Source organism: Diadema antillarum, unplaced genomic scaffold (assembly GCF_040938485.1).
Source record: "Diadema antillarum isolate AM-2024a unplaced genomic scaffold, OU_Dant_1.0 seq00002028_RagTag, whole genome shotgun sequence".
In the NCBI taxonomy this organism is placed as follows: domain Eukaryota; kingdom Metazoa; phylum Echinodermata; class Echinoidea; order Diadematoida; family Diadematidae; genus Diadema; species Diadema antillarum.
This window is the reverse complement of record NW_027272682.1, coordinates 134135-206223: the sequence shown is the minus strand read 5'-3', so window position 1 is coordinate 206223 and position 72089 is coordinate 134135. Positions and strand designations below refer to the sequence as shown.

General features: G+C 39.6%; 1 protein-coding gene across 1 annotated transcript; it reads right to left on the bottom strand.

Moving 5' to 3' along the window:
- Window positions 1–37977: 37977 nt before the first annotated feature.
- Window positions 37978–71825, bottom strand: LOC139713667 (cilia- and flagella-associated protein 65-like). The gene is given in 38 exon segments (XM_071625368.1): window positions 37978–38317; window positions 39871–39969; window positions 41576–41760; window positions 42570–42723; window positions 43602–43730; window positions 44038–44345; window positions 46531–46650; window positions 47224–47340; window positions 48524–48643; window positions 48645–48827; window positions 49426–49482; window positions 49484–49540; window positions 50430–50618; window positions 51367–51525; window positions 52373–52457; window positions 53293–53490; window positions 54136–54565; window positions 55456–55621; window positions 56552–56618; window positions 57000–57085; window positions 57781–57951; window positions 58531–58726; window positions 59108–59211; window positions 60738–60875; window positions 61439–61492; window positions 61923–62141; window positions 62910–63068; window positions 63697–63825; window positions 64586–64735; window positions 65351–65466; window positions 66268–66376; window positions 67515–67628; window positions 68348–68493; window positions 69042–69206; window positions 69209–69231; window positions 69882–70012; window positions 70520–70658; window positions 71653–71825. Coding segments are annotated over 38 exon segments (5685 nt in total).
- Between the last annotated feature and the right edge of the window lie 264 nt (window positions 71826–72089).

Below are 72089 nucleotides of genomic sequence, written 5' to 3'. Positions count from 1 at the left end.
AAAAATGCTTTATACCACAGATGGCTTTATAGAGGAGGAAACGGATGCTCCAAAAATTTAACTGTTTGCATTTTCACACTAACCAATACGAGGTTTGTGTGGATATGATTATGATGACCTTATCTATAGCTTTAGTATTTAAAAAAAAAATTGACTGAAATCGGATGAAAAATAAGGAAGTTTTGACATTTTGATGTTTGGCAATTTCTGCAAAACAGTTCATGTACAGTGGATATGAATATGCGAATGACTGAGCTAACTATGTCATACCCTCACAATTTTCCATTGATCGTGTACCCCCCAAAAAAAGACAAAAATTCCATGTTTCTGTCATTGAAGTCTAACATGATGCTATTCCTGGTTGAATAACTTCAGAATAGTGATGTGAGCTTGGGGCATCATTGCGTTTGAATGAAAAACTGGAAATTTCGAAATTTTATGTACAAACTATATGGCAAGTTGTGAGGTGATGACATGCTCACTTTTCCATGTGCATATATAGTCATATTGACCGTTCAAGAACTGTTTCCTAAAAAATTAGCGAGACTTCAAAATGTCATAATTTCCTTATTTTTCAGCCGATTTCGATCAAAACTTTACCGTTGAACTCGTATTTTACTCTTTCTTATCAGACTAACTTATATACTTGGACAGGATTTCCCCTTTAATCGACAAGATGTTTGTACCCATGACGTGGCTCTCAACCAAGGTCCAACAGGGTTAACGCTAAACCGGGAATGCCAAGCAATGTCTGGCCTGTATATCGCAATTTGTATACTCTAAAAACATCCGGGTCAGAACTGACCCAGAAAAGGGTCCGTTTGAGTCACACTCCGTTCCAGGTCAAAAATAACTTGGAATTTGGTCATGAAGACCCGGAATGGGGTCACCTTGACCCAATTCATGACTCTGAATGGGGTCATATCTGACCCGAGTCCTTGTCATTTCTGACCCGGAACGGAGTGTGACCCCAACAGACCCTTTTCCGGGTCAGGTTGTTTTTAGAGTGAAGGTTTGGTAACTTGACGCAGCTTCAAAACAGGGAATATTTAAGGAAGATGAGGATCTTTATCTTTTGATCTTTGACATTCTCAGACCTTACCGATATTCAAACTTTCAAACTTTAAGGTAATGTATCTGTGGTACCTATATGGTACCTATTTCATTGTCATTGCTCAAAGCCGTGGAAAGTTATTGAGAGTATTCCCCACAATACTGCGAGTGTAATATTTTCCGGTGTACTTCATTGACCTTTGACCTTTGACCTTTTCGGACGTCCCCAATGTTCGAACTTGACAGACATCTTCAGGTGATGTACCTGTGGTGTAAGTTTGGTGGTCATCGGTCAAAGCTGTGGAAAGTTATTGAGATTACACAAACTGTTGACGAAGTCAACGCCGCTGTCAACGACAACAGGGGCGACGACGGCTACAACAAAAGTGGATACCTGGCAATGCTGGGTCACCAGTATTGGCACTACCCTCCAGAAAAACAGTGCAAACTCTGAGGACGCTACCTTGGATAAACAATACCGTGTTATCACTACTATCATTGGAAATGTTTTAAACTTGGGTGACAATGCAGCGATGAGATTGAGGTATTACATTGTGGCACTCTCTTACCTCTTCCGTCATTCTATAATTAGACATGGCTTTACTTTCGAGTACCTATATATCATTCCCGAAAACCTCGCCATAGGGAAGACAAACAATCATAGAGCAGCTTGAAGCTATTGTGCTATTTCGGACTTCACATGTACCAATCCCTTGGCGCAAACCTTTGTCCATATCCTCAGTTTTGAAGCTCCAAGCTAGGATGTTGGAAATTAAACTAGTTACCGCCGGTAGCAAAATCAATATAATGTAAGCCCGCATTCCATTTGTCGGGATCTATACATCCACACTTTGACACTTTACCGAATCTCTGGAGATGTTTAAGTGCTAAATTTCCCTGCCTCTACAAAAAACGGAAGAAGGAAAGAACGCATTAGGTACGCACCGTCCGTCGCGTCCCATCTTTCTCCATAGACTCTTACGCAAACAAATTTGAGAGAAAGAAGCGCTAAAAGCTCAAGACGAACAGAGCCCTTTCCCCCAGTGATCTTGCATTAGGGCGGGAAGAGTGACTGGCAACACGGGGACGCAAGAATCAAAGTTGACAGCCGTCCTTTTAAGCAAGCACCGAGACTTTGCAGGCTGCCCACAGTCTCGATGTCTTGTTTTCGGCAATATTGCCGGTCCCCTACGACAGACTGATTCAATATCACCAACCCTTGCACTCGCCCCTCCTCACACAATTTCTTCATCCGCAGAATGAATATCCTCAGCAGTTTTTATCCGTTGTATGGTTGATTTATTATTTGATTAATACACCCTGATGCATGCAATGTGTTTGTGCGTATATATAGACATATACGCATATATCATAATGCATATGCTGTATATTTTGTGTAATGTATGCAGGTGTTTTTTTTTCAAGGCTTGTCTGTTGTACTTACCCGAGCTGAAGAGATAATAAACTAATTGACTTTGTAAGCTTTTTCCTGTTCCTGCCCTTTTCAGATAATCGCATAAAAGATAATGAGAGGGCGAGAGAGAGAGAGAGAGAGAGAGAGAGAGAGAGAGAGAGAAGAAAACACAGTATACGCTTTGGTTGAACATTGTAACAGGCAAAAAAAAGTCGCGATAATCTTGTGGAGTTTTTTCACTTCTGTTATATATTACAAGCAATTAAAGTAGTGCTGATGCATAAATCTAATTTGGACTCTAATTGGAAACCCCCGCCATCCTTAATGGCGGATCGAGATGAAAGATACAACGAAAGTAAAAATCCATCCCATATCATATTAAGAACTGACAGGTTTTGACCCGTTGTACACAGTACGTGGGTGACATAAGAGTTGAAAATCAGAAATGTCATGCGTTCAATTTAGGAATCTATGTGTTCTTGGGATTTTGCATCGGTAATGAGCCCGAAAAAAACATAAAATGCCTAATGCAGAAATCGTAGCGGCTGTTCCATCGCTAATGTCTAACAACATAGATGTCGACCGGCCCCTATAAACATTCCCCGGTATGTACAGTCAATGTCAAGATTAATTCTCAAACCAGGGCCTGAAGACATAATTTTGTCTTGCGACGCCAGCCAAATCGACTTGCAAATTGATTTCCGATCTGATGTCCCGCATTTCACATGTAAGGGCTACAAGCATGATTTGATTTACGATGCAATTAAAATGACTTTTGACCTTAAGGTCGTTACTTAGAGTCACATGCAGTACGAGAAAGAATCATAACGATGGAAAGTTTACGTCAGAATCGATTCGAACTTAGACATTTTAAAATGGACACCACTTACATGATGATGTATCGAGACAATCCTTTTGCATATTAATGCACTCTCCAGTCCCAGGCGTTGAAGTTCTTGTGTTCTACTTGGAATCCGCCACGACTACATTACAGGGAAGTTTTTCTATTTTTTAGTTGATAATGCTGTTTATGAAAGAAGATGTAACTTAACAAGTTTGGGCTTGGGTTTTAGACACAGAAGAGACTTCGGCAACACGTCAAACTTCGAAAATCTTATCTTCATTATTTTTCGTGTCGCTCGTGAGCGACAAATGTTTTATTTTTCATCTCATGTCACCATGATTTTATAATTTTCTGTTCACATCTGCTAGTTTTATTGATCAAAAGTATTTGGTTGTATCCCTCCGGTAACTCTTTATGATATAATCTGTCTAGTTTCTCCCACAAAACTGCTTTCCTTTCTATATCTAGAAAAAAATAATGAAATGACTTCCATAGTTATAAATATCAAGTTATTTTTTAGTAATCATTCAGATGCCATTACATGCCATTCTAAAGCCTGCCCTTCCAAGATACTTTAACATAAAAGCAAGGAGTGCCTTTTGTTTCAAAGATAAATATCGATGTTATCTCAACTCTTTGTAGCATTTCTTTATTACACTTTTTTTCTTGTTCATTGACTCATCTGTGACTGGGAGGATACGTTTCAAAACTTACTTTATCTTTGATGATATATTGTATATTTGTTAACGACGAATTTAAATGAATTTAATTGGACTGGACTGACATAATGAAATTGGATCACAATGAGGTTCGTATTCGATTGAAATAGACTCACCAGAATTGATGCGAATTAACTGAAATTAAGCCGAGTTGCATTCAATTAAATCAGATTGATATTGATCTTTACGGAATTGAGGTGAATGTAACTGAACGGAACGAAACGGAAGGCGTATTATGAATGGCGCCGTCAGATTGGGGCCCAAGTTTGCCTAACTCTGAGTGATGTTGGCACCCGTGCTCAGTGACACCAAATATGGCTCTTCGTCTCCCTTTCCTTGCTTTCTTTTTTTTTCGACTCTGAGCATATTGTATGAGCCTAGAGCTATGTATTCATGGATTCATTTTGCCCCGCGACGTTAGTTCCGCTTAGAGCTATCTTTCTTTTTTTTTTTTGGAAAAAATGTACAACTTTTTTCCTTACTTTCTTTCTTTGCCGTTTAATGCTTTTCATTTTTTTTTGTCTTGTTTTGTTGTTGTTGTTGCTTATGGCGATGAATAGATGCGGCTGCAATTTGTCTCTGTTGTATTTGTTTATGTTGACTTATATTGCACATGATTTAATATCAACAAGTGTAAACTTGTTTTTTGTATTTCGTCGTATGTATTGTATGTGTAATTCAGTTATAGGGATGGTGTAGTTTTGGTTGAGATAGAAATTCAGGTTTTAACATTGTAAGATAATTAGAAACCACTGATATGAAATATGAAAGAGCATTACGATTCTAAGAGGAATTCCAAGTTCATTTGATGAAAATCGGTTTGACATGACTAAGAAATCCAAAAACAAAGTAAAGCACAGTGGTCCTATTATAATAAAATGTGGAAGCCACCTCTAAGTAGGATCTCTTTATCTTTAGGTATCTCAGCCATTTCAAAAACCAAATTTCATGCTAAACTTTGAATTCCTCTAAGAATTGCATGCTATTTCGTATGTCATACATATAAGTGGTTTCTAATTATACTGCAAAACGTTAAAACCTGAATCAACCACCTCAACCACAACTATATACCATCCCTTTGATATGATTTTTTTTTTTATTGGTGTCGGGGAAAAAACAAATAGGAGCAACAATAATCACACACGCACGAACACACAAACACACACACGAACAAGCAAACAAACAAAAAGTTCAAGATATGTTTCTGAGGAAACAGTATCGCTAAGACGACACAGCTCCCTGTTGGCTACGTTCACTTAAAGTTCTTAGGTACAATGATTTCCAACCCTTGTTTTTATTGATTTTTTTTCAACCGCAAGTACAGTGGCATTAGCAAAACGGAGTCTTACCGAGATCTCGCTTTTTTCCATTTTTCGTACTTCTCTTCTTTTTTTCACCAGGTACTCTTATTTGCAACTCTCGATAGGCAAGTTCTGAACTCTCATTTACATGATTCCGGCCAAACATCGAGGCATGGACAAACACAATCCCCCTACAGACGACTCCGCCAGTTGCCTCTAGTTTTCTTCGTCTTTTCACTTACGTTTTGCAACTTTTCAAGATGGCTATTCCAAATCCGTATTTACATGATTTTCGGTAAATATTCCCACAGCAGACGACAGTGCACTCTGTCATCGTTCAGAGATCGATTCAAGGAAACGAGCGCTGGAAACTCGATCGCAGGCGATTTGGGATTATGTTCAACTCTTCGACAGAGCAATTCAGATTGGAACCATTAGGAACCGACGTCGCAAGATTCTCTTTTACTCTTTCCTTTATTTTTACTTCTTTTGGTTCAGAAAGCACCCTGTCGGTGCGAAGAGTGTTTTGCGCGGGCAAGTCGAGAGAAAAAAAAAAAAGAAGAGCACATCTGTAAGAGCGCGACGGCGGAAGTGACAAGCTTGGTTACATAGTGCAGGGCCGCAGAATGACGGGGAGGCATCCCAGGTGCTGTATCATTTCATGACAGGTACTGAAAGTGATATTTCAGTGGTTTCGCCGAAAAGAAAAAGGGGCAAGATGAAGGAGATCATAAAAATTGAGACTACATCGAAGAAGAAAGGGGGAAAAAGACGCAAAGAAGGGGTAAAAAGAGAGAAAAAAAGTGGCATGGTGTATATACTCTCTTAGCGCATAACAAAAGATCCTACTTTCGAGTCCTTTACCTGAGTCGAGCATCCTTTGAAAAGAAGTCCTGCAAATTATGTGTATTTCTCTACCAAAGTGTATGAATGACCACTTGGCAATGCGCGGTTGCACGCTAGTAATGGCAGCGCCCTCCTATATTATGACTGAGAGCTCAATTGAGTCAGTCAGTCAAACCCTCAAACCCACTCGCTGTGAAGAGAAATAGTTCAGCCGTCACACTGTTCGAGCAAAGAGGAAATGTTCGCTCTGATCATAATCTAAATTTTCTTTCGTGAGGGGCGGCAAAATCTTGTTCAAGCAAAAAATAAAAAATATAAAGAATAGTCAAAGATCATGCGAGGGTTCATTTCATAATAAAGATTCACATCTTCGTGTAGCCGTCTAGTGGGAGTCATCCCACGAGACCGACATCCACGAGTCATACGGCCCACGAGACCGACATTGACATTAGCTCCATGAGTCATACATCCCACGAGTTATACAACCCATGAGTTCGACACTTCGACACTATCGGTCTCGTGAGCCTTTTCTGCCCAGTGTGAACTCATGGTCTTTATTTGCCTGGTGTCGAACTCATGGGCTGTATAACTCGTGGGCCTGTTTTACTTGATGTCAAACTCGTGGGCTTTGTTCACCTAGTGTCGAACTCGTGGGCTGTATAACTAGTGGGATGTATGACTTGTGGACTTTATGACTCGTGGACTGTATAACTCGTGGGCTGCATAAGTCGTGGGCTGCATAAGTCGTGGGCTCTATAACTCGTGAACTCTACAACTCATGGGTTGTCTGACTCGTAGGTGTTGGTCTCGTGACGTGCATTCTTCTAGTGTGGTTCGGGTGCCATATATTGTTTAACCTTCTGTAGGCATTGCATTTTCTCTGGCACTTGATTGGCTTTTAACCAAGTTCAGGGCCAACTTCTTGCGAAAATGAAAATTCCATGTTCAGACGGCCATCTTGTGGTGATATCGGGACTGTTTGACGTCACAGGCTGATTTCCTTCTACGAAATTTCCTTTCAGCTGGATCAGCTGACAAAATCGAGCTTTATTAGATTTGCGACGCGAACACTAAGATTAGACGACGACTCTTCCCTGGTTGGACAATGGAAGGAACTGTCTCGCGCATGCGCAGAACACAATTTTTGCCTAATAGCGTCGTCTTTAGCGTTCGCGTCGCAAATCTAAAACTTGCTAGTATCTATTGAATATACTGGTATGTCTATACTATAGTCTTCGGCTTTTACACACCAGCTCAACTCCTATGACTAAGGCTTTTGTTTTTCTGTTTGTTGTTGTTGATGCTGCTGCTGCTGCTACTGTTGTTGTTGTTGTTGTTGTTGCTGTTGTTGTTGTTGTAAAGGCAGTCAAGCCGTGGGGAGAGTTCAAAGCTCTCTAACTTCTGTCGTTTGACAGTTTCGAGGAGTGGTTCTTTGGGGTCGGACCAAATTCATGACGATGTTTGACAGTGGCCAATTTTTGTTTTGCGCTCATTCAAACTAGACCAGAGCCTACGTTCTATTGGCCTTTCCTAATATGTAGAACAGGACCCAGAATGAAGAAAGGGAAGAGAGATTTAAATCTTTTGATATCCACCACCGCATTTTTATCAGATCATAACTGCTACCCTTAAAATCGTTAGCCAGCCAGTGTAATACAAGTGTGATGTGCCGTTATCTCGGTCAATTCCTGTTCACCTTTAATTACACAGATCCAGTGGTTTCCTGCATTTTTTTTCTTATGTTACAACCAAAATCACTCTGAGAATGATCGCACAAAAGAAACAATCAACTAATGTTCAGGCGGTTTATTAACAGTGATATTGTGGGTACAGACTCGTAATCGGGTTTCACATCAGTACAATAATGATCAATAAAACAATTATAAATCAGTAATAGAATCACTTACACGCATTACATTCAATATCCCTGGAAATGTCGAAATATGAAGCTCGATGCACAAATGAATGATCCGCGATGCACCGATGAATGATACCTTCGACGTAAATCCAGAGGCGCAGGTTATAATACTCCATGGTATAAATCCAGGGTATATGTCCACATCATAGGTCCACGGTATAATGTTTACAGCGAAATGTGCAGAATCCAACGTTATGACGACCACGTCCAGTCGATGCGGTGACTGATGATTCACTTTATATTGTCCAGCTAGGAATCCAGCCCGTCACAGCTTTGCCGTAGCAATGTCCGTTGACATTAAAATATGGAGTCTATCTCCAATGAAGGCAAATTAATTCTCTGCAGGCAAAATGTCTCCCAGGCCGTATCTCCACAAACATAACAGGTCAGCAGGTAACACAGGACTGACTATAACAAGTCGCTTCAGAACCAGAAGTGACGTAACTCTCAGAGCAGAAGTGTTGGGTACTCTGCCTACTGCAGAATTTCTCCGGCTTTTATATCCATTCACTCCCCTTCTAGCACATTCTGTAACTCTCTCCAACCTGGGACTACACACCTGAACATACTAGCAAATTCAAGTTCCAGGAATCCTGGATGACTCACTGCCTAACTATATGGGCATAACATCATTGCCAAAAGTAACTACCAATCACATTGGGCTACAGGGACAGTGCATGACTCAGCCAAAATGTAAGCACTTCCTAGAACATTCTGGATTGAGTGAAATACCTTTCTAAACTGAATGAGCTATAATGTATTTCCTGTTACATGCATGTACTGTAGCTACATTGTATACCACCTAGAAAATTCTCCACTGATCTGGTCAGCCTGTATGTACTATACCAAAAAGAATGTTCTCCATTAACCTGGTCAACCTGTGTACATACACATTAAAACAACCGTGCATGCAGTACATCATACATGTACATAACAACTACAGTAGTGTGAACATTTGTGACACTTACCATGCTTACGAGGGGTGTAATACTTCTGCATGATTACATATTAAACCACAAACATAATGCTATAGGTATTATCGAAAACCTAAAACAAACATTTATTTGAAGATGTCTATGCGTTTGCAACATTTCCGCTGCATGAAAGCTTCGGCGAAAGTGAGGGTTATCTGAAATCGTTGCTTTATTAGACCTCGGGGAAGTGTATCGAATTCACTCGCCAGCTGTGCTTGTCGCCTTTCGAGGTAAAAATATCATTTTGTTGAATTCTAATCATTCCATAATGGGTCCCAGAGCATGAAGAGAGAGAGAGAAAAAAAAATATGATGACTACAAATAAAAGGTTGATGCCTTTGATGACGAGATTGGCTCATTAACGCAATAAGCCCGAGGAATCATACTTCTTCCGTTTCCTGCTGTATTATGTTATGATATTTTTATATTAGTGAAAACAAAAATTGTTCAAGTTCAGAGAATAGAGTACATCAAGAAAACAAAACTCATTAAAATCTTGCCCTTTTGTTTCTATAGGCAGAGAAATATACATAAATATGTCTACAATGTATATGTATGTTTGAATGTATGTTTACATATAATTATTATGTATTATAGATATATGTATATTATATATATATATATATATCATATTCATTCATATATTGGTCTGCTTTGGTTACAGGGTTGTTGTTTTTTTCATAAGCCGCTTGATTATTTTCTCTAACGGTTTCTTTTTTGGCAACACATTTTATGACTTTTTTTCTCTCTCTCGATTTGAATTTTTTTTTAATTCTCTGAATTTTCATTTATGTAACCCTTTTATTTTTCATTATAATTAGATATGCAGTTACACTCAGAGATGCCAATTTATGTTGACATGATAATTGATTTTGTCAGCAAATTCCACCAGCACGTGATTTTTTTCTTTAATGATAGATTTCTATCATTGAATACATAATATTTTTCCGTTGTAACAAGAAGTTAGTCTACGTTCGGTAAATAGATTTCAGACCTGCATGCCTCACATAGCATGAATTTGCGCATGCAGAGGGGATTGATTCTAAAGGTCCAGTTTACCTTTGGGAGCAGTGATTTCAAAAATATTCAAAATATCACATTTCATGCATATGTGTAGGTCTGTTGTATCACAAAACATCCTACGATATAAAATTTTCGCCATAAAGCCTAAAATATAAGGAGATATCAGTGGTTTTTTTTTTAATAAACCATAACTGTATATAGATGGTGTAGTCTGGAAACATTTAATTATAACTATTGTTCACATTTTGTGTATTTGACAACACTAACATCGATTATATCGGTACGAATTCAAATTTTTGCAGCGGTTGTTTCTATCCGTAACTCAGATTCTAGAATTATTTTAGTGCTGGGTTTTTGTTTCATCTGCATATAGTAAATTATGCCTTTAAGTTTGAGAGAGGTATCTGATCTGAATGAAGAGAACGATTGGGTATCCTTTTTGGATAGTCCAACAAGATTCAGCGTTCTCGCGGTGAAAACTATAGTAGTCCAGGCTAGAAGGCACCCAACCTTGTTTTTTGATATATACAATGTTTATTGATGGTTTCTTGTCAATTCGAGGGTGCTGATTCCAAATCCGATTGATGCCACTCGCGTAACCTTGAGCATTTTCGGCAAAATGCAAAAATCCAAAATGGCCGCCAGATATGCTAATTCGGCCGTGATAAACACAATAATGTGCATTATATGACCAATTATTCCACCAAACTTTGTACATTTCTGTTCCTAGAGTTACTCCATCTGCATTTGCAAGCGAATTTTCATTTCATATAGGTTCATTTAACATTTAAAGCTCATTTTTTTTATTCAAAATGGCCGCCATTCCTATGCTTATGTACTATATGAATGGCAAAACATATGCATGGAAATATAGAACAAATTTACTGTATTTCCAGTCCCGTACCTACGATATCATGAAGTGTTGCATGTGCAATATGTTGGGTGTCACTTACAATATACAGGGGGCCTACATATATGAGCATTTGATATTCATAAACCTTACGATGTTGAACACAATTTCTTATATATTTCATTTTGTCTCAACAAAAGTCTTAACAATATAAGTTCAGTAAACGTCTCTCAAGGAATCAATATACCATCATATTCTACATGCCGGTTGAGTAAAAAAATGTAATACTAACACAATATATTAAGGAGCCTAGATACATGGTATTTATCAAATAATATTGAAAATGGAGGGGAAGCTAGAAAGCTTGTAATATATGCATTCCCCTAAAATCATATTAACAAAGTACAGAAAAATCCTATACAGTAAGTGCAGAGATACATGGTTGCAGACAAAAACACGTCGGACATTAATGACACAACTAAAAACCCTTTACATTGTAGATTTTTTTTTTCCAGCAAGGAGTTGGGGGGGGGGGGGGGGGAGCAGTCCTGAGGCGAGTTCGAAATGGATCATAACCTCCATCATTTTGATATGATTTAATTTAGAAGTGCCGCCTTGATATTATCGAGCAAACTGATTTTCTTCTTGAATTAAAACAATAAAAACTGTTGAAGGCATAAACGGAACTGTCCTAATGCAATACCGTACAAACTGTTCATTGAACATCAACCAAGGAGCAATGTGAGATACCTCTTTTAGTTCTTTCACAGTTCCCAAGTGTTGATAATATAAACTTTGAAATCATGATCTCATTCAGTCTTGTCTTAAAACTAAAACTGTTATTTTTATTGTCTTTAAAGAACCCTTTAATTGTATGTTTAGCAGCAGGCGACATTAGCCCCAAATTTGCAGAATTCTCAGGCTAAAGATGCGTATTAGTCCTGCAATTGTTTTAATTGCAACCACATCTGGTGGTGTTCAGCACTTCCTCAGGGGTCAGAGGGCGATTACTTGTCATAGAAACAGGATGAAAACATGAAGACTTGCTTGATCACCACCCGTTGAAGCCCTGTGGTTTTGTTGCCAGGCCAGAGACAGTGTTGTAGGTAACTTGGGTGGTATCAGAGATGACATCAGACCAGCATCTGCCCAATCTGTTTTGGGGTCAAAGCTTTCAAGTTACAGTAGGGAAATCTAGGCTTGTGGGATTTCAGGCGCATTGATGGCAGGTTGTTCAAGGGGGCATTTCATGAAGTGTTTTGTCAGATCTTTTCTTTTTGACAAACTGTTATAAGCTATTAAATCCTTGCATCTGATTGGCTGAGAGCAAATTTGTCAGACAAATTTGTCAGACAAAACGCTTCATGAAATGCCCCCCCCCCCCCCCCCCATGCTATCGTGTTTGGAAGGTCAGGGTATGCGTTGATGGCACTGGTGACACTGGCCATCCTTTCCTTCCAGTGTGAGGGAGAGTGATCGAGTGCCAGTGAAGGAGGGTGGACTTCCTCAGCCTATGCTTGGAAGGCTTGCCAGAGAGGGCTACCTTGAACATAGCGTTGGCAAGATGGTAACTAAGATGGAAGGCATGGGTCTGATGATAATCTAATAAAGGTTGGGGCAAAGTCTCCAGAAGATGAAGTACTCCACTATTGTCTTGAGATGGGTCAGTACTCGGCTCATGTCATCCAAGGACTTTCTATGAGACGTAAAGGTAAGATCATCTGCAAACTTCCTACGTGAAGTGAATGTAATGTCACCACATACGTTAAAAAGACCTCTAGTGGAGTTAGTTTGCAGCCACCATTAAGGAGGCCATCATTCAGAGTCCTAACACAGCTGGTCTGGTTACCGAGAGCAATCCTGAATCTGCAAATGCTGAAGATTAAAGACAAGCAGTGTGAAGTTGTTAGAACACTGCTTTCAGAATGAGGAAGCACTGTACAGATCTCAGAGTCTCCCTCGACATCATAGGCCTATACTCAAACACATTCACTCCGAAAAAAACGGTGGTAAAATTCATCGACCATATATAATTCATCTGGGTTAACATTAAAAATTTGGGGGCACTGTTTTCATTTCAGAGATTTGACAACAGGAAGTGAGGTGGTCCCTTTTTCCACTTTCCCCTGCTTCATGTTCTTTCTCGGATGAGGGGACTGAAAAATTTGTATAATATCGCTTTTAGATAATGTAGAACAGGGCAGTTAATTGGAAATTTCATTTTTGTCATCATCTAGGATTCAGCCTTTTCATTCAGTAAATCAGAATGAATATTTTGATGTTGAACATCTCAAGGCAAGTAAGTATCAAATGTTCATGTCTAATAATTCCTGATAAACGATCTTGATCTTGGCGTCAATTCAAGTTTTGGTGGATTTTTCCAAATACCTATAGGGAAAAATTCAGATTGAGGTAGAAAATTTGGATGTTTGCATCAAAAAATAAAACAGCCTTTGTTAGTAACAACCTTCTGATTTATAATCAGCACACAAATTGGTAAACAGAGTACCTGAGTGACAGAAAAAAAAAATATTTCACACGCTCTGCCGTTCATATTGTGCAGGGGTATATGAGTGGCATCCATTTTGAAGTTTTGTATTTAAAAGAATATAATAAGCCTAAAGACAATAAACTTTCAGTTTGTTTCCTTGTTTGCTTGCTTGTTTTGCTAGTGGCACTCATCAGATTTGTATTGCACATGCAAAACTTAATAAAAGCGTAGGTATGTGACTGAAAATTCGTCTTCTGTTTCTATGCATACTTTTTGCCATTCATATAGTACATGAGTATAGGAGTGGCGGCCATTTTGAATTGAAAATAAGCTTAAAATACTAAATGTACCCCTTCAAATGAAAAATTTCTTGTATGTGCAAGTAGAATTACTCAAGGAACAAGAATTTAAAAAACTTTGATGGAATAATTTGTCATAAAATTGACATAACTGGGATTATCATGGCCAAATTAGCATATCTGGCGGCCATTTTGGATTTTTGCGTTTTGCCGAAAATGCTCAAGGTTACGCGAGTGGCATCAATCGGATTTGGAATCAGTACCCTCGAATTGACAAGAAACCATCAAAAAACATTGCATATATCAAAAAACAAGGTTAGGTGCACTTTCTATGGAGCCTAGCCTGGACTATAGAGGGTATTACATTATTTTGGTGCTAAGTTTAGTTTGTTCAGTTTAGTTTAGTTTAGTTTAGTTTAGTTTAGTTTAGTTTAATTTAGTTTAGTTTTGTTTGATTTGATTTGTTTTGTTTGCTTTTCGGGATGGGGGAGTTGTCCACCGGGTGGTATTCGTTATTCCGAAGGTTCGCTATTCCGAAGGGTCGTTATTCCGAAGGGTCGTTAATCCGAAACACGCAAATACCCTATACCTAGAGGTTCGTTAATCCGAAAATGAAAAAGGGTTCGTTAATCCGAAAATTTGTGGCGTTATTCCGAAGGTTCGTTATTCCGAAGATTGGTTAATCCGAAAATGAAATTCGGAACAATGAACCTGCGGAATAACGAATCTTAGGAATAAAGCGCGTTCGGAATAACGAACCTTCGGAATAACGAGCTGTAACCTTGTCCACCATATCATACAGACGTGATTATGGAGTATCATTTAATATTATGTGTATCATACTCTTCGTTTCCTTTAAAAGTTTAAGAGAAAATCGACAACATGCAGGCGGAGTCCTTTAAAGTATATAGATTGATAGATATGAAAATCGGTGGCACACGGATGTATTCCTACGTCATATTATCTCTACTATCTTTGGTCACAAGTTTTCACGGTAGGAGATGAACTGTATTTCTTGTTATCGCATGATCATTTGTATTCGGAATCATATTTTGATGATGCAGGAAATAATGAATCAAATTACACAAAAATGATAAAAGTATTAGTAGGCCCTACATTTTCATAACTGAAGTGTACATGATTGCTTAAAGTGTCCTTCTATACATTTCAGCTCTCTTAAAGCATGTCTGCTGTACACAATTGGAAGTTTTGTATCGTGTATGATTTTAGTCCGCGAACATTATGTTTCTTGAATGTAAGCATTATAGCCATAAAATAATGGACTGAAATGAATTGAACTCGTATCAGTTGTTATGATCTCACTGAATGATTAAGTTCCTGGAGTGGTGTCGAATTGTATCCCTATGATAAATTGAGCAGATGTAATGATATTCATCTTGGTGATGACAGCTTTGTATTTCATGCAGATTCTTCCCAACATTTTCTTTAGCATTAGCCGTCGAACGCGAGAAAAAAAAATGCATCTAGATTTTGTTTGTATTGCTCTCTCCTATCAAATCACCTATTTCAAGGCTCTCAATCCATACAAACGAAGCGATGTATCGCGATCAATCTCTGCAGGACATTCAACTTCTCCCTTCTCACATATCTCGCAGACAGTCATACTGTCGGTCCTTCCGGGAGAGAGAGAGAAAGAGAAAAAGAAAAAGAAAGAGGGGAAGGGAGAGAGAGAGAGAGAGGGGGGGGGGGTTGTTGGCTAAGGACTAAGACCTACCAAAACAAAACAAGAACACAATACATGTCTGCACATAGAAAATGTGAGTCTTTTGCAAAGCAAACCACCAGTAAAATACTGTTACCACACAAAAGGCACTTCGTGTTATTTGTGGTGTCGAGGCACGTTCCCATTCAGATCCATTATTTACTAAATATAAGATTTTACAATCCAAAGATTTGTATTTTTTTTTTCAACCTGGTCAGCTTATGTTTAATTACAACGCAAATGCACTTCCAAGTATTTTCAGTTCCATGTTCCCACGAAATAAGTATTTTTTTTTTCATAATTATCCCACTAGGCAATCTAATGAGTTTCATTTATCCCTCCGGACAACTTTATTAGGTCAGAACATATTTATATACACCGGTCCTAGATTTAGGAATTCATTAAGCTGAACTTGAAAAGCTCCTTGCCTTAGCAGGAACAACATCGCTCTCTTGTTATTTCGATTTTCACTCAAAGAATGTTGGAAGATATTATTCAGTGGTTGTAAGCGAATAAAATTGGAGTATATCTTTTTATTTTGTAAGAGTTTTGTTATAGTAAATGACGCAGAGTTTCAATTACTATTTTGTACTTTTAAGTTCAGATCATCTTTATATGCATGTGTGTGTGTGTGTGTGTGTGTGTGTGTGTGTGTGTGCGTGCGTGATATAACCAGCCTGAATAATCCACCATTTTCTTTTCGTTTACCCATCCAACAAAGCGTATAAAAGCATATTTGTCTTATTCTGGTGTTGTTCTTGAATTGATTTGTTCTATAAATTATCAAAGGACAAGTCCACTTTCATATACATGTGGATTGAAAAATTCAGCAATACTAGTACATGTGTAACACATCAGTGAAAGTTTGAGGAAAAATCTGACAATCCGTTTAAAAATTATGAATCTTTGAAGTTTCTGCGCAGTCACTTCTGGATGAGAAGACTACTACAGTTTACGATGTCACAAGCGTAGAACAATATATGGAAAATATAAAGAGAATTTCACAAAATTTTATCTTTGAAAAAAAAATGCACATTCCCTCGACTTGTCACTGACGTATTTGAAGCCAATTATTATTTCTCCTGCCTTCTGAAAGAGGCAAGTCAAGTGGTCCTTCATTACATTTTCTTCATATCGTTCTACACATGTGACGTCACAAGGCTGTAAAACTTCAAAAATTCATAACTTTTGAGCGGATTGTCCGATTTTTTGTAAACTCTCAGTGATGTGTCCTCTTAGTATTGCTGCATTCTCTAAATTCACGTGTATAATTAAGAGGTAAACTTGTCCCTTAATGTTTGATGAGGTGTATCTATAAATTTGTCTTCCATTTGAGAACGTTGTCGTCCTTTAGATTTGTGTGTGTGTGGGGGGGGGGGGGGTTCAGATTCTTTCGAAACCTCCAAATCACTGGGTTTATATAATCATAACTAATTCGCCAACTAAGCTGGCGAAGCATTTATCAACATTAAAGTAGATGTTTTTCTCTCCATGATTTTTAAAGCAAATTCCATTCTTATTCTTTTTGGATTAAATGAATTCAATCAGCTCTCTTTAATATCTGTCAAATAGTATGCTGACATGCAGTTACATATAGAGTTGCCAATTTGATGGCATCAAATTCTACAGATTAAAAAAAAAAAAAACTTTCCCAGAACTTAATGGCTTGATGCCCGCCCCTCCCCCAGAAAAATAATTCAGCGATGGTGATTGCAGTGAACTATAGTAAGCATCATTCACCCCTGTAAAATGGTGACATACTTCTCGATAACCTCAAAATATATATCTTTTTTTTCTCGCCTATACTGCTTGTATGTTTTCAGCAAGAGATTGTCAGTGATAGCTGCATGCGTCTTTAAATTTCATCTCCCACACCATTTCGGAGGGAGCACGCGCATAGCGGCAGCTCTTCTGCATGGTACGATGTCCACAAAAGAAAAATAAAGGAAAACGATGGGAATAAATGCGGTGTATTGATAATCAACAGCCCTGGAGCAGTAAACAAGGGAAATGTCATCCTTCCTAGCAGTGTTTATCATTCTGAAGTAGCATCCATAGATCATACTTTTTTTCCTCACTCTTTTACCTCCCTATTGTGACGACGCAGCTCTTGTTTCTTACCTCGCGGCTATTTTGCTCCTCACTACCTAGACATGTATGAATAAATCATTCGTCAGATTTGATGCACGACTTTGAAGAATACGCGGGGAAAGTAGCGATTTCCGAGAGTCCGTATTTATTACAAATAAATCGTGAGTTACCAGTTCTGGCCTTCAATAATCAAGACCCAAAACCTTATTGCAATGAAACGTGAAGTGTCTATGAACATGGATTTGCAGAGCGTCTCGGGTATAAAACGTTTCCATCATATTGATTATTTCTTGTCTTACAATAAATTTCAGTTATCGATTGTAATATTGGTAGGTACATGGTTAGAAATTCACCCGCAATCTATATATACAAGGGTTGTTCAATTTACAATCGATAGTGACATCCTTGTGTTACGGGCCATCGCCCGAGAAATTCAGTGCATGGTGAAAGATGAATAGATTTGATATATAGTACAATCAATATTTTTCGACAGGTAATACACAATTATGATGGTAGTATTCTGTTCTATAGATGACATTTCTGAACAGGTAGTCAAAGAAAAGTTTGTTTAACCATGTCTCTATTCCAAAGGTCCTGCCATAAGTTTGACAATAAGTCATATTCAAAATTGGAATATGTTGGGATTAGAAATACGAAAAGAAACAATTCTCCCTTATTTTCAACTGTAGGAACAAAAGTTTGATGACATACTCAGTATAAAAGGAGCAGATTAGCTCATGAATTCGAGGAAAGAATATCCACGAATTTGAATACGTCACCAAATCGGCCTATTACATTGTTGAAGACGAGAAGGGCTAAAATAATGCCATCCATGTTTTACATTGCGTATCAGATCGTTTGAATGTAATTATCCGTTTTGAAACCATTAGAAGTCAGCTCATTCGCGTTAGTTGTTTTTACATCAAGCAAGCGTCGACAGAGTTTTAAAGATGTAGTATATCTCTTTAGGGTAAAATGTCATTCAATTTCATTTTCATTTATTTCCATATCTGATAAAACAAGCATATTACATAAGTAATACAAGGACAACACATAAAACATAATAATGTACAGGATAAAAGTACTTCAACATTTGGACAAAAAAAAAATCAAAATAAAACATGAGAACAGCCAACTCAGTATGCGGAAGATCAACTTTAGAGCGTCGCTCTTTCTATGGCTGATCCCGAGATTTACAGCTAAAGGCAATTACATCAGTGTAACACAGAAACCAGAAAGTTACAGAAAGGGTGCGCATGGACTATATCAAAGGCATTATTTACCATTTGCAGATGAAACAAAAATCCAGCTTTGGTGCTTCAAAATAGTTTTTAAATGTGAGATAGGGGTAAAAACAACCAATGTAAAAATGTTAGTCAGTATAATCAATGTTACGTATTGTTAAATATACAAAAGGTGAACAATATCAGTTATGATTAAATTGTTTCTAGACTAACCGTCTACAGTTATGGTTTATTGAGAAAAATAGTGATATCTCCTTATACTTTACAGTGGCGGATCTAGAGGGGGGCGCAACCGGCGCACACCCCCCCCCCCTCTTTATTTTTCGTTAAAAATAAAAGAAATAAAAAGAAAAAAATGAAACCCGGAAGTGGCACCAGAAATATTAGTCACCCCCCCCCCCCCTTACAGAATTCCTGGATCCGCCCCTGCTTTAGGCTTTATGGCGAAATGTTTATATGTTAGGATGTTTTGTGATACAACGGACCTGTACATATGCATCAAATGTGATAACTCGAACATCTTTTTAAAGTTCTGCTCCCAATGAGTACCTTTAATGCTTGATTAAAAGTGGCCTACTGCCGAGATTCATTTCGATGTCGTACGTCCCTGGATCCGCTAATGAAGGCCCTGAGTTTTTTCCCCGTTGATCTTGGATAGAGATAAGCTTGCTTGAATACCTGTGTCACGATCTTGTTATATCGTTGGTTCATTCAGTTCGGCAAACGTCAAACAAACAGCGTGGTTCGGTCCAGATAACCACCACAGGACGTGCTCGCCGTTCTAATGGCGCGCCAACCTCTCCGCTCGAAGGCGGGAAGTATTCACATTGATCGACTTACTAACATACTATGACATTCGAATATATGTAAATATCTGTCCCCTTGATAACCTATTAAACGAGATATTCAAAATAACCTGTTCCTTCGCAACGCATTTTGTTACAGGGATTAGGTTTGTATGCATGCATACGTTATCTCAATTCGTGGGTGTCGGGCAACTTTAAGTGTTTTTTTTTTTTTTTTTTTAGTCAAGCGAAAAAGAACCTCTGACAATTCGTGAGGCATAACATTTGAATGTTTTAGTGGTCTATTTGAAAAATAATAGGCCCTACACTTACCAATTTGCATGATTTTGTGTAATCATGGGCATTTTAAATGTCAATTTGCAATTAGATTGTTGTTGGAAATGAAATAGATTAAATGAAATTGAATCAAAATAATGACCAATAGTTCGATTTACTAACACTGACTAATGCATTCAAGATCAAGATTATCGTGGGTAAATCAAAATGCTTGAAAATGAGAAGTGTTTACCATGGATCGCTCCGATTTTGGAAAAAATAGATAAACAGTACCAAATGTATGTGAAGAATTCCACGCCGTCAAGTGGTGATAGCTGAGGCGTAAGCATCAGTCTTAAATTGATGAACTCGTTTAGTACTCAAGCAGTCGATGAACTCACACCTTATCAGACAAAAAAAAAAAAGAAATATATGCAAGCTTATCATACGAGTTCACATGGTTTCAAAGTGGAAGAATCAGAATCCATCTTTATGCATGACAGCATAAGTCGAAAGACCCTGTACTACTTCAACTCAAAATTCATTGGCATGAACACTGTCCGGGAAAACTTTAACAATAAAAAACAAACACGCAAAAGTGGGGTACCCTCCTGAACTTTCCAAGTTCTACAAAAGCGTGTTTTCTGAAGGAGGGGGTTCGCACACAGCCTTGATTGAGCCCTTAATAAAAGATAGATCCAGCGTGGGAAGACAAGGAGAAGAAACTCCCAGGGGTGCAACGACATCTCTAATATTCTCAGTGTCGCCGAACTGTTACTCTATCGTCTTATCGGAATGACGCAAGATTGAGATCGCTAGATATCATGGTTGCCGCTTGATCAGGACACATAAGTGCAATCTGAAGTGTCGATGTTCCTTATATCGTCATAGCATGACACGAAACTCATTCATCAAAAGGGCAATTATTTTACGTTTTCCCCGGAAGTTTTGGCATGGGTGCCAGGCGTGAAAACTTCGGACGACCTTTCGTTCAGCGGTCGTTAAGCGAGCTTCAAATCGCAAGTTCAGGCGTTGCCGATTTCGTCGCCGCATAACGAGGTCGTTGTGCCCTGTGAATGCAATGCATCTAGTCATGATCCACTCTAGATTTCGAGGTACCGTTTTTGTTTTTACCTCTTTATTTCCCACAATCACTTGCGATCTGCAGAGAATAGAAGAGAAACTATAGCAAGAAAGAGTAAAGCAACAAAGTGTCATATTATCAGGCACATGGAGCTTCCTTTCATCCCGTGGGCAGGTTCATAATTTAATGATTGGCTTTTCATTTCAGAAGATGAAAAAAAAAAAGAATCCTTTCTGATAATTTGATTATTATTGCACGGTATTCCGTTTCAAAAAAGGGAAATCCCGAAACACTCAATATACTGGAACGCTTTCTACCCGTCTTGGCTCTCGAGCCCCCCCCCCCCCCCCCCCCCCCCCCCCATATAGGGAAACCCCGAAACACTCTATATCAGTTTACGGGATAAATCTAAGATTTACTTTTTCTCTTGCTACCTGTCTTGGCGCTAGATCCCCCTCCCCCTTCTCCATTGTCATCCCCATCACCCTATCATCCTTCTCTTCCTACCCTTATCTCGTGCTATCTACTCCTCCTTCCATATCTCCCTATATCTTTCTCATTCTCTCAATCATCAAGGTATATATATATATATATATATATATATATATATATATATATCTCCCACCTACCATTCATCTCTCACTCTCTCTCGTATTATATCTTTTTCTTCTTTCTGTATCTCCCTGGCCTCCGCCTCTGTATCTTTCTCTCTTTTTTGGTGACTCTATGTATTCATTCATTCATTTATTTATTAAGCCGTTTCCTCATCAATCAATTTGTTTATTTGTTTAATTGCTTGTTTATTTGTTCACTAATTTATTCGATATCATCTATTCATTTATTTATTGGTTTTCTTTCGTGTTTTATTTTTCTTTCTATTTCTTTGTTAATATCTTTCCATAGTATTCTTATGATGCATCTCTCTTTTTTTCCTACTGTTGTTGAAAGGTTGTCATCTCCTCGCAACGGGCAAGAGGAGATTCATCCAAGGAGGAGTGAGTGCGTTGATCTGTCGTCCCTGATCCCCTGACCGCAGTCTGATGGGAGTTCGGGCCCGCGCTCGCTTTAATTATTTTCCGATCCGAATCGATTCGTGCCTAATGCGAGTTGACCGGCGGCAGCCACTGAGCGACCTCGGCAAGAATACATCTCTGGATATGACAACAACCTTGTTGGATGATATGGAAGGGGGTTTCAGACTATGATAAAACTCTTTCGCGAAGACGTGTTTAAAGCCCAATAGTCACTGTGCAATTTAATTGCGCCCAGAGAGGGAGCGGAGAGATTCTGCCAGAGTGGGAACGATCCGCTCCGATCCATCTGTGTAAAAGTCGCTCGCTGTCGGTATTGGTCGCCGGGTTTGACTATATTTTATCATTTAGTCGGACTATATATTGTTATTGAGTCGGACACACTCGAAAGCAGAATCGCATCGTGAGCACGTCCACTTCGGCATCGATCGGGCTGGTGGGAACGAGTGCGATTCCTACATATCCGGTGTCACAATCTACAGCGTATTCTAGTAAGCGCAAATCGCACTGTGCGCATTCGGCTTTGGATCAGTACTACTAGTATAGGCTCCCATAAGGTTCCTATAATTAACACATTACACCATTCTCTAGTATACAAATGATGCACAGGTCTGAGTGCGTCAGTCGGAATGCTTAACCCACGAGGCGAAGCCGAGTGGGTTTAGGCTTAATTCCATAGTTACCGCATGCACACTATATTCCGACTGACGCACGAAAAGACATGTGCGTCATTTGATTTATAGAATGGGTAATTTTCTTGTCAAAAACCCAGTTTTCTATCGTGATACCCGATGACAAAATTACTGGATGCATTTCCTTTTGGCTTTCCGTAAAGGGCATGCATACCCATACTTACGGTTTTTACTGGATGCATGGCCAGCCATGCATAAGATTTTACTGGATGCATGGCCAAGCCGAGTGCGCGAACGCTTGCTTTAGTGCGCGAACCTTTGTTACAAGTACGCGTACTCTTGCTAAGTGCGCGATAACATGTTTACCACTGTGACTCAGCGTGCGGCCAGTAAAAATGAACACATAGCTCTCGACCAATCAGATCGCAGGATTCTCGCTACCCATTCTATAATAACTTCTTCTCATATTCAAATTTTAACTTCACTCTTTCTCTTACTCTTCCCCCCCCCCCCCCCCCCCCCACTTTCACGCTGCACAGGAAATGTGCATTTTATAAATACGGAGATCCTTATTTTCCTCCCCTACCTTTCGTCTTCGGTGAGGCTAACTGTATTTTACATGCACCATGGCGGACATGAATACAATCAAGGCCCAGCCAAGCTTCACAGACCTCAGTCGTGCTTCAGATGTCAAATCGTGAAGGACTGAAACACCTCTAGACCCCCGGCCGGTCGGTTGGCGAAGCGTGATTTGAAAAAAAAAAACACGACAAAAACAAATACAAAACAAAACAAAACAAAACAAATTAACAAATGAAGAAACAGACTAACAAACGAAGCGAATATACTCAGAAACAAACACATAACCAAACATCAAAACATATAACAACGGACGAATAGAAAGTAAACAAATAAAAATATATGTTAGAAAGGAACGTGAGTGAGTCTTAGTTAGCTTTTTGACATAGAATACTGACTCGATTATCATTCATCTTTTTTAACACGTTTACAAGCAGTTCTTATTGTAAGTGTGAAACCGCAGCAGAGTGGGCGTATTCCCCTACCCCAGCCTCCCGCTAGCTCCCCATATTTTCGAGCATCGTTATCAGCGCCTTTATTTCTTTTCCTATATTTCGAGTTGATCCTTACCCTACAGTGGAAACTTATCCATTTATCCGTCCATATGAATACACTCATTACAGAGTAAATCTTCCTTGCGAGAAGTCCCCTGCAAGCGAAATTCCTTCTCGAAATGAAAAATGCATATATCTTTAAAGTCTCAATCCTCTTACGTGACTCTGCTTTCAAAAGAGGGAAAACTTATCGGAAGGAGCTTAAGACGTTTTCACACTCCTAAAAGCTACGAACCTCTTGAACTTGTATACAAACAAGGTCCCTCTTTAGCTTATACATAGGGAAATGACAGCACGTGTTTTTGCATAGATCCACTTTCTGATAAAGACAGCTTTGTGAAAGAGAATAAAAATCTCTACCAAACAGGATGGTGAAAGTTCCAACAAAATATATGGGGACCAGAGATAAGGTCATCGTAACGCGAGGTCCATCACTTTTTCAAGAAGTGCGGAATGATACCGATATCTTAAACAAAGATGATCATGATTATGTAACCGAAAGTGCTTATGTATCTCTTGTTTGTGTATGTTTGTGCTTGTGCCGAATTTTATGTTAGTTATAAATCATAGAAAGGAGAGACAAACATTGACAACATTTAACTTTCACGTTGTTATTTTTCGATATGACTCATTGTCTTCTCATTAACCTCTTCACTTGATAACTTCGGTTGTTTGTTTGTTTGTTTGTTTGTTTGTTTGCTTGTTCGTTTGTTATAGTCACATTTTCATACATGCGTTTTTGATCAAGTAAAAATAAATAAAATGAAATAAGATGAAATGAAATCAAATGAAATGATAATGATAGTGAAAGAATTCTAATATGCAGATACCACGAACTCACAAGTCTTTCATTAATTTGTATCACACACAAGAGTCTCCTCTTGTTAAAATGTCTTTCTTTACATCAAACCAAAGGGGAAAATGGGCCTTCAACTCCAAACTACTATCTCGCAGTAACCTAGAAATAATGACTTTGATAGGGAGAAAGGCTTAAAGTTTGTAGAACATCGACCCAAAAAAAAAAATATATATATATGTAAAGACCAACGAGAGCCATAACATGACAATACCATGACATCAGCTAGGTTGCGTGGTACATATAGCATTGTTTTTTAGACAAACATCACTTTTTGTGAAAACAAATAAAACTGTAAAGATCCAAAGCTGTGTTATTTGAATTCGGGTTAAATTTTTATGAAACTTTGTTGTATCAAGAAGCCCAGTACTTCCTTTGTTGTGAAATCGATTAATTCGATTCAATTCAATCCATTTCCATAATTTATTATATTCGTCTTGTGTTAGTCTGTTTATTGGAGTGAATTTGAAAATGGAATTGAAGTTACACTCTAATCTATTTTGTAGCTGGTATGCTCATCTGTAGATCTTAAAAAGCTTTCAACGTCTATAGCGAGTTTTAGCGCATTCCGATTTATACGAGAGCAAAACACTTTAGGGTAATCGTTGCTATGTGAATATAGATATCACAATTTCATTTTGGGTGGATGAAAACAAACCTCTGAGTGGGTTTAAGACGCTTATGCATATATGCCCGAAGGCTGATAGCTATTACCATTGATTTAGTCTTGTGGGAGGTTTATTGAATAAGGACCTTCCTTTACGTAAGCAAAAAATGAAATAGATAAGAACGTTTTGTGTAATCTGATTTGCGGTAAGCAGGTAAAGAACTCAGAACCATGGGTCTAATGAATATGGCGGGTGCAAGCGATAGGACCTATTCGAAAGTGCAGTGGTTGATGAACCTTTTAGGATTAGATATGCCTGTTAACATGAAGAAAATGGGGAGAAAACATAATACTGCATTAGTGCATAGATAGTGTACCTGATGTTTTCCATTTTGGGGCACAGTATGCTTCGTCAACTTGTTCAGTTATTACCAATGTAATGAATGATTTGGTAACTCATTTATCCACTCTTGATACTCGTCATTCATTCTTCATTTGACAGGTTATAATGCAATCACTTAAATTATCTATTTTAGATTCATATTAATTGATTTATAAATTCTTTGAAACAGCTGCTCACTTATTTTTCCATTGTTAACCTTCGTCCCTTCGTCTTCGCTGATCACGAGTTTCCATAGCAACCATCCGCTCCTTCCCCTGTCATTTCTCTGATTATATGCCGAATCCCGCCACAAAATTCCGGCATCAGATGGAGATTAGAAGTAATTCCCTCCCTATATCGTCTGCTCCTCGAGCCATGAAATATGCCGTATAAGTGGCATACGTGATATCGAGATAAATGATTACGCGTGACACGGCGTGTCAGCCATGCATAGAGCCTATATTTGTCATTTGTGAAGGGGAACATTTTATGGTAATCGAGTGGCGCCAACATGCCATGCAGTAAGACACACCGACCGTGTTGCTCCCTTACATCATCTTGCATTGGAAATGCACGTCGTGCCTAGCTCCATATTTCGGTTTACAAGGGAAGCTCCAAAAAAACACAGATGTGGTTTCGGCGAAGGCAGATAGAGCAGTTATTATGGGTGATGTTCGTTATTCTGAAGGTTCGTTAATCCGGAATTTGAAAATGGGTTCGTAAATCCGATCATTGTGGCGTTATTCCGAAGGTTCGTTATTCCATGTATAGGTTCGTTATTCCAAAAATGAAAAAAAAAAAAACTGCGTACTAGCGAACCTTCGGAATGAAGAAGCTTTATTCATTTTCTTGTAACGGACCTTCGGAATAATGACGCTCATTCAATTTTCGGACTAACGCACTGACGAACTTCCGGAATAATGAACCTTCGGAATCACGACCCTTATTTCATTTACGGATTACCGAACCTGTGGAATAATGAAATTTCGGAATAACGAACTGTAACCGTTGATATACATCGATTGAAAGTTTTAGGCGAACCGGGCATAAGGTGCCTGTTTCATTCTGCTTGATTTAGATTTATTTTTATTTAGTTTTATGTGCGTTAAATTCCATGAGTCTCTGTCTCGATATCGAATATGCGAAACAATCCAGAGCGTTGACAGTACGTGTTTAAGCAATCCCTTTTTGCATTTGCTGAATTCATTTAATATACGTGTTTTTTGTTGTTGTTTTGTTGTTGATGTCTTTTTTTTTTGGGGGGGGGAGGGAGTCCACCTCATTTCCTAATTAGTTCACCTTCATATACATGTGGATTAAGTGAATGCAGCAATATTATTACAACACATTAGTGAAAGTTTGGGGAAATTGGATAATCCGTTCAAAAGTTATGAATTTTGAAATTGTCTGTGCGGTCACTGCTGGATGAGAAGACTACTACAGTGTATGATATCACGTGCGTACAACGATATAAAGGAAATATAAAAAGAATTTCACAAAATTCTATTTTTTGAAAAAAGTGTACATGTCCTCAACCGGCCACTGATGTATTTTAAGGGTAATATCATTCCCACTGCCTTCTGAAAGAGGCAAGTCAGGCGTTCTTTTATTTTGCGAGAAAAGTGAAAATATGTTGCATTTTCCTTGTGTTTTCTTTATAACGCTGTACACATGTGACATCACAAGTTGTAGTAGTCTTCTCAGCAGTGACTGAGCAGAAACTTAAAAACTTCATAACTTTTGAACGGGTTTGCCCAATTTTCCTCAAACTCTCACTGATGTGTTCTACTAATATTGCTGCATTCTCTCAATCCGAATGTCTATGGAGGTGGACTTGTCCTTTAAAGATTGAGAGCATAATAAAAGAAACAGAGTATAGCGCATATCAGTGTATACATATACATAGTGAAGAATTGTGCTCAAACTAATCTACGGAGACATGCATGTGTGTGATCGAATTAAGATCATGAACAAATTTAATAACTTTCATATTCTTCTTTTTATTTTGTCTGCTTCCAAAAGTATTTCAGCTGTTTTGATTGTTTGTTAGATATTGCTTTATCTGTTACAGCTGATTCGTGCATGAACGCAGCTTCACAATAAAATGATGGCATTTTCGCCTTAAAATAGAAAAGGTATACGGGTAGAGTGCGATTCTATTTGAGTAACTTTTTATGAAGCGTTTGCCCAACGAACTCCTAAGTTTAAAGGTTAAATGGACTATTGGGAGAATTTCTCCAAAACATGTATGACGCCCAGACGCTTTTATTTATTCATAAGAAAAGAGCCGTAACGTATATCTTGCCACGCAGGATTCTAACAGATGTGAAAACATCACGTTTTAAAGGGAACTCTATTCCGTATTTGAGTTGAGAGAGGAGAGTGGCGGAGGGGGGAACGCGGGAAAAGGAAGGACGGAAGGAAGGATGGAAGGAGAGGAAGGAAGAGGGATGAAAGGAAGGGAAGGGGGAAGAAGGAGGGTTACGTGGAATGTAGACGGATTTCGTCTCTTACGGCTATCACCGTTCCGTTTAGAGAGGCTTCACACTGTTCCGGAATTGACACAAGATGGCCGTGTTATGCGAAGGGAAGTTGGCTCCGAACTTGGTTAAAAGCTAATCGAACAATACAAGAAAATGACGCGAAGATGTGAATCTTCTATATATATATAAAGATAGTCAATTCCAACATCTTCTGACTATTTTTTTCCCATGAAGTTGCTGCCGGAGCCTGAGAAGCTACATCGGCAATGATCGGCGGTCATAGACGGCTTAGGATGTCCTCACAAATAAAAAGAAGTTTATATGATCAGATCCGAACCTGAATATTTCCTTCTTCCTGCATCCGTCTTTGCTGAATTTTTGGTGAGTGTGACGCCTGCATTGTGGAACAAATATCAATCCGCATGTTTTAACAGGTTTTCATGGCTTTGGTGACTTATTAAGAAAAGTTCGTCGTAGAATTCCTTTCATAACGTCCCAGCGTTTATGATTACAAACAAACATACTTACGCACACACACACACACGCACACTCACACACAAAGGAAGGTGACAAGTTATTGTTAATGCTTTCGCAAATATCAAATAATGGTTGATACAAAAAGCTCTGCGTCTGCTGCCGATTTTACCCCCGTGAGCCCGCACTCTAGACTTGATCAGACCTGAATAATCGCCTGGTCGTCTGCCTCCGAGAAGGTAATCTCCCCAATCAATCCCACCAAAGGCTAACGATAGGTTGGGTGTGGCGCCAATCTTCTACTAATCTATCCAAAAAAAAAAAATAATAAAGATTCTTTTGGGGGATGTTTGCTACACCTATCGTCATTTCTCATCCTGTGCCGACATGGCCGAGGACGAATAAAAACAAGATTAGTGTATAAAAAGATTTGATAAGAATGCATAAATTGAGACCAGCGATGCAATGCTCAGTGCCAACCAGCAGTGTAATAAAAGCATAGGGAGCAATCATCACTAAGATGCCCCAGATAATATTCCCGAGGAGGAATTGTTTGCGTCAGACAGTTGAACCTGTTTCTTTCTGTCTTAACCATTATAAGAATATACAATATTATCATAAAAAACATTTTTTTTTTTTTGTAGTGGAATAGCACTATCATTCAGTGTCTCCTTTTTATCGATTTTCGTAAGTGTTCATTCTCAATTTATTTGGTCTAGCTGGAACACTGAAATGGCTCTTTGATGTTATTCTTTACCAGCCCTTTAAAAAGACGACAATTTCCTGTAAATTCAAAACCTGATAACACCCTCTTTCCTCCTGTCCTGTGTAAAAAGATCGTTGGCTGCTACACTAACGTTAAGGCACTCCCCCTTATTTGTTCCTGGAAAATGCACCTGAAACGCCTGTGGAAATAGATCAAATGATCTCGAGGTGTATAGTGACGGTAATTTTGAGTAGGCGAGTATACATGCGGCCATTTGTTCTGAGGCTGGCATGTCGACAGCCCATTACCTGACTGCCGTTCGGTGCTCTGTATACTTCAAACATAGAATGAACATAATTTTCTGAGAGGGTTATATGTACCTATTCTCATGTCTGAGTCAACTTAAAGGCCCTGATTGTCTCTTGAAAGCTTTTTTATTGTAGTTTTACACATACACCTATACACACGGACACAGACACACACAGACACACACAGACACACACACAGACACACACACACATAAAACCTACGTAAATCCATGGCTGTAGTACAGACTGGTGTTTTAATGGTAGGAACGAAGTGACATGGATGTCTTACATAGAAGTATTTCTTGCTTATTATGGCGTAATACATACAATTCGAAATTATTTAAGCGTATAATCTTTAAATGCAGATCTGCGTTTATCTTGATACAGTGAAAACAACATTCTCTAGATTGGAAGTTTCTCTTTCCCACTGAATAAAAATTGTGAGTGGGTACAAACATCATTATCTTCAAAGCAGCAAAAAAAGGTTACTGTACGCGCTGATTTCATTCCCACAGCACCAACGTTAATATTCTTACCGGGCATCCTCATCTATAACGCTCAACTCTACTTTATTTTGATATTTCTGACGAGGACAACATTGAAGAAAATAGGAAAGATCTCTCTCCACCTCCCCGATAAATCCTACCTTTCCCCAGCATCAGCCCTTGATCTTTCAGCAGGATTTCGACGAAGAATAATATGTATCCTTTCTGGGACTGAAAATGTTTTGATGACTGGTTCGTCTTAATTGCAAATGAAAACTAGTTCTCGGTAAAGATGATAATTCCCACACCCTCAATTACTAGGGTAGCAGTTTGTTTCGCAGCTACTTGATGGTATAATGAAACAACAGATGAAACTCTGGATTCGTAGTCTGGAGCTTCTTCGGTCCGGATCTTATCCGGAGCTCAACATTACTTGGATAAGAAGTTTAAAGTCCAGGTGGGTAGGGTCCGCTTTGGAAGATTATAGCGCTGTATATCGCCGAGGAAGCTACCCTGGGTGTAGATGTTATCATGGATGTAGTTTCTTGTTTCCCATCGAGGGGATGACTCAATCCTCATGAGTAGGCATGCATTTTCGAGAGCTCGAGGGAAAAAAACGACTGCTGAAAGAGGGAAAAAACAAACCCTGGAATAATGCACTGCGAACTCTCTGTTCCGAAATTTGAGAGGCTGTATCTCTTTCAACAGAGTGAGAAAGTACTGTGCCTTCGCAGAGGAAGGATGTACACATGCATTTGTAACGGAAGCTTGGGAATTCGTATGAACTTTCGTCAGCCAAACGGGGGCGTGGGAGGGGGTGGAAAGAGAAGCTGATAACAAAATTATAAGCGGGGGGGGGGGGGTATAATCTGAGGCACTTTTTAAAGTGGGAGGGTGTGGGACCAGGGCACACCATTATGTCCCTGCGCTGATGTGGTCCGGGTGCAAAGAAACTGGCCCGGTCCATGGTCTTCAAATATTACATTTATATTGTTTGTTTGGTATTTTCTTCTGCATGCCCTTCCCTCACCATCCGCCGGTTACAGCTCGTTATTCCGAAGGTTCGTTATTCCGAAGGCTCTTTAGTCCGAAGATTCGTTATTCCGAAGGTTCATTTTTCCGAATTTCATTTTCGAATTAACAAATCTCCGGAATAACGAACCTTCCGGATAACGCCACAACTGTTCGGATTAACGAACCCTTTGTCATTTTCGAATTAACGAGCCTCTAGGTATAGGGAATTTGTGTGTTTCGGATTAACGACCCTTCGGAATAGCGAACCTTCGGAATAACGAACAGCACCCCATTGCCCCTATCTCCCACACCCACCTAACCCCAGGTGTTCCCGCGGCTCACAAGTTATACGTACGAGTACTCGTTGCTTACCAACTTCCGCCGCCAGAAAGACATTCGCCATGTCAATATTGCCATTGCTTTTTGTCGCCTATCTCTCTGGAGCGCTTTACCGTACAGCGGCTTTCATTCTCGGCTATGACTCTTCCTGCCTTAGTTTTGTCCTCTTTTTTTTTTAAACTCACCGAGACCCAGAATCGACATTTCTATTGTTTGATGTGGCACCTTTTTACCATATTCTCTTGTTTTTCATTGCCGGTATTTTATGTAACAAGAATAAACATTTCTCTTCAACTTAAGCCATTTTCCGGTCATATACCATTATTTGTGTTGGTTGCAGAATTATCAAAATCATCTCAATTGCTGTATTCACAACTGATCATAAATTGACAATACATTTTACGACATTATGTTAGTGTTTCTGTCTCGAATTGGCGATTTTATTTTAGATTTCACTCTTATTCTTCTCTTCCGCGTATACTGACATGCATCTATTTTTCAACGAAATACATTTCCAGAGAAATAAAGTTGTATGTTAGTTTATACAATTGTTCTCACAAAAAATACTGTCGAAGGATAAGTGCTCAAAAGGTGAGGTGAATTCAAACAAAAATAAATATCTTTTGGTGAATTACACACTTTTCCTTTTTTCCATATCTGTAACCATTGTTTTATTGATTTCCTGGCGCAATAAGTAGGCCGAAGTACGTTCTTTCCCAGTCGTTCATGACAAGGATAATTCTTTACAAGTACGTCAAACCGACGACATCACGACAGATGGCTGTAAGGACTTAGAAGGAAGAAGAAATACAGATAGAATCGATGGCAATATTAGATGTCTCCCACAGGTTTTCATGAAACCACCCTTTACTCATTCAGACATTCATGAACCTTTCCATTCTATCTTCTTCGTAACTATACTTAAACAGTGAATAATTCCTTCTAATTCTACCTCTACTATACTTCCTAGCTCTTAATCTGTGACTTTGCTCCACCCTACCCCCCCCCCCCCCCAATCGATTATGGGCGATATTGAAGTTCATATTCTCTCGTGAGACGCGTCTTCGGAGGGTGCGGGGGTAACCCGATATTTCGAGGCGAGGAGGCAACGGCTATGTACCGAAGAGTAAAAGTAATGTCACTTGGGCACACGCTGTCAGCTGATGGGGTTATGTGACGCCAAACAAGTAGGGCCTTACGGACGTATGTATTGGAAATTCGACAGAGTTTGAGGCCGCCGCTGGGGAAGAGGAATCGAAGCTGCCGTACCCGATGCCCCGTCACGGAGATAACCATGGCCTATCCACCCCCGAAAATCTTGAAGGATTGTCATCCACACCTCGAATGGTGGAACATACGGTTCCCTTGAGCCCGTGCGGCGATCTTCCCTGTATTAAACTTGACCTTGACATCGAGAGGCAATAAATGTTCGCGTGTGCGTGCGTCAGTGCATGTGTGCGAGTATGTGTGTGCGTTTGTGTTTATGTGTATACATTTGTTTACCTATTATGATTACACTGATGATGCTAATGGCGGTAATTACGATAGGGTAATAATGGTGACGACGATGATATGAACTGGATGAAAAACTGAAACGATGGTTTAATGGTGATTATTAAAGTTAATGACTAACACGAAGAGCAACCAGGGAGGCGAGACGAACCTCCCTGGAGCGTCAAAGGTGATGGCGTTATTGCGTGTACCAACATGGCCCGTTGCATTATTATGAACTACAATGATACCTTTTATGGAAATTTAATCATGGTATCTACCTCGAAATTTCCAGAAATCCTGACAGCTCACTAGCCGTTGCCATGGTAACTCGTTATCGCGGGTCACCATCATGATAAGTCCTTACGCCAGGGGGTTCTTTGGGCGGTGTGTATGTCGTTTACCGAACTCTTCTCATCTTATCTCGTCTGCATCGGATCTCGAGTATGCAATATCCGGGATATCAAACGTGTAAATCAGACCTCCTTTAAGGGGCGTCCTGAAAAATGTCACAAGTTGTGGAAGGGGGGAGGAGGGGGGAGGAGGGAGGGGGGAGGGGGAGGACTGGGAGAATCTTTTTACATCAAGAAGGAGTCGACTTCAAGAGCAAGCGACCGCACTTGATTTGGGAGGTGACGATTTCGTAGTGCCCACTACCGGAAGAATGCCAGCAACGAAGACATTTTTTTCTCTAAAGTCGTGATATAGTCAACTTAATTTTTAGCTGTGTATCATAATCTCATAGTCCTCTTCGTGGAGTGGTAACAGCTCTTCTACCAACACTTGTGAATGAATGTCTTTGATTGCTCGGTCTTTTTTTATTTTTTTTTCCAATTTAGAAGAATATTAAGTAGTAGTTAGTTTTCACATTCGCTGAAAAAAAATATCTTTGTAGATTTTACTCTACAACAAACGGATTTTTATAAGCTATTCGTATGATTTTGCTTCCCTCCCTTAATCACCCCCCCCCTCCATTTTGAAACAAATGGTGCTCTAAATGGCTTACTATGAAACAGTGTCCTAATTTCAGTGGACATTTCATGAAGCGTTCTGTCATATTTTTTTTTCTGACAAATTTGCTCTCAGATAATCAGATGCAAGGATTTCAGTAGCTTATGACAGTTTTTAAGAGAAAAAAAATCTGACAAAACCCTTCATGAAATGTCCCCCTGAGGACTGACGGATCCCAAATGTGTAAAAGTGGAATAAAATTTTTAGGATAGATTTTGTAGAGCACAGAGAAACAGCCCCTTGGTGCCTGTAGTCGGTCTCACTGTTATCAATTAAAGTCATCAAGAATACTCCATCACTGTAAACAATGACACTCACTTACCTCTCCCACTGTCTGAAGAACATCCGACAAGAAATGTGGTAGCAGCACTTTTAAAATCTTCAGGCTATCCCCCCCCCCCCCCATCCTTCCGATGCCTTGGAGAATATAGCCCCACATAACAAATAGTACTTCTCCATGGTCCCAGTAGTAAGGGGGATTGAGGGAGAAGGTTGGGGTGATTAGCTAGGCAAGGGATGAAAGCAATTATATCTTTTGTGATGAATGTGTCAGATCCCTGAATTTATCATTTGAATATGCTGAAAGTACTGTGTGTTATTGCAATTATCATTCTTCATTACTTATCATTTTCTTCTGTCATATATGATACTCTCACAAGGGCGGATCAAGGAATTCTGTAAAGGAGAGGCGCCTTTACAAAATTAAAGGGGGCGCGCGCCCCCTTTTTTCATTTTGATTTCTTTTGTTTTAACAAAAAATAAAGAGGGGGCACGCCCCCGGCGCACCCCCTTCTGGATCCGCCACTGCTCTTACCACTGACAAAGACATGATGTGTCACTGCCCTTTGTAAAATGAGCCATTACACTGATCACGCACTGTTCTCCACGAGATACAAACATAAAGCAAGGAAGATTTGAACAATGTCTTTCACACTTTCGCAAAAAGATAAAGAAAGTTTATTGAACTCCAGTTAGTTCCAGTACATATACTTTACAAACACATCTTTATCTACACGGATAAGATATCATATTTCATAGATATGTACACATCCTATTTACAATGGAAAGGTGATAGCAACTGTACATAAAAATATCAACAACAGTAATCTCGACTTTGCCTATATACACACTGATGTCGAAGATATGAAAGTAATGGACGGTTCGGTTTGGTTTGGTTTGGTCTGTCTTCTGCTTCTTGTCTTTTTTTTTTTTCTATTTGCATACAGACATACACACAAACGGCCTTGGGCAAAAAGAACAGAGTGCTCTCAATGGTATGAGTTCTGCGGGCTAAAGCTTGGATCTAAGCCGCAATGGATGATAATCTTGATCTCGATTTCTATCTCGGTTTCCCGAACCACCGCAACCAACACATCAGTAGCCGGGAGCAAAGAAAATGTCATTAGCATCGCAACTTCTCCGTCCAACTAATCTCCAAAGAAAACTTGGAGGACATTGCCACCCTTGCGGTCTTCCAGAAACTTCAGTCTAACTCAGCGATGGTGATTCTCATAGCTACTATCCCTTGCTCTCCCATTACTTCAAATCTAACCTACAGATATTCCCCAAGCCCTTAAAATATGACCAAAAAAAAAAGAATTTCAACAAGAAGAGGAACAACTTTGTACTTTGGGGGAAAGCTAATGCAGGCATTATACAGGAGTTGTACATGCTACACACTTCTAAATACTGAATGTCCCTCAGGTCTCCATGTTTTTGTACTTTTTTCAATGTTCTTTCCTTGGTAGCATATCTTAACCTGCAAGAGTGCATGATGGTACAACAATAAGGAAAATGAAATAATACAAGTGCATTTCATGTACTTTTGAGTTTTGTAAACTCCAACAAAGCCAGTCGAATCATGAGAACATCTACCACCCATAGCACATGAAATACAGCAACCAGAAAGTGGCATGGCTTGTACATTGCTAGAAATTACGGACCAACGGAATCTAGAATGCGCATATCCAGCGAGTTTGCATAGATCTGTATTGATATCATTGTGTAGAATCCACAGTGCACACACACAAACTCACACACACAGCCTTTGCCGCACATTGGTTCTTTGCTGGCTAACTATCTGTTCAGGTGGGGGCAATTTCTATTCTATTATATTTCAAAATGCCTGAAGCTACACCAGATTCCCAAGACTGTATCAAAAGAAATACGATACATATTAATAATACATTTTTTTTTAATCCATAGGCTGTCATGGGGATGAGCTTCCAAGCAAAGAAGAAATAATTTGATGACAACTAAATGAATATGCGAGACTGATTGATTTTGCAGCAGCGTCCTGACAAACTTCCCAGAGAAACCCCCTCTCTCTCTTGCAGACCGTAACAAAAACAAGCCTCTGGGCAGATTTGTAAGAAATAGATCATCATTTCCTACGTTAATAAATTTGACGTTTGATATTTGTTCAGACTCTCACAGAGAGGTGAAGAGGAAGAAGTGAAGATTCTGTATTGTTGCCAGCATGGCATATGGCGTATTAGTGGTAAATTTTTACTCTGGGAAACAGCAGCTTCTAGAGCCATTAACGCAGTGTATCTATCGATGTTTCTACTTATGATGAGTTTGAATGTAAAAACAAACAAACAGATAACGCCATTTTCAAATTTGTTTAAAGTAGGGCCATCGTCAAATAGAGAAAAATCATCTTTTTTGATGATACTGCTCTTGCTACATAACAAGAAACATTTCTGAAGATACCAAAATAACCGCAAACCTTTCACTTCATATTTTCTATGTTTTTCAGCAGATTAAATCTCAGATATCTCAAATTGCTGAAAATGGATATATCGGTTTTTGCATTTAAACTCTTCATAACTTCTTTCAAGCAAGGAAAAGTGATACAGACTGTGTGCAGTTTAATGAGGGGCTTTCGAGGCAGTGACATCATCACCGGGACTAATTTGCATAATTATACACTTCTCTGATCAATATCAATATTTTTTAGTGGAAACAAGGGAAAATTGAGAATTCTACATTTTTCCTGTCTTACGTCGAATGCCAGTAAAAAAAACTTCACCCTATTATATGTTTGATTTCACTCTAATTACTGAGATGGCCTTAAATCATAAAGTGGTATTTCACTTTAACGAATCCTGTAGCATGAGAAGACACATGTAGTCTGACCGATTCAATCTTCATTCGCTGATCGCTGGAGTACATTCGAACACCACAAATAGCGCCCATCAGCTAAAATGAGCATCGAAGTGTACACTCAACAGTTAATGGTTGACTCCAGTTGATATTCTTGGGCTGTGTGTGTACTCACATGGAGATCAGTGATAGCGCTGTACATAATTGTTGTGGGGACTCTCGAATATATCAGAGCTGAGCCAGCCTTCTCACTCCATGGTATCCCCATGCTACCTGGGCTCTGTTTCATAAAGCTTTTCTTAAAGTTACGAATGACTTAAGAACGACTGGTGATCAGTTCTGATGTGCTACACTTATCAGAATTTCAATAATTCAGCACAAGAACTGATCACCAGTTGTTCTTAAGTCGTTCATAACTTTAAGAACAGCTTTATGAAACACCTCCTGGGTCTTTGAGCAGTGCATCGCAGAGTAGAGCCAGGTACCGGTATGCTAATCTCCATAACTCAATGAACATCATGTAGGTCCATGCACACTTTGGTAGCATTAAGGAAGTCGAAATAATGCGCTTACCTCCCCATATCACTTTATAGCCTGTCTGGCTTATGCATGCAAATTCTTTTCCAAACCATTCTTCTCTTTAGCTGTGATACTGTGCAAACAAAACAAACAAATATAGAGCTGGGACTATTACATTCAAGAAACTTGCACAATGTAGTCTTATTGTATTTCCCTTCTCGACAACACAGTGGAAAAACTTCTCATTTCTCTTCCACAGCAATGCATCTTCATCTGATATCTTGCAGAAATCACCTGAAACTAAACCAATGTAACCTTTAAGACACATAAATACTACCTGCTGTGTTTACACTTAAATTGAGACTACCTTCCACATCTACTTGGGAATAGGGAAACAGAAATTGTGTGCAAATCCACGTAAACTGAACGTGCATCCTACAACAAGTTGCGGGCCAGCTGAGATCTACTTCACGGATGCTTTGGAGCTAGCACTGCCTCTCCTCTGCAGAGAGTCCACGAGTTGGACGGATACCTTGGGCGTGTCTGTTCGTGCGTTGCCTGCCGAGCCCACCCTGTCCCCGGCATTGCCCGATCCGGGCCTGCCCCCCACCGTGGTGGCGGCAGCAGCCTGCTTTGGCTTGGCACCGGGCCCCGTGGGCGGGGTACGGGGTGGGGTGGATGGGGGCAGGGCAATGAGGCGGGGTCGAGCGGACAGGTTCACCTCGCCCCTGAAGGATTCCATGATGACGTTAAAGATGGTGTTCTCAAGGACGGACTCCAAGCTTGTAGCAAACTCTGGCAGTCTGTGATGGGATTTACAAGAGAAAGTCCAAGAAAAGTTCAAATGCATTGCACACATGGAAAAACTTATGAGAAATGAAATACACTGTATCAACATGCCAATAAAGTGACATGATAGTTTTTGTCATTCAGGTCTTAGACAGAATGCTGCAAAAAGCAAAGATCTTAAAGGGCTCGTATAGTTTTGGTTGACACCTGACTTCAGGATTTTAACATTTTTGGGTGAGATAATGAGAAACCTCTTGTGAAATATGAAAGAGCATGTAATTCCAAGAGGAATTCAATGTTTATTTGATGAAAATTGGTCATGAAATGGCTGAGATACCCAAAACAGAGCAATACTAATAAAATGTGTGACCCACATTTTATTACGATCGCTTTGTTTTACTTTGTTTTTGGATGTCTCAGCCATTCCAAAACTGATTTTCATCAAATAAACTTTGAATTCCTCTTAGGATGGCATGCTCTGTACCATTTCATAAGTGGTTTATTGGTATCTCTTAAAAAGATAAAAGCCAAATCCTCAGCTCCACTGATACTATACCATCCCTTTAAGGACCTCTAGACATGTTGTCTACCCATAATCATTTTATTGTAATGGCAAGCTACTACTATCATTAGATAAAATGGGTTTGCCTTCTCTGTGGATCATTACGGGCAGGAATAACGGCTCAGAGAGATAGAGAAAAAAGGAAAAATGCTTTGAAACAGGAAATAAGACACAAGCAGTGACAGATAAACATAGGTTCAGATAAATAAAGACACTGTAAAAAGAAACACAGACTATGGAAAGAAGCAAGGGACAAGAATAAAAATAATAATGAAATGGTCTACTTTATGCAGGGTAGCTTCTTCAGTGTTGTCCTGCTCTACCAGATGAAAGAGGACCCTGCCATTATCATCACCCTAGAATTGCCAGGTACCAAACTTAAAACCCAGGGTCGAGATGGACCTAATGGGTAAAAACATCTTGTCCACCGACATGGGCAAGTGACAGGATATGAAGTTGAGAACTATGATTGAAAGCTAAAGAGTTTTATCCACTATGCCACAGTGGTGGGAGGAATTCCGTACAGGGGAGGCGCCTTTACAAAATTAAAGAGGGGGAGCGCGCCTGGTGCACCCCCCTCTGGATCCGCCGCTGCACAGTGCTCCCCACAAAATATTTCAAGAGATGAAAAATGACAAATGAGATACAGAGACTGAGAACAAAAAACATAACAAACAGAAACGGTGAGATGGGGGTGAGAGAGAATAGAAGACAGACATACATACATACATACAAACAGACAGACATACAGACAAGCCAAAGTGACATCAGAGAGTACCAGAAGAGATGGCTTCAATAGTAAATTGACTTAGCGGGATTTCACACACAGGTATGTGAGATGTACGCAAAAAAATTGAACATGTTCAAATTCTTTTTGCGTACATCTCACATACATATTTGGCATCCCTCGGCGTACTGTTACGTATAGTTGTGTAGTCACTGCACGCAACACTACAAAACTCTATGTAAAGCCCGGTATGAAACCCCTTTTAGAAGAAAGCTGACCTCTTGAGGTTCTGTTCCTGCAGCCGCTCCCTCTCCTCCCGCAAGCTCTGCTGGTAGTCATACTCTGTGTGGCCTCCCGGAGATGACTGCAGCACAGATCTGCAGAGTTAAAGGGGAACATGGTGGGACACATCAACTAATGAGATGAAAACTTTTCTTTGCCATTTAAAAATCATAGCAATCACCTTGACAACTACGCCTGATTTGCGCTAGATTTAAGCTCTATCTTCACTATGTAATGCAGCAGTCATTCATTTTTTCTTTTGTCTTAACCCTAACTAGGCCGGGGGGGGGGGGCCTCCGAGGCCCCCCCCCTCGACGTTCCGCGCGATGTATCGCAATCGCAAAAAGCTATCGCCGCGATGTTTCATGACTTTTTTCTTTCAAGTCTCCCGCATCTTTTGACACCAAATTTGCGACGCCCGGGCACACGGTTCTGAAGTCACGCATAAATATGTACATGCATGTCAGACCAAAAATTGCTCAAAAACGTGAATTCCTGTACAATTTCAATGCAAACTGTGCTTACAGGCAAATTTCATAAAAGCATGATTATTTTGGTGTTTTATTGATTAAAATCAATGAATAACATATTTTCACGTTCGGAGCGATGTCGCGGACAAATTTCATTGAAAAAACAATGAAAAACATAAAGTCGAAAAAACAAGGAAATACATAAGAAATTAAAAAAAACAATAAAATACTTAAGAATTTTTTCTGATATCACAATCTTTTTAATTACATTTGCTAAGGACACTAAAAAGAATATCTACACAAAAAAATGTGCCTGTTTTGAGCTTTATTTTGTGATTTATACCAAATAGTCTGATTTCATGCATCATTATGCATAAATTAGCATAATTTAGCATAAATGATAATTTTTTGAAAAATTAACTTCAAAATATTTTAGATTACATCATAGGCAATGTGTGTGCCAATTTTCGTCGCGATCGCGTTATTGTGATTTATACCAAATAGTCTGATTTCATGCATCATTATGCATAAATTAGCATAATTTAGCATAAATGATAATTTTTTGAAAAATTAACTTCAAAACATTTTAGATTACATCATAGGCAATGTGTGTGCCAATTTTCGTCCCGATCGCGCGGTCGACGGCCGAGATCTGGAGGGGGGGCCTGGGAGGCCCCCCCCCCGGCTCTATCAACTACCTAAATAGCCCGGCCTAGTTAGGGTTAAGATTACTATCACAAGTGATTTAATTTTCATTTTATTTTCTAAGCTTCAACAAGCCACCTAGAAAACATTCACATGTAAAACGTTTCAATATAAAGAATAAAAAATTTGCTGTCATTGCTTTAATCTAATGTAACATCAAGGACATTAATGAAAAAGAAAATATATTGGTTGGATTCCCTTTTCAGTGTAAAAACTTTTTCATTTTTTTCTGGTTTTAGTTTGTGTAAAAAAAAAAGGAGATTCCAAATAAACATTGTTCCTTGCAAAAAAAAATAAAATTTCCACAACTTGTACAAATGATAGGGCATCATTAAAAAAAAAAGTATGCTCAAATACTTTCTTTACTCTTACAAGCCTTCTTGTTTTTCTGACTGAATATGAAATATCCATGGAAACAATGCATATTCCATTTCGCACAAACGTATGTGTTGCTTTGATCTAATACTACTTGTATCATGGAATTTGGTTTCTTTTTTCCTTTTGTATTTTTGGTATGTGCAAGTACCTTGATGGAATGAGAGCAACTTCGTCTCCAGCTTGGGCAGAGGGAGGCTGCTCAGGAGGCGAGTAAGCCCTGGTGCCCTCCGAGCCATGCTGTTCTGCCATTTCATCCTCTGCCAGCTCCCCCTCTGAATACTGAGCCTCAATCTGTACCGTCTTGGTGGGGCTACGAGAAGAAGTGACATCCTCCTAGTCAGAGATACAAAAAAGAACAAATGAAACCAGAGTTAGAAGAAATTACAATACCAAGGGACATAAAATGTAGAGCATACATGTATCAATGATGCTAATTAAACCAAATCTTTTCATTTGATTGTAAAGACGCTTATTTGCATGCAGAAGTCTGAATAATCAGATTTTATGGGAAGAAGAGGAACAGCAAGTATGTCATATTTTCTCAGTCAATTTCTGGAATTGGATATCAAGTACTAAGACTAAAGCAAAGTACAGTTCTGCTGTTCTAAACCACAGTATGTTTACCCATAATGACTGGATTGATTATGGTGATAGCAGGCTATCCCTGGAGCTAATGCACTATATTTATGGCCCTCTCAACTTTAACAGGTTATCTTACACTGAGCCACATACAAACTTTTATACTGAATAGCATGGCACCTAAATACACAACACAGTTTCTGGTGGGTGAAACAATCTGCACTTAGCCCTTGACAAATTTTCTCACCATATGTTTATGCTCTGCCTTTGACAAGTTTTTACTCATTGTGTGTCTACACTTTAACCTTGACAAATTCTTACGCCGTCTGTTTACGCTTTGCCCTCGGCACATCTTACTTCATGAGCATCTTCACTTTCACCTTAACAAATTCTTAAAGATCTGTTTACACTTTACCCTCGACGCATTCTAACTCCATCAGCATCTACGCTTTACCCAACTGACACATTCTAACGCCATCCGTTAACATTGTGCCCCCAGTGTCGTCTAGTTTACAATGAAGATCGCCCTCTCTCAAAGGACCCCATTATCCGTCATCGCTCACCTGCAGGGCTTGCGAGGGAGGGGGCGTGTCCATCTTGAGATCTTCCATTCTGGAGAGGGACTGCGGCCTGTCACCAAACTGAGTGAAGTAAGGGATGGGCTCCCTGGGAATGTCTCTCAGTGCCTCGTGGAAGTCATGGTCATCCAAAAGGGCCCTGCAGGATTATATGCCAGATAGAAAATAGAAAGTCACACATTAACAGGGTGGGGGAGAGAGAGGGGGTTCAAAAAGTATCATGCCACCATCTGTAAGAGAGGATGCAAACAATTCTGGCTCCTTCTGCGTGACTCTCTCCATTCAACACAGAAAAACCTCACCAATGTAAATTAAGCTTCTTCGAATCTTATCGTGGTACACACAAGAGAGGAGGAGCTTTTCTCATCTACGCATTTCAATCCTGCAAATGGCTTGTTACAGTTTTTATGCATCACAGTTCCTATAAAGATGATCATGTGAGCTAAGCATTTGCTTGCTTGCTCCATTCAATTCACCTATCTACTTTTTGTGACTGTTCTCAAATAATTCTATGAAATAGAGTACCATAAAACTGTTAGTATTTAGTTTATATTGGTGAAGATCTAGAGTGGTCAAGAGTTATATAGGTGTGAGCACTGATTTGGTAACTGAAAGCAATGCATTTATGAATTTATTTCATTATGAGATCACATCTACAAGGCTACAAAACAACAAAATGAAGAAGCTTCTCAGTCACAGCCTTCTGTGGATTCTTGTGAAAAAGTTTGATGTGGCATAAAAAATGCGACAGACATAAAAATCATCTCACTCTCCCTACTATCTATTCCTTTCTTTCTCTTACGCACACACATACATTTTTTTTTTTATAACAGTTTGCTCACAGAAACACACTTTTCATTTCTATACATCTTACTAAGACTTCATTTCATCTGTCATTTCCTTCAAAGTTATAAGAGGAATAAACACATGCACACACACACACACACACACTCATATATACATTCACACCAACTCAGGCAAAAAAAAAATAAAATCTTGTTGACATGGCAACCATACCTGACAATGGTGCTCATGACTCCGCCCACTGTGGTGGTCTCCTCCTCACTACAGTCGATGGGCATCATGGTGTCATCCAGCTTGGGTCGGCTGGTCTTGCTGCTCGTCTTTACTCGTTCACTCATGTTCCTGAGGACAGAAAGCAAGTCAGATTTTTCTTTCTTGTTTGTTTAAATTCCCTCTCGCTGCATAGAGCAAAGAGACTGTATATGACTGAACATTTGCTGTCAGGATTATGAACTATCATATCCACAAAAATGGCAGCAGCACAAGGTTTGCTGGATCATAAAAGCAATTTATTTTTGCTTGAAGTTACCAGTATAGGGGTCTTTCTGGAATCTAGTTATTAAAATTTGGATCTCTGTGCAGTTTCCTTCCCCAACCCTGACTTCAACATGGAATTTGTTTCAAAGTGAATCTCAAAAGGGCACCGTACCTGTCGATGAAAAACTTTTGGACCTCGTTGGGGAAGTTGCTCTGGAACTCTGCGATGGTGTGGGTGCGGCCCGTGACGCCAAGGTGCATGATGAAGGGGTCAGGCTTGACAGGCTTTGGCCACAGCTGGCTACCATCGTCGGCCGTGTGCTCACGCCGGTACTGCTCGTCGACCTCCTTCTCGTTCTTGACGTGCTTGATGGGTGGCAGGGTCTGGTAACGCTTGAACTCCTCGCTAGGAGGGGGCGAGTCCCGCGCCAGAGTGCGCTCCCGCTTGCTGCGCCCCTTGCCGGACCCAGTTCCACCATCCTGCAAGGTGTGGGCAAACACAGTAGACTACAGTTACTGAGAGTATGCCTACTGCCCTTCAGAGTGAAGGAGGGGGGGGGGGAGGGGGAAGGGGTGGTAACTTTTGCATATCCAGGGTTCCCAGCATTTCAAGAAAACAAAATTCCCTGATTTCTCCCTGATTTTTCCCTGATGAAGTATCAAATTTCCATGATAACTATTTTAACTCATTTCCGGTTTCACATCCAATTTTCATCCAGTTTCATCTAATGGATGTTGTTTTGATACGCAACAAAGTATACCAGAGTCTTACTGACTACTTTCAATTTTGGGGCCATTCAAAATTCCCTGACTCTTCCCTGATTAGAGGCATTTTTATCAAATTCCCTGACTTTTCCCTGACTGGAAAAAAGTAAAATAATTTCCCTGATTTCCCTGATGGGCTGGGAACCCTGATATCAACTGTATACAATTGTTGCTATACCACTTTGCTCTGAATTGCATACTTCTCAGTGTTCGATATCAAGGAATAACCAGAACTGGATGTTTCTTTGATTAAATCTTTAAGAGTGACGATATTTGTTTGTGCTAGTCTCCATGATGGTTTGCGTGCATGAAAATACAGTACTATACAGCAAGTAATGTTTGCGGCTTGACATTTTTGCGAAATGGAGCAGATGGCCTTTTTGTGGCATGGCCTTTTTGTGGCATGACATTTTCGCAAATTGCCACTGGCATTCAAATGCATAGAATGTAAATTAGAACATTAGTGCGCATTTTAATTTTGCAAAGCTTGGTTCTTGTGAAATTCACACAATTAAAGTGCATGAGAAAATTTCTGATTTTACAGTATTACCACGCAGGACAAGCTTGAATCAACTCATGGCTCCTAGACTCTCGTGGTTGTGCAGCCAGACATAAAATATTCTCTGAAATTTTGCATACTGTCTGTGCATGCTGCATTTAACTCTTCATGTGCCATGGAGGAAACCCCCTGTGTGCCACATTATTCTGAGACACTAACGTGGTCATGCTTTGAGAAAACATTCTGTTTTCAAGTCTATGTAACTTCTTTAGATTTCTGTTGAGCTGGACAAATAGTGAGTACAGTTGTAGAGAAAATGCCAACTTTCCTGCGATGTATCATTGTATGACAAATCTATGATTGTTTTTCTTTCGCATGACCTGTAGCTACATTACTGAAAAAAAGGATTGACTTTTGCACACAAAACAGAGACAGGAACCTACAATTTACACGCAAACCCAGTAGGAAACACCTCTTGATATAGTCAATCACCACATAAAATGCAAGCTACATGTATATGTGAGCTATATGTGAGAGGAACGGAAGCGCAAGAAACGCTTTCATTGTACCGCGGCATTTGGCGATTTGTCGATCGGATTGGGCGGGTTTGTGCGTTTGAGCAGAATATGCGAGGTTGGCATGCCGTCAACTGAGTCGAACATGCGAACGTGGCACATAAAACTTGAATCATTCTACAGTTGTTGCTGTTGTTATTATTTGAATGTATATAAAACACAACAGGACCACGAATTACACAAACCATAACGTGGAAGCAAAGAGAGCCCTCTACTGTCTATGAAATGTCATGACGCTCTACAATTAACAAAGGGTTATGACTTACTAGGGCTCCATTTTACAGAAAGTTGCTGCAGTAGGCAGCAACTCTTGCTGTAATGGCAAGTGTCAAGGTAACTACAAGAATCCAGTTTCCTGACTGGCTGCTGCAACATGATGTTGCTATTCTACCACTGCTACCCTAACATCATTCATGAAATCAGACCTAGGGGATCTAATGGCTAAAAGCACAGTATGAGCTTCCATAACAACGCTATTAAGATATGTGAGTTTGGTCTCCTCTGGAACTGCTCAATAACAACATTATACACACACACACACACACACACACACACACACACACACACACACACAAAAGAAAACCAACTTTTGAATAAATTTTGCTTTAAATGATTTTTTCCAGCATTTTAACTGCTCCCTAAACGGCACAAATACACGGACACACCCAAACACATAATTATGTACATGCACACGCACATATTCGTGCCAATGTGTATGCAGTGTAAAATCTACTCATGTGAAAAGTGTACCACTGGAGGGAAACCCATCACATCTAGCCGTGGCTGCAGTCGGAAATTTGTCTCCAAGACTCCAAGTTTCACTTACTTCCTTGTTGGAGTCATCGCTGAACTCAGTGATGGTGAACTCGTACTTTTGGCGTTCTCTCTCCGCCTCCCACTCAGTCAGTTCCTTCTTGTACTCGGCCATAACGGTTTCGTCTGTGACCTGCATAAGAACACGCAATCATACGGAATAACAGGGCTTTACATGAAATAGTGAAATGATTTGGGTCTCTGGGATGATGTTTATTTGTAACCATGTATGCATCGTATATCTGTAGGACTTTAACTGATGACAGAAAGTGTACGAATCATTGAGAGTCTTTCTTGTGAATGCTCATGATCATACAGTGTTATCATTATTAGGTAGCCCCTGTTTTCCAGTTATTAGTGAATGTGAAGTATCAGAAGGCATAAGATGTTGATGAAATCTGGAATGATTCTTTTTTTTTTATATATATATAAAAATCTGACATCCTGACAGAGTTAATCTGAGAAGTCTTTCTCACTTGTTGTTTGGTTTGTGTTTTTGATTTTTGTAGCTGAGAACGAGAAAAATATTGGACATGAGAAAGTTGAGATCAAACCTTTGCTTGTATTAATAAGTCATAATCATAGTATAACTCGGGGGAAGTTCTTACATATCAACATCAAGGAGGGCCTGAGTCTTACTTTCAATTGGTTAAAAAAATAGTATAATAATAACAAAATGAATAAATAAATAGATTAAAAATCCTACCTCACATACAACATCCAGGTCATAAAAGGAAGGCTCTCCAGCGGCGGTGAAGACCACCTTACACATACAGCCCTGTCCAGGGTGAAGTGTGCCCTGTGAGGGCACTATGTCCAGTACCTGAAGGAGGAGGAAGGAGGAAAAACGTCAATTCTGTCTTCTTCTTCTTTTTTTTGCCAGTTAAACATGAAACTTTCACCACTTTCTCTCAACTCTGCACTCCTCTGTACCCATGTCAGATCCACAAATGTTTCACCATCTTAAATGAACTTTCTTTTCTTCCCTTTTTTCAAAAAATGAATAAAATCTTGTTGGTGATTCCTGTATCTTACGTCATGAATATCACTGTTCTAAATGAAACATGGTGAGAGAAATGGACAATCACATCATTGCTTATGTAAAAATTACCCATCACAAAGTTAGATGAACTAAAGCTGCACTAATGACATAAATAAGGATAGCTGGAGAATACACTGCATTATAACACAATTTGCTTTCTCATCTGTCAGCAGAGAGATACTGTAAAAGTGGTTTCTTTCGCGTACAGATACTTTCGCGGTTTCCATCGGTGCCGACTTTTTCGCGAGCGTTTAAATTCATGGTCGGAAAAATCTGTGAATTCACGGTCAGCAAACACTGCTTTATTTTGTACATGAAAACCCAAACTATAATCCAATTATTCTTTTATTTATTAAATAGAAATTAAAATCAAAGGCAGGCTTACCTGAAATCCCATCTCTCGAGTACTTTATAACATGCCTGTACTTACATTGCGCGGTATCGCAGTGTGTGTGTTGACCATCAATACACTCAATGCGCGGAATCTTTGTGTGTGCATGTGCGCAATAGCGTTGTAACAAGCGGCGAGTTCAAAACATTTTCGCGTGATGTTAAATTTGCGGTTCAACCTCAAAGCGCGAAAATAAAACCACCACGAAAGAAACCACTTCTACAGTACGTCAATGAAGGGTAATTTGCCATAGCAATAACAAAACAACTCAAGGCAAGAATAATTCATTTGAGAAACACAATACTGTACTTTCTCTAGCTACTTGAATGACTGTATGATTTCAAAGCAAGAGGACAAATTATTTGTGGATTCATCTTGTGAATCAGCTGAAAAACCTGTAATGTCGCTACATTCAGTTTGAAGGCTACCATACCATACCATATGACCTTATGCAACTATGTGTGAGAACAAACACAGGCATCACATTAATAAAGTGACAGGCGAGTTTACACCATGGAGTGGTCTTCATTTATGGTGTCCAGACTTTACAAAATCCTTGCGAGTCCCACCCACCTGCGTGTCGTCCTCGGTGGTGACATACCACTCGAAGGAGACCGTGTGACTCGAGGAGCGGTTGGTGAGGTAGATGGCCTTGCGCTGCTGGCTGAAGAGGGGAAGGTTGCCAAAGGCCACCCCGCTCCTCGCTGGCGTAGATCAGCTGCTCCCTCAGGGGGATGCTCTGGACGGAGGGCACGCCCGCCAGCTCGGTGCCGTCTGTCACCGGCATCGTGTCGCCCATGGTGCGCTTGTCGTAGCCGACCCCTGTAAATGTGATCAGGGCCGTGTCGCCACCGATGATGTGGATGGGAACATCAACCTAGGGCGGAAAAATTGATTTAGATACCAGTCAAGCTAAAATGTCTTACCACACGCGATCATACCAGAGCACGAAATGTGGTGCACTTTAGCACTTGTCTTTACTAAGACAGAATTCAACTACTTCACTTAAGTTGCAGGCAAGCTCAGAATTGGGTCTGTTGAGTGGCACTCTACAAGTCTTTGACTTACTAAGCATCATCATTAGGTAATTCAGACAATACAATACACTATAAGAAACACGTTGAAATACACATGTATGAAATATACTGACATGCCATTTCCTTTGGTTGTACATCCTACCAGAGATTGGAATGCTGTGCTCTCACACTCAATCTTGTGTACTTATACCTTTCATTGTCTAATTTTCAAACAAGTGTGGAGCCATTTTCAATGCGGTTTATCTCATTATCACACCCTGTGAACCTAAGAATCATGACATCTATAGCTGTAGGCAATCCGCACTTTATAGCACGCTCTATGTTGGCCAACATTTTTGTGTCAATACATACATAGGCAAGCACTGTGCACACCAAAATTTGCAAGAACTTATTGGCTCTGCTATTTGGGGAGATCTGTAATCATTCTGCAACTCTTACCATGTAAGTCTTTGCCTCAAGAGGGGAGAAGATCCACTCAATGTTGGCCGTCTTTCCCCGATGGAATAACTCCCTTGGGATTAAGGCACTCAAAGATCTTGTGGTTGAAGTTTTCCTGTGGAAGGAACATGGGCAGAGACACAGTTGAAGCACATCGAGATTATACACACATGTTAATTATGTGTCAAAGCACTAAACTACACCACATTTACCTTTGAATTCAACAACCTCTAAGCCAGAACACAAGCAATTCTGTGAATAATGTAAACTCTGCAAAAATAAGGACTGCTTCCAAGAAGTAACTAAGAAACTCCCACCACAGGTTGAGACATTTGGTTGAGCACAAAAGGTACGAAGATGGCTGAAGATGGATCATCCTTTCATTTTATACCTTGTCATTGACTACAATCTGGGACATGCTGCCCGACAAATTAAATGAAAAAAATAAAAAATGTTGATTGGGCCTTCTGTACATCAAGACCAATGTGTGGATCTTCTGTGTAGATTTACACTAAGAATCAAGCTGAATTACGATTTGGTTTACATGGCCGCCGAGAAGCACTGAATGCTTACAAGCAAGCAACAATGTGACTGACAGCTTCCTACGTCCCTTCCGAAGAACTAGGCAATGAGGACATAGTGCCATGTCTAATGCAGGGGTCAACATGGGCTCGGGGCCACTAAAAATTGATATCGGGCCACCATATTTCCAAACAGTTTATCTTTTTGGTGGCCTGATCGGGCAACCAATATTCAAAATGGATTTTATGCTTCCATTTACTTCTAGCAAATACATTTTTTTTTTTTTTTTGGGGGGGGGGGGGCACCATAATTTCACATCTATAGAATTTATTGTGGCCCAAATGGGCCATCAGAGAAGAAAGTTAGCATCAGGCCCTGCTTAAGAGCACAAAAGCTGCAGCCAAGAAACTTAGACCAAGGACCTTGCAGTCATATCAACTAAGCCACAGTCGCTCCTTAACAAGAGCGTAGTTCCACCATACCTCCTGGATCAGTTCCAGGGCTGTCAGGTCCAGCTGGTACATGACCTCCATGCTGCCGCCGTTGTAGAGTTCGTAGACCTGCTTGGGGTTGATGACGCCCCCTATGGGCACGGGGGAGAACATGTGCTTGTTGCTGGGGAAGTGGACGTAGCGGCGCGACTCGTTCACCGTCACTCCCGTGAAGTTGAGCTGGCAGAATGAAGAAAGAGGTAAGCAATGCAGTGTTCATTGTGTATGCGACAAACAAAAAACTTTGTACATTTGACAAACAGTCACAGACTCACAACTCACAAGTCAGAAGAATGCAGTGTTAAATTCTTCATGATAAATATGGGAATGTCCTGGAGTCAGATGAGGTTTTTTTTTTTTTTTAATATATACACGACTCCATTTTCTTCTGCTTACAGGTAATATGGAAAACTATCATTTTCAGCTGTGCACAATTACCAATTCAGAGGAAAATTTGAGGGGGAGAATATCAGGAGAGATGAATTTGCCAGTTTTAGGTTTAGAAAGGATGGACATCATGATTTTTGTTGCATAATAAAGTAAACATTGTTTCTAGGTAGTGCCAAAGCCAATCACAACAGATATTGCATACTGGTACAACTGCATCTTTAATGGAGAGTAATTCTTCTCCAAATCTGCAACTTAGGATGGAGTCATTAGTCAAGTAACTTTGAAATTTCTCAAATGGCATCAGTCGAAACATGTTCACATTAAAAGCAAAAGATTATTAAGCAGAGGGGCGTAGTTATGGTATGATTTTTTTTAAACTTGTCTCCCTCGGTACAAATGAAATTTGTAAGATCGCAACTGCTGATCTACATTTTTAACAAACACGTTGGTCTAAATGACATTAGCTTCATTACTAATTTCAAACTGAGAATTGGGGTTATTGGCCCTACACTGCCACGCCCAGGTTAGGGTGTCTTACCAGGACCTCTCTGCCCCTCATGATCTTGAAGAGGACGGGGAGGCGGTCGGTGCCGGCAAAGTCATGGGCGTAGGTCAGAGTGACCGTCTGACACTGACCGGGTGCCAGGTTGCCCTTGTTGGGCTCCACTGTGAACAGCTTATTGTCCATGATGCGCATCTAAGAGCCAAAACAGGCAAAACAAGAATAAAACACGTCTATCATACTACAGCTCTGTTAGCAAACAATTAATAATAATTCTTAAAAAAATACTCGCATATCACACAATTTTCCAGTGAAAGTATAGGTATATATCTTTTTAATATTTAAAGTAATCTTTGTAAAACAATTATACAATACCAAGAACATGAATAAACTAGATGCATTATTTACTGAGTGGGCACTAATTATTACATTTTTCTACTCCCTCAAGGGACTATTCATACAAAGATATCAAGACTGACAGAAACACATGTAGTAGTCAATATCATGAAGAGATTATCACACCCAGGTGTGACTTATCCACTCTTTACAAGGCCAACATTTTTGTTTGTGCAATGACTGTCTTTTTCCACATCAAAAGACTCCATATAGGTACCATAGCTTGTCTACTAAATGCCTATTGACATTTCCATTTGACAGACAACCTAAATTTACATCTGGACATGAACAAAGTGATGATCATAATGATCATCATAATCTAGAAAGTAATAACAGTAATAATGACATTGATACAGATTTGGTGTTACAGCTCTTCCATGGTATATAAGTCTTAAACTCAACAGCTCCAAACTGCACAAAGAAACAGCATTAAAACAGTCACTGAAATCAGCCATCTGTAGTGAGTAAGTATTACAATGTATATTACATCAAAGTGATGGCAAATATTATGATGTGATAAGATCCTGGAGTATGCTATTAGTGATTTTATAAACGTAAACGAGGTTGTTCACATCACATAAGATGCAACATGTGGGACTGCCTTGTTCCTAGAATTGGAGTGTGGCAGCTGTGTGTCTCCACCTACCTCGTGCAGCTCATCATTGTCAAACTCTCCAGTCTCAGCCCAGTACTCCATCTCAAGCTGCAGGTCAGTGGGAAACAGGAATGCCCTGGGATGGAAAGAAGGAAGGAAAGAATAAATGAACAAATAAACCAACCAATCAATGATGAATGAAAGAAAGAATAAAATATCAGGAAGGAGGACACAGTGACAATTGGAACAGCAATCTTGATACATAACAAACTTGGCCATGAAGAGACACCAGCAAAGTCCCAAGCATTGAACTGAAGTAACTCAATTTTCCATACAACATATGAACAAAACTTTGTGACAACAAAGAACAAAATTCCCTAGCAGAGCACAAAGATATTTGTCATCATGAGATCAGTTAATAATGGATATAAAGACAAACAGATGGGAAAACAAGCATGGGCACACACTAACTTTCTTTGAGTGAACATCATTACAGAGTTTAAACATCTTGGACAGAGGTGAATAATTTTTCATCTTTCTTGAATTCAACCTATCAAAAAGATCGAGGGCTGAAGTAATGTAATTTGAGACCGTACGGTATTGAAAGTGTATTTCAAATAGGGCACTTCACTATATTTCAATCACCCGGCAATACATCTGCACATTGGTTAATTTATTTGTCTCATAGATGACAATATGATGGAACTAGTAATCACAGTAATGTTTGGGCTATATCTCAGGGGCACATCAAAATATATTACTACTCTGAGACAGACATTGTTGTAAGGTACAGCAATGACAAACTATAACTCAAACAAAAATATATAAATGGATTAAGTTGATCATGCATCAGGGAATACAGATACCAGTAATTACAGGTACAGAAAGTGCAAATGGCAGCCGTACCAAGCATAGCTTGAAGGAATGGCCAGCCTTATGACAAACAACAAGAAGGGTTAGAGGTAACTTACCACTCAGCGTCCACAGTGCCCGTATTCTCCAGCATGAGGTGCACCAGGCACTCCTCAGCGCCGACCGGCGAGGCGCTGAAGTTGAAGTCCAGGATGGCACGGGTGAGCACCACCGCCTTGCGTCGCATATTGTGCCTGGTAATGCGGGAGAAGATGAGCTCCTCTTGGCACGGGTCAGAGTCCAGGCAACTGTTCAAGCTGGTGGGAAGGGACAGGCAGTGGACAAATGTGAAACAGATCTTTATATTACATGTGTCCCGTGACAGGAGGAAAAGCACAATGACCATCAACACTTGTGATTTGCAGAATTAGTGCCTGGACATATATAGGTCATTTCATAGGACATTTCATATCAGAAGATATGATCTGAAACGATTAACCAGACAAATCAAATTGAAACTATTTTGATAGCTCTGCAGTTTGATGTATGCACATCTGACACATATATCAACATAAGATATATCATGATCAATTTTTATTTTTCGCTGTCTGAAAACAAAACAGGACTGCTTAGATGATTTTCATTTATCACTACAAGACATATTCTGATGAATGCATTGTATTTTGCTGCATATATACTTGTGGGTACATTATCATCCTACTGATTCTCAACATATGAAAACAATTTTCTGTGACGTGAGTCATATAGCATATCAAAGCAAGCTAAAAAAAGAGAGATCTCAATCAATAAAATTAGGTGAACAATCACAAAACACTATCAACAGGTCCTTCACTTATTTCATATATTATAGTTTAATGAGATGCAATTTGATATTTGCACTCAATTGCAGATTTACCGGTAATGGTAATGGTGGGGTTAAGGTAATGGTAGTGAATGCTTACCTGTCAAGGGAGAAGAGACTCCAGAGTCTGGCTTTACTGATGCCTGCAGCGCTGCCATAGCAACGGGCATCGGTGATCTGGAGTGTGGGATAGACACCGACGGCAGTCACTTCGCACAGGGCGTGACTGTCCTCACTGATAGGCACGAGGGAGCCCTCCTCCTCACTCAGCGTCTTCTGACTCTTGTTGGATGCTACCTCAGAGGCTCCACCGCCCTCCTGGGGGCCACGCCCCTCCTCCTGCTTCCCCTCCTCCTCCTCCTCCTCCTCTTCCTTCTTCCTTCTCATCTCAAGGTCTGGGATGGACGGGGTCAGGAGCCGGTAGCTGATGGTGAACGTGTAGCCGAGGCGACGCTCTGGTCGCACTGTGGTGCGGATGACCCGTCGGGAACGTGCTGGCAGGATGTCACGAGTTCTATCCAGCGTCAGCGCTGAAAGACAAAGTTAATGGCTCATTTTATTTAAGTGTTTGATTGCATGTTGATGATGCTTAGTGGTCTCAGGAGATCTACAAAACACTATTGTATAAACAGGGACACAAATCAAATGCCAAGGCTTGAATTAAGGGATCTGCCGGATAACCAGCATTTCTGTTCAGATTCTATGAAACCCATTTTAATTCATTTTATCTAAAGATTATCTCATCATGAAACTCATTGCCAAGTTGGCTTTATATCATTACAATGGTAGAATTCACTGGGTACTTCACGGTTATAAAATTGACCAATCTGGCATCTTACACACTCAGTGACACAAGCAAAATTCGGCAAGACTGCACTATATTGAGAAGCTAACCCATTACTAAGACATACCTAAGATGATAGCAATCATGGAAATATCTCAACTTAGGCACACTTGAAGTGCAAAATTGCCAAGGGAACAAAGCATGTTTGTCTGGCAAGTGTCCTGGGTTTCAAAATGAATTTACAAGAGCAAATCAACAGTGGACGCAGCTAAATACAGTGAATGCATTTCTACTCAGAGTCAGACAAGTGCAACATTAACCCATGATTTTTATCACTTTATACATTTTTATTGATTTTTATCCCATGATTAAAAAAAATAAAACATACAAACCTGTTGAGGACGGACTGATTTTGCTACAACACGCATTTCTCGTAGACACCTGCCCGAGTATACTTGGGACTTGTCCTCAACGGGCTAATGAACAATTGAGTTATTAGGCCTCTCCCAGGAAGCAAAATTGACACCAGTCTTGTCCAAGGACACTGGTGTCCTGACCAGGGCTTGAACCCATGACCTATCTATTACAAGTCAAAAGGTTCAAACCACATGACCACGTCATCACCTCCACACTTACCGATCTCATCCGTCCGGGATGCCTCTTCTGCGTAGCTGCCCTCCAGCGTCTGCTCGACGTCCAGCTCGTAGTGCAGACTGCAGTTGCTGCAGTTGTGGAGTACCACCTCCCGGGTGATGGCCGTGTTGACGATCACGTCAGACAGATCGAGGACGGCATTCTCACACTGGAAGGAGAGCAAAGAAATAAAGATGGGGAATTCCCAGATTAAAATGTATCTACTTGAATGTGTGTCATGCAATGAATACCAACCATTACTTTTAAAAGTTTTGAATTTGCCTTCCAATATGCATAGTGAAAGGTTTTTCATGTTTGTTTTTTTTCATTCAATTTTTCTTTTCTTTTTTTTCAATGAAGCACGATTGAATCGAAATGAATTGAATTGAAGTGAGCAAAGTTTGATTATCTCAAATAGAACAAAAAAAAAAAGTATTATGTTTTAATACCAATAACGATAAAGAAATTGTGTAGTCTACAATAACAAGAAACGTATTGACAGGCATGTGTCTCACATTTTGAATTCATTTTGTCATCTCCCCAAATGTTTGAAGCTCTATTTACACTCCCTTTTGTTTCATTTTGAGAAGAGTATACCACCTACCTTTTCTTTGCTTTTACAGTAAAGGGGAGAGGGGGAGAGCGGTATGACTGGCAGTGTGTTGAAGTCAGCATGAAATATTAATTCGTTGTACAGAGGATATACCTGGCTCAGATAAATGGAGAGAAAACAATGCTGATGTTTACTTCCCCAATGCCCAACAATCAGTCTTTCAAGTTTCTGAGAATACATTTTCAATTTTGCTGCAGATTTGGTATGTAAAAATTTCATCAGCAGATGGCCTTTAAGAATCAGCACTTGGTATGGCTTTTGTCGCCCTATCTCCCACAACTCGTCAATGACAATCCTTTACGCACATGTTCCAACTTAATTCACAATAATGATTCCTGGGCCCTGTTTTATGAAGAGTTAAAATCAATTATATAGTTGATATCAACTGTAAGTCTATGGCAGCCTGTGTGGTCAGGATATTTAAAATCGATTTTTTTTTTTTTTTTTTCATAAAACGGGGCCCTGATCCTCAACAAAGATTCTTACCTTAATCCTTCCCATGGATCCTTCTCCTATGACTCTCAGCAGGAAAGTCTTTCTTCTACTGAGGTCCCTGCAGAAAAGATATATTGGATGCATTAGTGCCCTTGTAACACTAAAAGACTGACATAAGCATTACAGTAACATAAACACAACTGGAATTGCTACTGTTGAGATTCAAAACTAACTTCAGAACAAATATCAACACGGTTATATGTGCCTATACATCAACGCGGTTGTGTGTGCTCATATGAAATCATTATGTATGTGTGTGTGCTCAAATGAAATAATTAAATTGGTATTACGTTGGAGGCAAGTAAGGGTGACAAAAAGTTACAGGACATGGACAAGATACCTCTTAAGCTTCTTCCTAGGGAAGCAGAAAAGGTTCAAGACTAATGGGGAAGGAGATGGGTGAGTGGGGAAGTGGGGGCAGCAAACATGAAGTACTTACCCAATGTGCCTCATGTCTTCAACATACATGGACGGCTTGATGACATATTTGATCTCTTCACTTGGCGTGAATGTCCATATGTGGGACTGGGGGAAGAACAGAGCAATGTTTTGAATGTTACAAAACAACATCGTCTGTTGAGAATGATAAGGGCGTTAAGTTGCCACAAAACCCATAGTGTTCAAGACCACTTAACGCCCTTCTCATTCTCAACAGACGACATATAATCATGATTTACAGACTTCTGCATATTGTACATTAAATGAAAAAGGTGGATTCTTGTGGCAACATGCCAATAGAAGAAATTATTAACAAGAATAAACACACTTATAAAGAACAAGAGCATCCAATACACATAACTTTTTAAAAAACATGGTTATAGCAAGAATGCTTCACAAATATTCTGGTGAGTGCAGTCAGAACAAGTTTCTAAAATAACACTCCAACCAAAGAAAATGTAAACTATTTATCATCAAATCCAGTGAATACAGCCTTGCTCTGCTCAAAAGTAACCTGCAAATGCCATGTCATGAAATTTACTATTCAGGTAGAACTTAGACACTACGAAAGAATCAAGAATGATAAAGCATCATTCTTTTAATACATCTTTTATTTGTATAATCACTTTAAAAGTGGAGTCGCTGTAGAACTGTTCACATCAGTACACTCATGATGTATCACATTTTCAAAGCTTAACAAAAAGTGTTTATGGCCACAAACCATTCAATCTCCACCTAATTCATTTCCTCTTTAACATTATAAAAATTTGTTCAAGGTTTACCTGTGTCTCGTTCGGCAGGATGATACCAGACGTTGGGTAGACTGAGAGCAGCGCCCTCTGGTGGTGAGGCACCTTCCACTGGTATTTGAGTGTGATGCGGGATGTGTTCTTCACCTTGTAGGATCGCCGTGACGAGGTGCCAATGCAGGTGGACTTGAAGTAGAGCACACCCTGGGGGAAAGGTAACGCAAAGTTTGTAAGACACAGCTGCTCATTTTGGGTCTTTTGATGACCCAAGTACTCTGATGTTACAAGGCAATCATGGAACTTGATGATTCATTACTACTTCATAAACACATAGGGTGTGTTTGAGCGCTCTAAAGCGAACTGAACCAAAGCATACCATACGGAACTGTGCCAGATTTGGAGCATTCAAGCGCTCTGTTGAGAAAGCGTACCTCATGAGTTATTTTTAGAGGGGGTCACGCATCTTGAAGCAAGAGGGTCATTCACCTGGTGTGCTTAAACTACCTACAGATGTCCTGAACAAAGAGAATTAGCTCTTGGTATTATGACGTATGTGCATGTTACGCACATTCTCACATGCAAACTTTTGGTACCCTATTGGAGCACATTGCGAAGTGGTCCACATTTGGCTCGGTTTAGCTCGGTACGGTACTCTTTAAGAGCATTCGAGCGCTCCTCTGGCGCGAGTACAGTACAGTACACTTCACTTTAGGAGAGCACCCGAATGCACCCATGGAGTCAAAATTAAGGACAAATCCAGCATCCTTAGGGTGTAGATGTTACCTCTGTATCCAGGAGGACCTTTGGCTGTTCAGATGACCCAAGAGCTTCAATGGCCTGGATGTGTTTGTCCGAGTCATTGAGGCGGCACAGGAAGCGGTGCCTGAGAGACTTGTCCTTGACCGTTGGGGTGACCCTGAAGACAAAGAGCTGGTGCTTGTCCCGCAGGAGGCCGGAGCACGGCTTGACCTTGAAGGTTCTGTGTGGGATAGAAGCCCATGATACAAATCATTTTTATCACTTCAGTTTGATATGGTCATACTCATTGTCCTTGAAAATCTTATCAGGAAACTTGTGCACTGCAGCCATTAACTTCTACAAGATAGAACGCAGACTGAAATGCTAATGATTATCGCACAGTCCTCTTCTGAAAAAACTCTGCGCTTGCAATAACGATAAACAGATCTGAGATACAGGACTAAGAATATCTCGGTGAACACTTCGCTGACACACAATGGTGTAAACTGTGAAGTAGAACTATGTGCAATGACATTAAGTTTGCACTGAGAGATCTTTGAGGTCAGAATTCTTCACGAACAAGTAACTCAAGAGAAGTCACTGTATGAACAAATCTACTTACGCCGATGGGTCGTCTGGAATGTTGAAGTGGATGGGTGTGGTCCCCTCGTTGCTAAGTAACAGAGTCTTGTAGATTGAGTCTCCGATGTCTACAGCTGGGAAAACCTGGGGGAGAGAGAATCATCCCATCTTATCATTCATATCTTACTAAAAACCCATCGATAGTTAAAGACCTGGGCCCTGTTTCATAAAGCTTGTTTGTAAAGTTATGCATGACTTAACAAATGACTTAAATATGGTAAGCCAAGTGGGTTTCCTAATCATTGTTCATTTCAATTCAGTTAAAGCTGAAATTTGCAGATGATAATGATTTTTCTTACATTTTAACACACGTTTTTAGTTGAAAGTGTATTTTTGCCCCAATGTAGATGAAATATTGACATACAGTCGTACTTCGTTAAAATGTAAGGAAAAACAAACTGGGCACACATATTGGCACTTCATATTCCAGTCATTAGTAAAGTCATGCGTAACTTTACGAACAGCTTTATGAAACGGGGCCCAGGTAGAGAGGGAATACCATGGAGTGGGAAGGCTGGCCAGGCTGGGATACATTCGAGAATCCATGTAACAAACATGTGTATAGCTTTATCACTGATCTCTATGAAAGTACACACACAGCTGAACAACTCTTGACTTGAGTCGACCGTTACAGTTGAGCATACACTTTAAAGTGGGTCTGCACTGGAAAGAAACATGTCTAGCGCCATCATAAGGCTCATTTTTCTCTGTGGTGCCCAGCATTACTCCCATAATGCCGAGCGGTATTATGCACTGCTTGTGTGTGTCCTCCACAGCGCACAGTACAGCTGCTGTGAGATCGTGCGCTGACCGACAGGCTGGCGGCGATCAGCCACAGTATAAAACGATATACCCGGAAGTTTTGATAGATGGCGCTCTTAACAAAAAAAAAAGTTCTGGCATCAGAATAATGGCTAGTGCAGACCGGCTTTAAAGCACATGTTCGCTGATGGGCACTATTCATGGTTTTTTAATCTACCCCGCTGGGCAGCAAATGAGGATTGATTCCATCTGGCCACTCATGTCTCTGCATGCTACTCGGTCTTGAATTTCATTCTGGCATTAGCTCACCAACATTAGGTAAAATGGAGGCCTACATTCTTCATCACTTAAACAAAAACAAAAAAAAATTATGTAACATTGTTTCACCAAGTACAGAGTGGTTAACTCACTTAGCTTGACTTTACAGGAATAGCACCTGAGGTATTAGAAGTACATAAGCCACAACATTGTGCCAAATTTCTTGGAAGATGATCAAAGACAAGAAACAGACAAACTGCTTGTATCATCAGTGATATTGTTCCTATATAACAGCAAAAGGCTTGAAAATGCATAAATCTAGTTGCTTGCCCCATAATATTTGATGCACATCTCTCTCTCAGCATAGACAGGAGGCAGATGCTCAGCAGAGCAATGAATGCACCCTAGTCAACTCTAAATCATTTACACATGAAATATGACAAAGTCTCCACAAAGTCCCCTAACAGATGCACTAACTACTGCTCATGAGCAACTGATCATGATAACTGCTACGCTACTGAAAAAAAAAAGTGTGTGGAAGAGCGTAACAAGAGATGGAGCTGCCTTGCACAACAATGCTGGCCTCTTACCAGTTTTCTCGTGTCCAGTGTGTACCGGGGAAGGAAGGTCTCATTGTTTGGCTGGAACGTCTGGCCGACGGCCGACACGGTCAAGCACCAGGGCGGACAGAACGTTTCATCCTGGACCAACCTGTAGTCTCGCATGCTCTGCCAAAACGAAAAGACAACACGTGGAATGTTTTCTTCCTCTTAGTCCAGTTACTGTATACGCCATATATTTATCAAGTCTAAATTTTCGCGAATCAGGACTTCCCGACCACTTCGCGAGCGGTTAAAGTACTGAATGAAGAAATGTATACATGCACGTCACATTCATATCAGGATCAGAGTCAATATTTTCGTGTGTCTTTAAATTTGCGAATAGCACCTAACTTGCGAAATTCATGAAAATATAATCATCGCGAAATATTTGGCATATACAGTGTAGTTTTGACCATAAAGAATAAATATACATGAGAAACTTGCTTACATTGTTTTGCATAGCTTACACGAACAAACCCTCATGTATTCTTCCCAAAGCAAACCTTAAATTCTGAAACAAAATCTTGGAATCTACACTTCAATATTTGCATCACATACGACCTCCTTCAAACCACTTTTATGTGTCTTCTTGTCAAGAGTTGGTACCTTAGTTTGTTCAAAGTCCTGTGGTATGTCTTAAAAAGTAGAATGACCGAAGAGAACAGAAGGTTGCATTTGTCTTGACTCACCTTGTAAAACGCAAAACCTTCAAGTTCCACACCAAAGAACTGATTGGGGGCATTCTGAAAAGAAGAATGATCGATACAACATTTTTTCAGATGTTTATTTAGATTTTCTCATGTATAACTGCCACTTTAAGTGATTTGTATCTGCACATAGAGATATTTAACTTATCACACTGGATTGCAAAGTTGTACAACTGACCAACGTGGTTCACTCACTCTATATCCTTTGATTTCTTTTATGGTAATTTATTCTATCCTTTACACTCATGGTTGGTATCATATGTCATGTTCAACAGCTCAAATGTACAAGATACTGAAGCTATCAATCAATGAATGTACCTCCTTGACATGAAACAGATGAAATAGATTTTGAAATTTGGAGTTACAGCATGGCATTAATTCCAACATCATAATCCAAATGACATCTCACTCAAACAAGACATGACATCTTACTCATCACACATTTTGCCAGCTGCACTCGTCTTACCGGTTTGAACGTCACCCTGAAAGACGACCTCTTCAGGGGTGGGATGTCGGCGGTTAACGGGGTGACGGAGAAGATGTGATTTTCGTCTCCCATCCAGGTGATGGTGATCTTGCCCTTGGTGTGGTTGGTGATGTCCAGCGTCTTCTGCTGGGGTCGACGGAGGTCCATCACATTCCCAAAGTCGACGTGGGTGTTGTCAAGGGTCACATGGACGGGTTGCTATGGAAACAGAGCAGATAGATGGGACAATTATTATTGTTAGATCACATAGGGCCTCATTGCCATTGCTGCTGAATAATATAAGACAACTGGGATGGACGTTAAGAAGGCTGAGATGTTCTACTGTAGCTAATTGGACTGCTATCATTAACAACCACTGTAAACACAATAATATCAACATTAGTTACAACAAATGTACTAGAGAACAATCATTGTATAACTTTGGAATCCTGGACACAGATGGCTCACGACAAAAGTAAATTCTATAAATTATTCTATGCCATGATTATCATAGTTTGCACTGGACAATTTGTGACCAACCCTTAGAATGAATTGATTGAGTTTAATCATGATCTGATCTGGCACCTTTTCAGAATACGGACAATAAACACAACAACATACTAATCTCACTTACAAAGAGGAATCATAAAAACGGATGGTATGGAATCATTCAGCTGGTTGAAAAAAGTCAAAATATATGAAATTCTATTTCCTTTGTTAAATTCACACTTGCACTATACTACCACAAACCCCACTAATCTGAATAAACTATGAGCTGAGCTTTCTTTGTCTCTGCTTTTTGCATCATCAAAGAAAACCTTATCGTGAGTAGGAAGATATAGGCTAGGAAATGACTCTCACAGCTTTTTGCATCATCAAAAAAAAACCTTATCATGTGTAGGAGGATATAGGCTAGGAAATTACTCTATCTCCGACTACAACCCTGCTAGTCTGCAGTCAACCCTACGAGTCAGCAGTTGAGCTCACCGTGTGCTCGCCATGTCTGCCATCGTCAAAGTACTCCTTCATGGGGAGGAGAGGTGCTGGAAGTTGGAGGAGATCCTCCATGGATTCCGCTGTCGGGTGCATCAGGCAGCTGTTATCATCCAGGCAGAGCTTACCGTCCTTCACCATCTCATTCAGGTGCTGATGGGGTCATGGCAAGTTTAAACACAGGCAAGAAGATGAAGGGGTGGGGGGAAAGACTCACTTCACCAAATTTTCTTTGTTTTTAAACAAATCTATCTATAAGTAGAGTTGACAACATCAATGTAATGATAACAATGTTAATCATGATGATGATTATGATACTTCCACCATGCACTACTACTATTACTACTACTAATAATAATAATACCACCTCTACTACTAAAGATACTTATAGTAATAATACTGACAACAATGACGACAACAGCAAGAAAACAACAACAACAACAACACTCATGGTAGTCTTGTCCTTATTATTGTGGTTCTTCCAAAGGGTCCCAATTTTATCCTTATCCCAGTATTGTCAAGTATCTACCTGTCATACCTCGACAATGAGGGACAACTTGGGAGTCAAATTACCTGTCGAATGATGCAAGCTCCATGTAGGGTTCGAACTTCACACATCTTGTCTAGAATTTAAGAGCCTTATGCATTTGATATCTCTAAGTATCCAAAGGAAAATGGATTTGCTTTTCTTCAATTTGTCTTGAAATGATTTCTCCGGCACTGTCTTTGATGCATGTAGTCATTTTGAAGTGGTTACAGAGAAGAGAAACATCTCGCTCACCTCCGGTGGGAATACGGAGAATCCCCTGGCGACGTGCTGCCTGTATCGCGTCAAGTGTTTGGGCTGGAGAACAGCCGGTTTGCACAGCTCTGTATGGCAAGTGCCGATCATGTCCACGAACAAGGGTTCCTGCATAAAATAAAGAGTCATACCAAAATTTTAATAGAGGCCATTGAGAATACTCAAAATTAGAGAGTGCCAATTGCCTCCCTGATGGGTAAGATACAACGTTGTAGGTTAGGAAGATTCATTTGCAGTAGTGGCATTGCAGTGTATATGAAGATGGAGAAGGTGACACATAACTCAATTCTTACATTTGTATACATTAATTTCTTTATGGTGTACTCTCTTGTTTGGGGGAGGAGGAGGAGGAGGGAAATTTTTCCACAGTGTAACTACACTACTGCTGGATATGAATTTGAAAATTGTGTTAAGGCCGTCTTCTGAACTGCACCTGTAGTGGTAGAGGGATCTACTTAATAATGTTTCACTTTAACAACAGGTAGCAAAGAAGACTCCAGAAAATTAAACCAATTAGATGGCTACAACGTATCCACATCTTGATAGTGAATGAGCTTGAAAAGTAATAATAACCAGCTTGCAACTTTCAGAATTTGAAATGATTTGCATGATAGCACTGATACTGCTTGAATTAAGTGGGGCTCTTCATGTGTACATTGAGTGAAGGCCAATCTTTGTTGGGATTACCTTGCAGTACAACACTACAAAGGTTTACATTTGAGGATCAAAACCTTCAGTTTTACTTCTGGAACGACTGTATATCATCCTAAATGGATGCTTCCTCCAACTCTACCTACTGCATTTCCATTGTGCAATGCAACTTCTATCAATGTCATCACTGTTTGTGTTGCTGTTAATTTCTTCCTACCTGGTTCTGGACAACACAGGCCACCCTGCGGTAGTGGTTGATGGGGTGGAATGGGGTGAAGTTGACGATGATGGTCTGGGTGGTGTGTGGCTCCACTTTGCCGCACTGCACACTCATCTCAAATACGCTTTCCTGGCAGTCTAACATGAACTATAAGACCAAACAAAAGTATACAGATGGGGCAATATTAATCATTTAAGAAGAAAGATGAAATATCAAAAATAAAAGACAATTTGAAGTGATTCTCTACTTTACTCCTCTGCATAAACACAAATTCAAGAATTGACTGACAAGCTTTTTGGAATGGTAAACAGTTATGCGTACAAAATTTGACTGTGCAGAAATGATGAAATGTGTCATAGACCTCTACACATGTGGTATTTAGCTTTAATACAATATTTTAAAGCATGATATGTTTTCTTCCCTACCAACAGGAACTTACATGCACTCATCGTGAAAGTGGTTGGATGAGAACAAGAGGATGTTAAACTGAACAATATCTACAGAAATTTGGGGTACTTTTAGTAACCATACAAAAATATTGCGGCACACCAGACAGTACGTGATAATGGAACAATATTCCCCCATATTTGAACTTTCACAACCATCTAAACTCAGAGGAGATGTTGATAGACCATTTTCCAGCATGCTGCAAATTCATTCTGTACCAAAGGCATGTTTACTAGCTAAATTCATCCATGTCTTTTTCTTATTTGATGAAAGTAAGTTGTAGCTATGACAGGAGAAGTTGTTAGGACAACTCACCTGATATGAAGCAGCAACATCCGATTGGTTGATGATGTCCAGGGTTCGGGTCGAAGACTCGCCCAGATTTAGTAGGCCAAAGTTTAAGACACTGGATCCTAATGTCACATGGGGGCCTAGTCATAAGAATGAACGAAGGTTCAGATTGGGTGTCAAACATTCCTTCATAATCCTAACATTATCAGCGTACGCGCAACGTGTGTTGCAGTTGAAAACACAACTGCATTCCTCATGTGCTATCAAGACTTCCAATATGAGATGTGGATATTGCTCCACCATGCACAAGCAAAATTACTCAAACTGCTGATATGTTGTACTTTATTACAACAAAACAGTCATTTCAATGATGCAGATTATACTAATTTCTTACAATTATGATTTCTTTTAAGCAAAGTTCATCAACACATTTCAACAGATTCTAATGTTTAGTGAATAGTAGTTTTGCACATTCTGGAACATCCAAACTCAAGGTATGACATACAAAGTAACTTTTATACTTCTGTTATTGATGTCTATTCATGGGAATACATAAACTACGGTAGTAGGACATGTCTGGAGAAAATGTTTCAAAAACGGTATATTGGTATTCAATTTCACATGGAATGTGCATTCAAAACAATTCTTACTACACACAATGCTATTATGCACAATTGCCATGAAAGCTGACCAACTAAATGAGTAATATGATATAATCTTCACCAAAAAAAAAATTAAATAAATGAATAAATAAAAATACAAACAATGAAAAGACTACAAAAATTTCAATTCAGAGCCATTATTCCCTCACAGCTTTTGTTAATATTACATTGTGTTTAGAGTTTGAAAGTGCCAACTGAAGTATTTTACACCACATTACATATGGTAATCGTTTTGGATGGACGATGGAGTCAGAGTCTTAAAACAAAAGGACAGCTTACCTTTGCATCGGCCATGGAGCTTGACCACCGTTTTACTGACCTTCCCGATGGCCTGGATATGGAGGTAGTCCACACTCTCCTCATTCACAGTGTTGGGTGTAAAACTCACCTGTAGCATGATACACAGGTGATCACAGTGACCAGAGTTAATTCAGATACAGCGGTCAGAGGTCTTTATGCTTCATTATTGTTTGCTCAAATGTGTACCATACATAAACCTGAAATGTTATAGAGCTTTCATTTTCATTAATTTGCAGGTTATCTGATATTTTGCAGTAATCAACAACATGCTGGTGTATTTCCTCCATAACAAAAATGTAATATGAACTGTAAAACTAGCAAATTTTCAAATACATGAAACTTTCAAGAATTTTGCAAGGCGCCACGATTCGTGAAGTAAAATGCATGCAATTTTTTTTTCCTTCTTCTTCTTTTGTAAACAATGCATTGAATGCTAATGGCAATTTGTGAAAGTATCATGCTGCACATGTCTCTGGTTTTACAGTAGACTGTCTCCAAGCTGGGAAATGGCAAACTTTGCTTCTTTAAAATGGATAACACTTAATTCTCATTCGAAGTTCATGCTGTCTGGTGCCCTATTAAAGGGGATGGCTAGTAACCGATCAGTGGGAATCAGTGGGAATGCTGAGGGATAATTGTTCCAATCCTTGTGGGATTCATTGAAGAGTACATTATATATCTACTGTTGTGTGAAAATTATTTGCTTCAGAACAGTCTCATAGTCAAGTAATGTGCAGATTAATGCCCCGTCACTGACCAGGCACGCTAACCTAGAAACATTAAACTGCACATCACTTGAATATGAGACCATTCTGAAGCAAATCATTTTCACACAACAGTAGATATATAATGTACTCTTAAATGAATCCCACAAGGATTGGAACAATCATCCTCCAGCATTCCCACTAATTCCCACTGATCAGTTACTAGCCATCCCCTTTAAATTAGGTAGATTCTGACTGTTAATTCATTCAACTGACAATTATCTCAGATTACTGTAAAGCCGGAAAATTTTTTCGCGAGCATTTTAATTTTGCAAATTTCACGAGAGTTAAGATTCATGAAATTAAAGTGCATGCAAAAGTTCTTGTCTACACTATAATGCACTGGAAGTCAGTGGCAATTCACTAAAATTTCATGGGGTGAAAATTTCACGCCACGAAAATTTCTTGCTTTATGGTAGCACAAGTGGACTAGTCTATTCAGCAGGAGGGGAAGAATCTCACCGGTATTCTGCTGACACTCTGCGGAGGGGCAGTCCCGGCCTTCTGGTGACAGGCAAACACTGTGTCCATTCTGGTGGTTGCTGTGGGGTGGTCCACGGTGAAGGGGGCATTCACCTGTATGGCAAAAAAAGTTGGTAAGTCTATCAATACTGTCTTGACCAACCATTCAGTTTTCTATATCATTCACTTTTCATAAAATTCATCTGAAGCAGCAGGTATTGGGTTCACAGCCAGCATTGTTTAAATCACATTTTTTTGAGTAGCAGAGATATGCTATATCCTTGCACCACATGAAGGGTCAACATAACTTTGAGGCTAAAGTTTGTATTTGTGAAGACACATCAGTCTATTATAAACTCAAAAGAGTTTAACCTGTTGAGGACGGGCTGAGTTTGCTGCAACGCGCATTTCCCATAGACACTTGCCCGAGTATTCTCTGGACTCGTCTTCAACGAGTTACTGTGTCAGCATATCAAGTGCTAGCTGGAGCATGTTTAGTTGCCATACTAAAAAAGAAAAATGGATTATTCCTATCTGCGATTTCCATGCAAAATCTATCGCATTAAATTCAAACAGAAAATATCAGTTTACTCATGAAAAGGATGATCATGCTTATGTTCATCATGATAACAGCAATGAAGGCAATGATCAAAATCACAGTCAGCTGTGATCCTCATTATCAGCATTAGCAATAATATCATACTACTAATTTCCTTACCATACGTAGCTACTACTACTACTACTACTACTGCTATTGTTGCTAAAAGTACTAATTCTACTACTACAAGTAATGCACAAACGTCTGGAATACGTCAAACTGAATTTTATTTTACCGGAGCAAGGTTGTGTAATTCAATCCATTTTTCTGCTGTGGAGCCGATCGCCACATCACCAAAAGACACAACGCTCTCAATATTGAGGTTCTCCATGGCTCGGGGGCTCTTCCCAGATTGAGAGACCAGAAGGTGGGGCAGTTTGCCTGAAATATTGGAAGGCACGGAGGAAGAGAGAGTGAGAAGAAGATTTACAGATATCTGAAACAGATACAGGAGGGAAACTTAAAACATCAGATTAGCACACCAACCCTTCAAAACAGGACATATGACATGCAAGGAGAAACACAGCAATGTTTGAATATATCTTTTCTTCTTCTAAGTAGCATTTGCTATAGCATCTGTAACTTCAGTTGTGTATGAAACAAGTTATAATATGATGAAATGAAACATTAGAATAATGATTTAACGGGATAGTGAAATATACTGTGCCTCAAATCACTCTTGATGGAACATGGCAGACAAATATTCAATTTTTTCTTCACTTTGCTTAGCATGCCGCTAGAATAATTCGTATGGGGCATACAGCCACTCCCTTCATAGCATTATATGAGCTAGTTTTAGAAGGCAGCATTTGCATCATTTCAAATGATACACATCAGACCCGGGGGAAGTCTCTTAGACCAATGGCTCTGAATTGTTCCTATGAACCTTACCCAAGGACAGTAAGCTCATTTCCCCCTTCTATACTAACCTATGCCCTCAAGTCGGAGTGTCTTTCTGCATGTGAATGCATCTGACCCGTAGTGGACCTCTGCGACAGTTTCGTACACGACTGCGGAGGTGGGCTTGAAGGTCGCAGTGATGGTACACTGAGTCTTGGGGTCAAGCACACCCGTCTGCGGCTCCAACACAAAGGCCAAGCAAACTTGGTAACCAGTTCACTATGAGAGAAGCACGGCAGACAAATGAGATGCGAAAATAGATTAAAACTACATTGCATCAACAAGATTTTCAGGCAAATGTGCAACCTAAGCCGACATGGACATACCATTGATCAAAAAAATTCAGATGACAGTTACCACAACTGCAAAGAAGATATCACACATGAATACATATAATATTTTGGTATCTCATTCAATGTAACGAACAATTGTATCATGGAAAATCACTGAAACTTTATGACAAGCGTCACAAGAATAAGACACCACAGGCAGCAATAATTTGCCTTTGCAATGAATTACTACTTTTGCAGGTCTGTTCTGTCCTACTTCATGAATATGGGCCTTGGCCACAGTAATCTTTGTCTCTGATATTAGTGTAGCTTCATCATTTATTTCACATCTTTGCAATTGTGCACTCATGCAATCATCCAAACTTCTAAAATGAAAAGTTTTTCTTTTTTTGAATTATTATCACCATGATCATTATAATCACTGTTATTATCATAGACAGTAATGGCACCATGATGACACTTGCTTGCAAAGCAATTATTAAATGAAATCACCACAACTATGCACTTATAAAGAATCCAGAAGTCCTACACTGCATCATCAAATACAATTAGTAAATAATTGACTTTGATTCTGCCTACCTGGTGTTTGACAGCTGGAAGTTGAGGGTCACCATATCCTGTGTGGCACACATGTCAAAGTTCAGCTGGCTTGGGAGAGCGAGTTCATGCTTCGGGAGGACGGCCCTCATGGGCACTTCAAACACTCCATCCTAGGAAAGGAAAATAATTTTATATCAAACAAAAATTCATACTTATAGCCCTGGTAACTCAATCGGCCTATTATTTGATACACCTACACTCTGACATGGAGCTGATGCAAATGCTTATCAGAGCATGTGGTATCAGTCTGCATCGTATTTGGAAAACCTGATCAAAATCACCAAGATTAATCTTCACTATAAACAAAGTAATTCTGGACAACAAGTTTCTGAGGGGCATGTTCTGCATACAAAGTTTATCCTAATTCCTTATGATAGAAAAAAAAAATTGATAATAATGAACATCCCACAAGTACTATTTTCTATCTTATAGCTCCTGAGAAAATGATGGGAAAAAAAAAATGAAAATTGTCAGACTGACAGTGCAAAGGATATGCCAAAATTTTGAGAAAACATCACAGTGAACTACACTGTATGCACTTGGCATCCTCATCTCTATGAGGACTCCAGCACATACAATGTATGTGTATTAACATCTTGCTGCCATCAAAACCTCACCTGAGCTTGAAATTCAATCTTATCAACATAGATATTCTTCTCCAAGGGTCTGAATGTAACTGGGAGGCTGTAGCTGGTTCCTGCACTCAACACAATTGGTTCTGGGTAGAGTGTCGAGAAGAAGCGGGTGTTTGGTGAGCTGCGGACAGAAGGAATATCATATACATACAATTTAACTGCATTCAACTCTCATCAATTCTAACAGGCTATACATCTACTGCAAGATCACCTATGATGTCACTCACACTTTAGAGTCAAGTATTTTGTAGCGAACCTATAAAACTTTTGCATAGGTCTTGAAACGAACAATTCTACAATTTCAACTCATGGCCCATCTAAAATTGTAATTCGGTCATGGTTTAAAAAAAGACTGATAACCACAAGGGCACAATTTCACCCTACATTTGGAACAATGCTTATAAATCTACCCACTCTTTATTAAATACACTTTTTATTTCATGGAAATTGATTGTTTCATTTTTATTTATGCTCAAACTTTAGAATGTGATAGCCCCCACCTGGTTCTCAGCTGACGATATATATTGTGACAATTCTGATTGCTCACTTCCCATGAAGAGTTACACTTGGGGTCCAGGCAAACGTACAGTATTGTTACAACATCTGCAAATCTGTGCAAGCATTATCTGTGCTCTAATGTACAGTGCTCAAAAAACACATCTGACCTTTCAAATTTCCCTCATAATGCTGAGAGCAACTACTAAACATCACAACATAATTAAAGTATGCATATTAAAGTAACATGCATATTGCTGCTATCAATTGTGCATTGAGATCAGCTGACAGAGCATCAAATGCACATTATATATTATACCCAAATATACATGTATCTCAAGTTACATAATAATGTTTCATTACTGTGCTTGGGCAAGTGACTCTTCTCTTTACAAAACCATATCTCAAATCTAACCTGCTTAGCTGGGAATGTATAAAAGAATAACTTTTTTTTATACATCCAAGAAGCTGAATATATTTATGTCCTTGCAAAATCACTGTAGGAAAAAAAAAAATCAGTCAACTAGATTTTTCTTTTTATATCACATTCATAGTACTCTTTAATCAACTCCATCCAAGCATACTGTACAGATTTTAATGAATAGCACTGGAAGATTTACCTGAATTTCAGCTTCTGTGTCTTGACCTGCACATTCTTCAGCACCACATGCTTGGTGTACTCCCCACCAGGCTCCCACCCCTTCCATGTTAGCCCTTTGACCACCTCTATGCCAAAATGGTTGGTCTTGTGAGGGTTGGTAGCAGTGGACTTCCTGGGCACAGCCACTGGCATGATGGGTGAGTTTTTCCAGTCAGTTCGTCAGTCCAGGGATCAAACTGGAATATAAACAAATAAAAGAAACCATTCCAGACAGGCTTTACCAGATTGTATTAATACACACTGCACTCTCTAAATTTCTATAGGTAGATCAGGAAGGTAGATTGTTGTTACATTCATATTATTAGTCTAATTTTACTTCAACATATCAACTCAATTCATGAAATTCTTCTGAGTTGTTTTTACTCGAACTGATGAACAATTAATTGCCCAGCATCA